Genomic DNA, 72,089 nt, shown 5'->3' on the forward strand with positions numbered 1-72,089 from the left:
TGTGGGCACACATGCTGTCGCCTTAGCACAGAGTTTGCCAGAGTTTCTTACTAGAAAGCCAGAGGGACATGGTACTTTGTAATAAATAAGTGGGGTCTGGGTTGCAGTTTGGGCACTCGGTCTGTAAAAGGTTCACCATCACTGGGGGTGAGGCTCAGTGGGAGGAGAAAGGAGAGGCCTCAGGATTATTTTAAAAAATAAAAATGTAAAATTTTGAATTTTGTTAAAAATATTCTTTCAAAAATTTCTTTAAAAACATCACATTTTACCCAATTTTTACTTTAACCATCTGAAATTATACATGTAAATACATTTGGGCTGTATGTATAAAACCATAAGTCAAAGGTATAACTTTAATTTTGCTAGTTGTTTATGTCCTGTGTATATAAAGGACTTATGATTTATGAGTAACATTAATACAAAAAACTTTACTAAGGATTCCATATGATGTGGTATAGGAGGAGGCCAATGGGGGGGTTTACACCATGAGTTACCGCACTGGGTAACACCAACCCTAGTGACGCCACTAAGACTGAATAGTAGTTTATTTGTAACTAAACTACTATTAATTACAAATTAGTCACTAAAGTAACACTTTGCACTAACAGCATTCCTTATCACTTGTTTATTACTTAGTTACTTTTTAAAAAAATAAAAAGGATTATTTAATATTTTATTTATTTATTTGTATTCCTCCTTTCTCCCAGAAGGGACCCAAGGTGGCTTACAGGTAAAAAGCATTTCAATAAAAACATAAAACATTGAAAATCAAAACTGTAGCAAACAACATTAAAAATATATAAAAGATAAAAGGCATGACCAACACCCACAGGAGGCACCCCTTAATGAATGAAAGTCATAAAAGTCGAAAAGTTCATGTCAGACTTCTTCCTCCAGCCCCACATGGATGGTACCCTTCCCCAGTGTCACCAATTCCATCTATCTTGTTTGCAGACTTTCCCAAAATGGCAACTGGAAGGATTCAGACACAAAGAGAGGTATCTGGGGTGTTTTGGGGAGCTTTCTGTGTGGGCCTGGGAGTGCTTTTACACATTTTAGGGTTTTTCCATGTGATTTTCAGGTGAAAAAATATCTGAAAATTGTGCCAATGATTATTTTTTAAATGGGGTAGTTGGGGCCTTCACATGGTGCAAACATGGGATTCAGAAGCTGCATGTGGCCTTCAGGCCACACTTGGCCCATTCCTGTCTTGCAGGAAGGGATGGCAAGCCCTTTAAAAGTAATTTTAAAAAGTGGAAAAAACTTTACATATTATATTCGAAAACTAGAAAACATTACTTGATTGTGTATTCCTGCTTGGCAGGAGGTTGGAATAGATGGCCCTTGTAGTTTCTTCCAGCTCTACGATTCTATGATTTACTACATTTACCACTATAAATATTACCATTGATACCTAAAACAAACATGTTACAGTAATTGTTTCTTGTAACTTTCAACCTCTAAACTCCTGAATCCTGTACATATTCATTTGCAAGCATGTGTCTGTGTGCTCAGTGGAACTTGCTGCAAGGAAATAATGTGCAGTAAGATTCTTATTATTAGCTAATACCGTACATATGATTAAGCAAGACAAGACATTGCTTTAATAATGTTTAGGGTCTGTAGCACCCCTTTCTAATTTAATTGTGTGTTCCCTTCATAATGTAATCATATTCTGTATTAAATGAGTTTTACAGAATAGGTTGTCATGAGGACACTGTGAAGCATCTTTATCATGCACTTACCTGATCTGGCACTTGCCCAAAAGACAATGGGGAGGACAAAGATTAGATTATTAATGAAGACTTTGTCCAGATATGAGTGGTCCTATTTCTTCAAGTGTTATTTCCTATAAATACTGGACATTTGTTGGGCATTGCCTGGGTTGATGTTGATGATTTTGCTTATGATTTGAATGAAAGAAAAAACTGCATGACATCAAGTTTCATGCAAAATGAATCAAACCACCAATTTCCCTCCAAAAGGTGAAGCTTGCTGATAGGTATGAAACTTGTAAGAAAATATTCAGAATTTTAACCTATGCATATACAGTACAGTATATTATGTCTGTTCAAAATATGTTCATAAATGTGCATCCTAAAGTGAAAAGTGCAAAAAATACAGTGTTTGTTCACGAGGTTTGCAAAGTAGCTGTAAGATTGGGTCCCAAACCTTCATTTATAGTGTCCATGTTGCTCCCATTAGATAATGCATAAGTTTTGTGACTCTGATCAAGAATGTGGATTTGCATATTTCACCAAATAGTTTAAATTGTAGTACATTTTCTGTTACCAAACTATCAAGACAACTATTTCTCATTAAAAAAAAGCTGTGTAGTAAAGTTTAAGTCCTAGCAAAGTCTATGTGGAAAACAGATGATACTTGTCAAACTGCTAGTAGTCCGACCAAGCATTGACAAATAAGCAATTTCTGGTCCTAAGTTGTATGGACCACCCATCCTCAAACCAAAATTTCTTTTAATACCAAGATTTAGGTTGATCAATTGAGCTATTTTATAATTATAAACAGAACCTATTTCCCATTCCTCAGTACTAGCTGCAATGCTAGTATTTTCAACAAAAGCTGATAATGTTATATTATGCATCTATAGCAAGCTACCCCTTGTATCTTTTAGTGCAGAATACAGCCCATTCTCCAACATGTGGCATCAGATATTGAATGAGACAATCAAACCTTTATAAACAAAAATTATATTTTTGTTGAAGGAAGAACCATCTAACAAGCTCACACTTTCTGTTGCAAGACCATGACTATGCTGCTTGAAGTAATGTTATGCATCCAATTTAACTGTGGGGTATTACACTTTCTGTGCTAGTAGTGATATTTTGTAGCCAGCCATGTTGATCATCTAGATATGAACTTATTCTGCAAAAGAAGTGCAAATACCCATTTAAATAAACAGAAAGTGAAAAGTTTGGTCATATTTTTAAATTAATGCTAACTCACTTTGTCATTCTGTATATCAACATCAACATTTTTTTTTAAAAGGCAATAGTTGCTTGTCTTCAGAGGCTGTTGATGCCATCTACAGACAAGCAGCCACCTTTACAACTTTGTCTTGTAAAAGATTAATTTCTAAATAATATTTAAAGAACTTAATTACAGCATTATTTTGTTGGTATGAATGAAAAATACAGAATTGTTAAGATGCGTTTGAGCAAGATTAGGCAGTCAAAGGGATCCAATATGTGACAAAAAAACTGCATAATGTATGTAGTACAGTAGTAGACAATTAGTATAGACAATGTAAGTGGTAGTAGACAATCAGACAATATCTTAGTTTGGCACTAGTGTGTTAAAACAAAATTTAGAAGGCTGATAACGTGGATACTTGCAGAAGGGATGCAGTTTGTTTGGACTCCTTCAGTTACCAGTGTAATTCCTTTTAGACAGTACAGTCAGCCCTTCTTATACACAGATTTTTTTATACACGGAATCAAGCATACACAGTTTGAAAGTGTTCAAAAAAGTATAATTTTCAAATATCAAACCTTGATTTTCCATTTTTTATAAGGGATAGCATTTTGCTATGTACAGTCGCGCCTCCGCATACGCGGACTTTTTATAGGCGGCTTTGAGCATACGCGCTAAAAGCCATGGGCGTGCGCGGGGCGGCGCGTCCCATTCAATTGAATGGGCGTGCGCACCCGTTGCACCCTGCGCGCCGCCGCGCCACCGTGCACGAGCCCCATTGGAAACAATGGGGCTCGAGCATAGGCAGAATTTGCTATACACGGAGGGATCCGGAACAGATCCCCCGCGTATAGCAAGGTTCCACTGTAATTATATTTAATGGCACTTGAGCAGCCAGATTTTGTTATCCATGGGGGAATCTTGGAACCAAACCCCAGCTTATAACAAGGGTCCACTGTATGTCCTGCTATAGGTATGCTCTTGCTGCCACTGTGGAAAGAGAAGAAGGGTGAACCACCAAAAGATGGACAGAAGGAAGGGGTAAATAAGGGAATCTTATAGATCAAATGACCACAAAATGAAATCCTTCAGCCATATGGACTATGAGAAATTATAAATACAGTAGGCCCTTGCCTTAGGCAGGGGATCCGTTCCAGACCCCCCCGCGTAAGGCTAATTTCACGTATGCTCGAGCCCAATTCATTTGAATAGGGCTTGTGCGTGGTGGTGCGGTGGCGCAGGAGCGTGCGGGGCGCCATGGGCGCACGCCCCATTCATTTGAATGGGACACGCCACCCCTTGCACCCTGCATGTTCTCCGCAGCTTGAGTGCATACGCTCAAGTCCACGTAAAGTGTGCCCATGTATAACGCGGGCGCACGGTACATGAACTTTAGACCCTCCTGTTAAATAAATTCTATCTCCTATTGTCCTTAAAAATGTTCATCATGTCTTTTTCTGCTACCATCTTTGTATCTCCTTCTCAACTGGAAAAAAGATTTTGAGGAATAAATAACCAAGGGAGATAGACTACCACACGCAATTTCAGGCAATGGGAAGTCAGTCTGAATGCAATTCGAATTCACGTAAATTCACTGAACTAGCAAATTCATATGAATGCATTTTGGCTCCACTTTCTTTTCATTCGAAATTAAGAGAAATTCCTCCCGTGTGATAAACTCCTTAGTCTGCTACCACATTACAGAATTAATGCAGTTTGACACTGCTTTAACTGTCATGACTCCATCCTATGGAAACCTGGGATTTGTAGTAGGATGTGGCACCAGAGCTCTCTGACAGAGAAGGCTAAATGTCTCACAAAATCCCAGGATTCCATAGGATGAAGCCATGATGCCATCCTATTAAAACTGTCATACAGACAGGCCAAAATATAGCTGCTTTTTTGGGTCACTCTGGAGGTATGCTGTCTGTATGGAGACAAAGTGTTTTATTTCTGCAGTGCAGACACAGCCTTAAACAAATGTAATTTGCCTCATTTGAATTTACTTCCAAGTATTACAAACTTGGGCCTGTTACAGACTGCCAAAATAAAGCTGCTTCAGGTCTCTTTGGAGGTATGCTGTTTAAATGGTGCATGCATCCTAAGAATCCAGAAGCTGCACCAAAGCTGCACTCCAGTGTTTAGGAATGGAGTGTGGCTTTGGCGCGACCTCTGGACTCTTAGGACCCATGCATCATTTAAATAGCATACCTCCAAAGAGACCCGAAGCAGCTTTATTTTGGCAGTCTGTAACAGGCCTTGGTATCATTTGGAGAATTTGCCAATTTGGGATGTTCATCATAGTGCAAAACAGATGAGTTTTGCATGCTTCTTTTATTAAAAAATGGCACAGAAAGGGGGAAAGTACATTAAATAAAAATATACTTACATATTAGGTACTGTATAAATAAGTGATACAGTACTACAGAATCTTTATACGAATAAAGCATTGCATTTTGAAGCCTCTAATTAAATTCTAGTGTTCAATGTAACTTCAAAAGCATATACTCAAAAACAAGCACACTGTACCTTCAATAAATACCTTCAATACAAATTCCAATGTACCTTCAAAAGCCTATAATTAATAAGAAGCATTTAGAGGTGATTTGTATACTATTATATTATCAGAAACTGAAAAATGCACATTTCTGGCAAAATGTTACAAAAACCTTTATTCATAAAAGTATGTATGTGCATGAACTCCCCAATCCAAATTAATACATAATAAACAGCGCAGATACTCCCAACAGTACTGCAACTTCCCAGTTCTGGAATAGGGTATATTATGGCAGCGGGAGGTGCAGAGGTTTCAACATATTCTTTGTAGACATGTGGTTACATTTTTATGTATTTTATTATACAAAACGGAGAGATAAAATTTATGTATAAAATTTAACCTCCTCTTTGCCTTGAATTAATTTAGCTCTATCATGCATTTTCCCCCGACTTCAATAATTTCCTTTCTGTGATTGGAAAAGATATGTCCTCTGTCCACTGTGATGACTTTGACTGTCTCCGTGTGAGGAAGAATGTGGATTTTAAGGTCAGAAAGCTTACAAAAGTAAATCCTATTTTCCTCTTTCAGAAAAAAAGCAGTGATTCCCGAGGGAGTACAGAATTCTGTGTTAATTTTTAATGGGGAAATTTTTTCCCATGAATACAATGAAATAAAAACAGTGTTTGTCAGGAATGTCTTTTCTCCGATTCAGTAATTCCCCTCCTGCAATTCCACACCCCCTTTATAATGTGGGATCTCCATAAATAATTTGCAACCCTACCCTTTCTCAGCTTTTACAGGTGAGATAAATTTTGATGATGAAGTCAAGGATCATAAGCCTAAGTTACAAATGACTAATCCTAGAAATGCTGATTGGACTACTCATTAGGAAGTCATCACACAGTAAGCCTGCAAGTGATGGGTCATGTGGTTCATACGACATTTTGCATCTCTTAACGTGTTTTACCCTAGATTTGGATATGGGTTCTATAATCAGGTAATCAAGTTCCTTTTAACTTGAGGTGAGCATACCCAAACATCTGGAAGCTCTGATTTTCAGACTCAAAGAGCTGTGCTTGCCATTGCCCCATTGGTTTCAGCAGGGCTTGTACTGGCTTAGTGGTTGGAGGATTATACTGTCTGGGAGGTTTGCCAGATTAATTTGGCCGGCTGCCTGTTGTTCAATCTGGAGCCACTGAAGCTCTTGGTTTCTCTGGGACCCTGCTGCCAGATATTCCATATGGGATGCCCAGAAATATAGCCTAACATTAGGGAGATTTAGTTCTCCCATGTCTCGGTGGGCCTATACATTTTTAATGACAATTCTTGTTTTTTGCCTACCAAATGAACCTTGAAAAGGTCTTGTGGAGCTTATTAAAGTGTGAGGTTTTAAATTCTCCCAAACAGTTGTAGTTGATATAAGAGACTAGGGAGAATATTTATTTTAGGAGGCAGTATTCTTTCTGTAACTGCTACAGAGATTCATCCACCTACCCAAATGATCCTTAACATTTGGTGGCATCAGGTTTGTGTTCAGTTCTTGAATGGCCTCATTAACGTCTTAAAACCCAAATAAGGATATGTAATGGCTTAAGTTGTTTGGTCAGAGATGTGATACCCTGAAAACAATAAAGTGAAACAGCCTTTTCAATACACACCACAGTTCTAGGATTTTATCACACGGGAGGGATCCCATGCAAAAACGGGATTTAAAGTGACACCCCCACCCCGCAAAAGCGGATTTATTATCAGACGACGTCCAGGTTAACCCAACATTAACCTGGACAGAAAGTAGAAAAGACACACAAAAGCGCAGTTGATTTTCAGACGACGTCCCTGTTAAGGTGTATTAATACGACATTAACCCAGCTAGAAAGTCAACAAAACACAATTCTTTTCACTTCCGGAAAATCTTGAAAGTAAAAAGAATTGTCTTTTGTTGACTTTCTAGCCAGTTTAATGTTGTGTTAACCCCGATGTGTCTGAAAATCAATTGCACTTTTGTGTGTCTTCTTAGGTTTTCTGGGGGGTTTTAAATCCCGTTTCTGCATGGGCTGCCTCCTGTGTGATAAACTTCCTACACACACAACCTGGTTGATTTGTTATTTATACACAGTGAGCACAATCCAGCAAAGGGAACCAACTATATGACCTGTGATAGTGTGATTATGGCGCTTTCCAGACCGGCCGCCGGCCTGGACATGTGCTAGGGTTGCCTCGGGGCATCCTTTACAGATGCCCCGCAACCCTAGCATGTACCTACAGCGTGATAATGGCGGCGCCCTGTATACACGGGCACTGCCATTATGACGTCATGGCCGTGCTGCAGCCAAACAACACGGTGCGGGCATGACATGCTTGCACCACTGCAGGGTGCTTGTGGCACCCTTTCAGCGGCGCTGGAAAGAGCTCCGAAACGGAGCTCCTTTTCGCCGTGTGTATCGCTGTGATATGGAAAAGAAAGGGGTCGAGTGGCCCCTTTCTCTCTTTCCCCACAGCTGTCAGGGTGTCCTTGGGGCATGAAGCCCCAGGACACCCCTTTCCAAGCTGAGGGGAAGTGGCATTTTGCCGCTTCCCAGAGGCCTGGAGAAGCGGCAGATTGGGGCCTCTGGGGCTGCCGCTGCGGTTGCCCAGGCCCTGATCTGGCGGGGAAAGGGGTGCGTGCAGGCCACCTCAAAGGGGTGGTCTGTATCCTGCCATAGTGATTCAAATGCTCAACTAAGGTCCAAAACACACAGCAGAAATAATCCAGTTTAAGACTGTTTTGATTTCTGTAATGCACTCTACATGCCTTCATGCTTGGTCTGGAAACTTCAATTAGTACAGAATATGGCAGCCAGTCCTTCCTGAATCTTAGTTCGCGAAGCAAAGCCAGAGAGAGAGATGTTTTGAACGTAGGACTCCAGGCTAGTGTTCAGATTCCCATTCAGTCATGGAAACCCACTGAGTGACTTTGCACAAGCCACACTCTCTCAGCCTCACAGGAAGACAATGAAAAACTCTTTCCGAACAAATATTGTTATGAAAATCCTGTGATAGATGCACCTTCGGGTCACCATAAATTGGAACAACTTAAAGTGATGAATCTACTTTAAACAGGAACAAGTCTGAATCCAGGTGGCCTTTGGCCTTCCAGATGTTTTTGCCTATAACTCCCTTCAGTGCTTTACCATTGGCCATGCAGGCTTGGATGGATGGGAATCATAAACCAAAACATCTGGAAGGTCCACTTCTAACTATGATGAAAACTATGTTAAAATGACAATGCAAAGTGGTATATGTACAGAAATTATTTATTGAATGATAATTAAAAAGTGAGGCATCTGTACAATTCATTACGGTTCACTTCTCAGGCAGTAAAGCAGCTGGAAAGCTGAAACTGGGTGCATATATTAGTCTCATTCAAAAAAGCTGAATCACCCGGCGATTCAAAAAAGCTGAATTCTCTATAAATGGGGAAATAGTGGTATACCTGCAGAACACAGTGTAACTCCATGCCACACGAGAAAGTGGAAATATGAATCACAGCAAGGTCATTATAAACAGTAGTACAAAATCTGGACATGCAAGACTTAAGTGTCTAAAACATGCAATCTAGAACATTTAGTTTACTTTGTAAGAGCTGTTGTTGTGTGACTTGTCATTTCTGACTTGCTGCAACCCTATCATGCAACTTTCATGGTAGAATTTGTTTGGGGAGGATCGCCCTTGTCTTCCTTTGAGGCTGAGAGAGTGTGACTTGCCCAAGGTCATCCATGGCTGAGTGGGGATTTGAACCCTTGTCTCCCAGTGTCTTAGTCCAACATTCAAAGCATAACACCATGCTGGTTTGCCAAAAGTGGAAAACAAAGGCACGCAACAACAATGTATGTTCTATGTGCAGGTATGAACGTGTGTGTATGTTGTTGTTAACTTCCTTCGAGTCAACTTCGGGCCATGATGACCCTATGAATGAGAGACCTCCAAAGTCACCCTGTCCTCAACCACTCTGCTCCGCTCCTGCAGACTCATGGTCATGACTTCTCAGATTGAAATGAAGACAATTATACATCTCTATAAATTGCCAGCTATAAACCGCAGATTGAGTTTATCTCCCTCTTTTCCCATTGCCCTCCAGTTTGCCAAGTATTACTGCATAGGCTTCTCTAGTGAGTCCTTTCTTCTCATGATATACGTAATTATATATAACTGTCACTTTTGTAAGTTGTTAATTGTACTGTGTGTTTAGACTGTAAGCCACTTTGGATCCCAATTTGGGGGGAAAAGCAGGGTACAAATAAATATAAATACAATAATAATATATTATATAAATATATACATATTATATTTAATAATTTATATAATAATTATATAACATATATTATTATATAATATATTATTATCTTCATTTGTACAAATAATATATATATATATATACTGTATATATATATATTTTATATATAATACATTATATAATATATTATGTAATGTATTGTATATATTATTATATATAATATATTATTATTATGCTTATTTGTACCCTGCTTTTATATATATTATATAATACACACATAATGTGTGTATTATATATATATGTGTGTGTGTGTATAATATATATTATGTAATGTATTATTATATTTATTTGTACCCTGCTTATATAGATATTATATAGTAATATATAATCTATATAATCTATTCTATATTACAGTATAATATATATGACATAATGCATGTAATAATATTATTAATACATAAATAATATATATATATATATATACTGTATATATATAATGATATATTAATGTCTAATTTAAAATAATGTAAACCGCTCTGATAGTGTTTTGGCTGAAGAGCAGGGTATAAATACTATAAATAAATAAATAAATAAGCATATATGATATTATTAATATATAAAACACGTGATATTATATAATATTAATATATAATATTATATATATATATATAATATTCAGATGTGTGATATAATATATATATTATATTATATCACATATTATATCTTAATATTATATATATATATAATAAGATATATGTGATATAATATAATATACATATATATGTGTGTGTGTATTGTATTATACTATACACCTCCACATTTCTACCCATAGCACTGCCCTCACCCACAGAGCCATCCCTAGCTGCGCGCGCAGGTCCCCCTCCGGGCAACAGGCATTGAGTCTCAGTCTCCGCCTTGGAGAGTGGTGTGGGCATGAATCTCTTCCTAGCGACTTCATTTCCCTGCAGCACGCATGCGCGAGCTTTCCGCCTCCGCTTTTGTTGGTGGTGGGAAAGAAAGGAGGAACGAAGAGATGGCGCTGGAGAGCGACCGCGCATGCGCACCGGTGGCCACTGCTGCCGGCGTCGATAGGCTGGGGGCCTGGCGTGCGTTGCTGGCGCTTCCTCCTCCCTCCCTCCTTCCCTCCCTCCCTGGGGTTCCTTGGAGGCGGCGCGGAGATCAGCACCAGGCATGGCGTCGGCGGCAGAGGCAGCAGGAGGGGCCCTGCTGGAAGCCACCTCCGAGGCACACTTCCAGGATGTGCTCCAGCAGCCCGGCAGGTCGGTGGCAGCCAGGGCGGGCGGAGGGCAGCTGCAGCCTTGTTCTCTATGGTCCAAAACACACGGCAGAAATAGCCCACTTTGAGAGCGCTTTAACAGCCCTGGCTCAGTGCTAGGGAATCCTGGGAGTTGTAGTTTGTTGTGGCACCAGAGTTCTCCCTCCGACAGAGAAAAAGGCTCAATGCCTCACAGTGTCATTGGTTATTGATGATTGATTAATTTAAAACCCAGAATTTTAACCAGAAATCATCAGGGAGACCCAGGAGTCGGTTGGAAAGGATATCCCTTGGCTGTCTCTGCCCCTCCTGGGTCAACCTTTCTTTCATCTGTACGCTTTGTTTCACTGCCCTTAGAACTGTTTATGCAGCGCTTCCTTTTATTTGGGTTAGAATCTTAAGCTAGGAGCCATTTCCAAATTGTTCACATTCCTAGAGACAACATTTGACCATGGCCTACAATAACAACCCTGGCTCTGCCATCTTCAGCACTGGAACCTTCAGCTCCTGAGCAAGTCAAGTTGTGAATTTTAACCATTCTACCACAACAGAACTACAGTTCCCAGGATCCCCCAGCATTGAGCCAGGGCAGTGAAAGCGGCCTCAGAAGCCGGATTGCGAATGTGAGGGGACCACTGTATGTGTGTCTGTGTGTATATATATATACACACATATATATGTATGTTTGTGACTTACACGATTATATATCTTTTCTAAGGTGCAGTACTCAGCCAGGAGAGAGAGACAGCGCTTTATGGATGGTTCATCTTTATCAAATTTTTAAACACCTCTCTTTCTTAAAGGCTTCGTCCACACTGCAGAAATAATCCAGTTTGACACCACTTTAACAGCTCTGGTGCCGCAATAAAGTACCTTTCCCAGAATGCCATAGCATTGAGCCATGGCTGTTAAAGCAGTGCCAGACCAGATGACTTCTGCAGTGGGGATGCAGCCAAAGAGCTGCCATGCTTTCCTAGAGGGAAAAGCCCCTTTACATATTACAGAATAGTGGCTTGACCCCACATTCGCTGGGGTTAGGGGTGAAGGACCTTCATCGATGTGGGGAAACTGCAAATAAAAACCCACTATCCTTTTTACCTGAGAGAACGCCTCTCTAGGAATCTCCAGGTCCTCCAGGGCAACTCTGTGGCCAGCGTCCGACAGACACTGACCATAGAACTGCATTGGAAGAGCTACAAAGGCCTAGGAGAGTGTTCTCTCTATGAATCGTGCAACTTTTAGTTAAAGTTGACCATAGAGTTGCACTGGAGGACTTAGATATTCCTAGAGAGAACATATTCATCAAAGCCGTGAATAATCAAAGCTGCAAATATGAAGGGATGAGTGTGTATACATTATGCAGTAATGCCACTGATGCTTTTCACACTATGCAAGATCCATCTTTTTGTGGGAGGCAGCTGCAGAGGAACCCACATGAATGAGTATGGCTTTTTAAAAATCTTATAGGGAAATCCCATAGGTAAAAATACCATAAAAGTTGCTGGAATCTGCTGATTCCAGTAATATAGGAGATAATTTTGAGAAAAACTGATTGCTTTCAACTTGGGCCTGTTACAGACTGCCAAAATAAAGCTGCTTCGGGTCTCTTTGGAGGTATGCTATTTAAATGATGCATGGGTCCTAGGAGTCCAGAGGTCGCGCCAAAGCCACACTCCATTCCTAAGCACTGGAGTGCAGCTTTGGTGCAGCTTCCGGATTCTTAGGATGCATGCATCCTTTAAACAGCATACCTCCAAAGAGACCCAAAGCAGCTTTATTTGGGCAGTCTGTAACAGGCCATGGTTACAGTTAAAGTTTGTTGTTGTGTCTTCAAGTCATTTCCGACTTCTGGTGACCCTATCACATGGTTTTCTTGGCAAGATTCTTCAGAGGGAGTTTGCCATTGCCATCTCCTGAGGCTGAGAGAGTGTAGCTTGCCAGGGTCACCCAGAAGGTTTACATAGTTGAGACGTGATTTGAATTCTGGTTTCTAAAGTTAACGCTCAAAACACTATGCCACTCTGGCTCTCATTTAAAGTAGATGCATTTAAACCAGTATTTCCCAAACTTTGGTTCCCCAGATGTTTTGAACTTCAGCTTCCAGAGTTCCTGATTGTAGGCCAAAGTGGCTGGAGTCCAAAACATCTGGAGCGCCAAAGTTTGTGAAATGCTGATTTAAATCAATTGGACAGTTCCATTTTTAGTGAAAATAAGTCTGGATCCATTTCATAGAAAATATATGATTGAAGAGTTTCTTAATTTTCTTCCTAGTTGTGGGACCGGTCTGATACAATGGTGGTTCTTTGAAATAAACAGTTTTCTTTCTGATAAAGTTTGCTAGAAATCTTTTAAATAAGAATTGGAAGAGGATTGTGGTAAGAACATTTCAAGTAAGAAGATATTTTAGTTGTCAGGGTTTATTGTCTCTGGCTAGGACCTGTAAATTCTTGTGTTTTAAGGTAATGTACATCACTACACTCAGCTGGGCCCTGTTGGGAGTCCATTGGGATACATCTGTCTTGACTCTACTGTTCCTGTATTTGCAACTTAATGCCTACTTATTGAAAACCAAATAGTTTAATCAGATATTTAGTCAGCATCTCCCCATTCCCTGTAGATTCCATTATGTTATCACTTCCAGATTGAACTGAATTTGAAAGCAGAACTCATAATGCGTGTGATGTTTTCTTGGATTGGTTTCTTTGTTGAGCAAGAAAACCTTCCTGTTAAATGCTGACCTTGCTGAACAAGGTGTTTGGCCCTAAGCACATCTTGCATGGCAAAGGCATCATTACCATATGGGCGGCGGAGGAGAGCATAAAGTAAGAAGTTTAGATGAAGAGATAGAAATTTTGCAGTTCATTTTAATAGAGTAAAAAGTTAATCCAAACTGTTTTGACTGGCCTGGGTTCCTTGTCATACATGGTTGAAATACAGTTAATAAAGTGTGCACACTTTCAGGTTGGTAATTCTGGGAGAAACCCCTGTGAACCCCAGGAAAAATAGGAGTGGCAATATGTATTAGTATCTAAAATTGTGATTGCAACTTTCATAGTTCTATAACTCTAGTCATTTCCCCCCCAGGGCACTTGATGACACCAGTATCTTTTCTTGAGCATACATACAAAACAGTATTGTGGGAGATGGAGTTAACTGACAGATTTAAATTTTAGTTTCTGCTATGGTCTCACAAAGTCTTGTGGGTAGTTTCCAGTGAGTTGCACCGGTCAGTGTGTCTATACTGATCCTTTGGCTGTTGTGAAATGTGGAAGGAGCAGAAGTGAATGTGCATTGAGTTTTGGAGGCATAGCCACCCTAGGGAGTGTCAGGATTTGCTATACACCAAAACATTGGTCCATTAAGTCTTCTGGTGTCTCTTTTGGTGAAGAGTGACTCCGAATTCTGGGGCAGAAAAATGTCCTGCTTACTGAAATCTTACAGTGGCACTTCAGTTGCTTTTATTTTACAAGGATTTGTTGTCTGAAATTGTTCTGCAGAAGTACCAGACCTCTTTATTCCTCTCCCTCTTCTGTTTTGTTACAGGTTTTTAGTGGTGGTTCATTTCTGGGCCCCATGGGCTCCTCAGTGTGTTCAAATGAATACTGTCATGGCAGAACTCGCAAAGGAGCATCCACAAGTTACTTTTGTAAAGGTAAGTGGAACTGAAGGAACGTAATGTGTTTTAGTTCAAACTGCTTGCTGAATGTAAGCATGTAGAAGAAAGGTAGAAATATGACTACTTACTCCAGTTTGCTCAAATCATTGAACCTGAGCAACTTGGTTCTTTTTCAGCTTTGCAGTTACAGCTATATCCTCTCTCCTTGGTGACATGATACATTGATATCATCCAGTGAAGATGAATAGTTTCTACTCACTTAAAACAAAACAAAATAAAACAAAAACACTGGAGGTGAGAGACAATGTTCAGCAGGCCAGAGAATGGTGATTCCATTAGTGTCTTCCATTAAATTAGGAGACAAACTCTCTTGACAAGTGGGGATGTATGAGATGTTCTCCAACACCTCATGTACTTGTCACAGTGTACTTCTAATATTTGCCTTTAGCAAGATACCTCTTTGGATGGAGAATGAGTGGGAGAAAGGTGAGAATGCACCTGCAAGCCACCTGCCTGCACTTGGAATCCATAATCCAGGTTTATGCTAGGTGAGGATAAAGTGAATCTGGGCTTGGAAAATGGATTGTAGGACTCATTTTCATGATGGGAAGAGCAGAAATTGCCAGGGTACGTAGTGGAGATTTCAAACCTCTCCCTGCTTTTATGCTATGTATTTAGATTGTGCTAGAAGATGATGGTGGATGGTTATGAGAGAAAAAGTAATTACTCCTGAACAGAGGTGCAGTGGAAAAAGGAACTCTGAGGTAGTTGTGTGGAGTTCAAATGTTGACTTGAAATAATCATCCAAATCTTTGATTACCAAAATCTATTACAATCTTAATAGCTTTTTGCATTCTTTTCCTTTTTATTAAGTTGACCTAGCAATTCCAAAGTATTTTCCACTGTCTTTTCAACATGCTGTGCATTTGGTAATTTGGTTAAATCCTGATCTTTTTATCCAAGGGATTTGAGATTAAGATAGTACTACTGCTCTTTTAAAAGCTCTTTCTACTTACATGATTTGATGTAATGACACTGCTGGTTAGGCAAATAGATCTTTTCCTTATTACTTTTTTAAAGCACTGTATTTGGCTGCTGAGAATAGATGCATCTTTGCGTTTACATAATTAAATATGGTAGCTGGCTGGATATAGCATTTGGGGGGTTAGTTTTTGTGTAACAATATTTACACATCTTTCTAGAAGAATTATAATGGGGAAGAGAAGACAGATGTGTTAGAATTAAAATGCTGTTTATTTTAAACGCCATTTTCAACTCTCAAGCACCAGGATTGAGAAATGAACAAACTTCTATTGAGTGAGTTGTGGAGTATTTTTTGATCCTAGTGAGAATTTTATTGTATTGAAAGTAAGGGGTTCATGTACACCACTTGTATTTCCTGACAGTGCCAATGAAAATGCCAGTGTCCCAATTAGGCTCAAGGTATTGGCAACCGCAGTATGTTACTTCTACTTCTTTGTGTGATGGTTTGTGAGGAAATAGACAACTTGGGACATTTCCCCACAGTTACATTAATTATAACAGAAAAGTACCTTGGTGGCAAAATAGCAATATATTTTTTGGAATATTTTTTGCCTTTTTTGGTTTGGATAGAAGCTATAGCAAGTTGTCTTATACTGAATCATACACTGGTTGATCTAGCTAGAATTGACAGTTCTAATTAGCAGTGGTTTTTGCAGGTTTCTGGCAGGATTCTTTCCTAGACCTGCCTTGAAATCTTTGGTATTCCTTGGTAGTTTATCATCTAAGAATAGGACTAAGTATCTGTAACTGAGTGCAATGTTTTAGTCAAACTGTTTTGGTCTTGATGGATAGTATACAGCAGAGTTAATTTTGTTATTATACTACTGTTACTTGTAATTGAGTAATATGACATTAGGTTACTATCAATAACTGTTAGCTACAATAGTAAAGTTGTATTATCCTGTGAGTCTATAACTGTATTGCCTGAAGTCAAATTAATTATAAAATCCATCTGTTTGCATACTAATAGCAACGATTAACAGAAAATTGATGGGTTTTTTGAATGAATGATGATGTGGGTAGAAGAAACATAATCCTGTAGCATCAGTTATACTAAAATGAATAACTTGGAAGGAGAAATGATTGCTGATTGGCCTCATTTGCCTTATAGATATTTCTGGTTAAAGCCATATAGTATTCTGTGCCATCTCAGAATAGCTGGCTTTCTCTACAAGCTGTTTTTGTAGTGAGAAAAATTGTCATTTAAAAATACATTAAACAGGATTAATAATATGTAGATACCGAAACCATTTAATCGTGCCACAAACCATCATCAAATGGGGAAAATGAGATACTGTGGAAAACCTGCCAGAATGTAAAATAAGTACACAGCTAAAAATCTGTCATGTTGGTATGGAGAACATTCAGACACTGAAGTGGTTCAGTTATATGACATTATGTGGTGTACACAATGAGCTTTTGTGAAATTAGTCCAGGGCTGGGAACTCTGTGGCTCTCTATATGTTGTTGGATTGCAATTCCCAAGAGCCTTAGCCACATTTGTTAATGATAAGGAATGCTGGAAGTTGCTGTTCAACAGTATCTGGAGAGGAACACAGTCCGCTTTCCTTGTTTTGAGTCTTAGGTTAACCTTGATGATGAAGGTGTTAAATGTTGCAAAAGCTGGGTTTAGTGGATTTAGAAATATAGAAACTGGCAATGCCAGTAGGGGTCAAGCAAAAGAGTGCAATATATTTTTGAGCCCATAATTTTGGCCCGCAATCTAAACACAATTAGGGCTATATATTACATCCCAGAACTCTGATGAATAATTCTGTGGTGACAGATTGTTTCTGACATGATATACAAGCATGGCAGTGAATTGAAACAATATGCAATTGGGCATAAGAGGGTTCAGTCACATAACAGGGCATCATTTAAGATGCCTTAATGTGTAGTTGAGGCTATGAAAGGTAGAGACATTTTGCCATCCAGTACAGAGCACCCATGCCTTTCCACCACCCTCTGTTCTGGATCATTACTAGCTCCCTTCATTGTGCCAAGACAGTCTGTCCTTCAGAGTGCCATACAATTGTGTATTGAAATTATTGTGCAACAACTGCACTGCCTGCTCCACTTGTGTAGTGGTGCCAGTATTGCAACTACGACAATGCTATTGTTGCATGCCTCCAAATCATTTTTGACTTAGGGTGATCCTAAGGCAAGCCTATCATGGGGTTTTCTTGGCAAGTTTTTTGGGGGGTGAGGGGTGCCATTGCCATTTTCTGAGGGTGAGAGTGTGACTTGGTCAAGGTCACCCAGTGTGTTTTTATGCTTGATTGGGGATTTGGACCCTGATCTCCAGAGTCATATTCCAACGTTCAAACCACCAAAATGTTGTGAGTTCTTAAGCTTAGTTACACCAGTAAATATAGATAATCATGTTAATGAAAGCAGTATTAAAATATACCTATTTAGGAGCCTGGGAATCAATATTCATGTTATTTACCAAAACTTCAGGTTTTCATTGTAGCATGGGACACATACACATACTCCTAGTAGCACCAGAAGTTGCAATTTAATACCAAAATTAATGTGTTAATCACTCTTAGCCAAAGTACCTTTCTTTACCTCCCCACTCTCAAGTGTTAAATCTTGCCATTACTCATGCTCAAGAATGAGTGAATATTTCAGGTCTCCTGTCTTTCTCTTTTTTTAGATGAAATGTATTTGCTATTGGCATCTTCTCCATTTTCATATCTGATTGTTTATGCTCGCAGATCAGTTATACTAATATCCAGCAGTCTTGCAGGAGTTAAAAACTAAAATTTAGCAGGCATCAATAGTTTATTGAAGAAATACTCCTTTTTTGCTTCATAATTTGCAGAAGGCTGCAAATGTCAGTCATGATGTACTGCCTCTTGAAATTAGTCAATAGAGCAAACAGCAAGAATTGCTGTGGGCAGAAAATAAGCACTGTAATCATGACATAACTGGGGTCAGTGATTTATGGATTTCAATATAGTAGTAGCTGCATATGATTGAAAATTTACTAGGTCACTAGTGCACCAAGAATTTTATTCACAGCCTCCAGGCATCTTTTGAAATGTGCAACAAAATAAAAACCTCTGAACCTGTTTTGACACTGCAGGCTCAGTGGATGACAAGCCTGCCCTGTGAGTTTCATTTAAATGCAAATGTGTCACAAACTTTTGTACTGAAATCCTTTTTAAACATTTAACATAAAGAAAAGAACAGTGTAGACAGGATCAGTGAACATATTCTAAACTATGACTGTGAAAACAAAACCATATTTCATAACTGCTTTGTGCTTTTCTTAAGCTGGAAGCTGAAGCAATTCCAGAAGTATCTGAAAAATATGAAATTACATCTGTTCCAACATTCTTGTTTTTTAAGGTAAGGTATTTTAATTTGTTCATTTGCATGAAAGTTTACAAGGGTAAGCTTCATTGTTCTCATTACTAGTAAAATAGTTGTATGTGTGTGGTAACACTTGGTGAACTAAAATTATTGTATCACTTAGTCACACTGCTAGGATTTTGTTTAAACCTTCAAGGCTCACATATATGGGAACGTGCAGAGAAGTGCTTATGTAATATCAGACCACTCCTGAAATGGAATCTGATTAGTTCTGATCTATGGAAATCATTATAAATTAGTTTATAAGGTGATCTGTCTGAAACAAATTCTGCAGGTACACATTTTTAGAGCAGATTTTGCCAGAATTCAGTTGATCACCTGAAGGAGTTGAGGGTACCCCATGCTGTTGTTGTATACATACTGTCTTCTGTTTTGCTAGTCCAGTTAAAATTATTTTGAACATCAGCTGCATTCAGTGGATTTTACCTATGGCTCTTGTACTGCTTTGGATTAGAATATAACAATAGCATATTTGTATGTGGTGGAGAGAATTTTAAGCTTTTGGCATCAGTTCTTGTGGAGTTCAGTATGTTTACCAAGACTACTTTTTCTGTTGGTAGAATTCTCAAAAAATTGACCGATTAGATGGTGCTCATGCACCAGAACTGACCAAAAAAGTCCAGCGCCATGCATCTAGTGTGACTGTCCCACCTAACTCTAATGACAATTCTAAAGAGGACCTCAATGTTCGACTTAAGAAGTTGACCAATGCTGCACCTTGCATGCTGTTTATGAAAGGAACGCCTCAGGAACCTCGTTGTGGTAAGGATTATTTTGGATTTCTGTTAAATGCAGCAGGACTTAATCTCCAAGGAGAATTTGCAAATCATGATAAGTTTAACATATTCATACCTGGTATCGGATTGGTCTGGTGCTGTGTGGTGTTATTCTGAGCATTATTGCTGGTCCATCATTTGACACAAATGGAACCCTTGTCATAGGCCCTAAAGTGTAAATTTAGGGTCTATGAAACTTGGGACCCCAGATATTGTTGGATTTTTAAATTGCAGACCTCCCAGCCAGCATAACTAATGTGAGGTGGCTCTGCCCAGAAATCTTCAGATGTGATTTCTGGTTGGTGGGGAATGGAAACCCCACCTGTCTCAGGGGCTTTTCCTTCTAGTGCTTTGTACCTTCCAGGTGTCTTATATATCCCAAAGAGAATATATTGTTCCATAGTTTGCTACTGAGCTAGAATAATCTGTTTCAGATTAATGAAATTGTTTAGAGTGAATACCATAAGAAACATAGCCTAAGGATACATTTAGGCTTCTGGCAGAAATGTCAATTCATTAGCAGTTTGCTTACTGAACTCTGGTATAGTATTTTATATTGGCTTATGGTTACCATCCATTGGTAACAACATCCAAAAACCCCATTTTCCATCAGTGAACCTAATAAGTCTGTCATTTTGTTAAATGATGCATTAATGTTTTGATGGGATAACCAATATTGCTTGAAAGCTTTGAATGTTTGAATTCTTGAACTAGTGCATTGCCTTTACATACTATTCTCATTTTTCTTTTCCTTTTTGGAAGTGTTTGTAATTTATTGAGTGCATCATGATTTGTCTGAAGCAAAACTTGAATGCTTTATAATGAGTGAATGCTTTGCTCTGAAGGGGTGCATATGGAACAAGGACATTGTGCAAGCTCAGCTGAGTAAGCCGGTACTGCTTGCACATGTCATGTGTGTACACTTCCTGCAAGGAGGAGGGAGGAGAAATGATAGAATGGGATCTGCTGGAGGAATCTCTGGGGCCTATATCCAACTATCCCATTGTGTTAGCATCCTGCTAGGGTTTTCACATTTTCAGAGTTAGTGCAGGAGTGACATCCAGTATCATTTTTGTTTGTCAAATAAGTAACCTAAGTGTTTCTGAAAAGCAGTTGCTCAGTATATTGCTTAACTGCTTTGGATAACTGTTTGCACAGTGGTGTGATCCAGCACAACTGCTCAGCCAGTGATTGTCACTCTGCTGGTATTTAGGTGGATGTGGACTGTGTGATTTGCTGTAGACGTACAATGGTTTGCCACCCCCCACCCTCAGTTGTCTAGCAGAGGAATAATGAAAAGGCTCCCCATCCTACATTAAACAGCTGAAGCAAAGAAAGCTCTTGTTGGGAGTTCACATCCCAAATGAAGCTTTGGGGAAACCCAAGAATGTAATTTTATTTGGGCTGAGGATATGCTCAGGGGTAGTTTGTTCTAGTATTTGTCTGGCCTCTTGAGTCACCGTTTTGCACTAGTTTCCCTCGAATTAAATTGTGTTCCTAGGGAAATAGTAAATCCTGTAATCCTAAGAACTGCTCATTTTGCAGTATAAGAAGGAACTATGTGGCCTTCCCATTGTATTGCTAATACAGTGAAGTGCTGTGCTAGTCTTGCATGTGTGGCTCTCCAGAGCAGAGGTGGGTGGATGAAGATGGATCATGTCTCCAGTGAGGCAATGTAGTTTTCTACTTGGGTGGTCTTTTGAGGACAGTTGGTTATTATAGTAGGAGTGGCAAGTTACACAGCTAGTGTGGCTTGCATGTCTTGGGTAGGAAGATCATAATGAAAACAGAAAATAGTAAGGCTGAAGAATATCTTGCTGCCCTGCCATCTTTTTCCTTGGCACAAGTGATCATTGGCTTATTGAAAATGAACCACTGATAAAAAAAACTATCAGAGGGATTGTGTGTGCCCATGGGCACATCAGGTACACATGTGGGTTTGTGCTCTGCATGTGATATCCCATATTCCACACATACTTATACAAATGTGGGTTGAGTATCCCTCATCTGGAATTCCAAAAGCCTAATTACTCCTTAATCCAAAAAAGTCTAAGATAGTGGCTAAGATAGTGATACCTTAGCTTTCTGATGGTTCAGCGTACACAAACATTGCTTCATGCACAAAATTATTTTAAATATTAGTATAAAATTACCTTCAGGCTACATGTGTAAGGTATATACAAAACATGAATTAATTTAATGTTTAGACTTAGGTCCCATCTCCAAAATATCTTATTATGTATATTCAAATATTCCAAAATCTGAAATCTAAAATACTTCTGATCCCAAGTATTCAACCTGTAGCAAACTAACAGTTGTTAGATCGTTCTTTGAGGGTTTTTTGGGCTATGTGGCCATGTTCTAAAAGATTTTCTTCCTGACGTTTTGCCAGCATCTGTGGCTGGCATCTTCAGAGTTATTAGATCCTTATATTTCTCAGGCAACTGTAATGTTCTTTCTTTCTTTCTTTCTTTCTTTCTTTCTTTCTTTCTTTCTTTCCTGCTATATATTCCCACATCTGGCACTTAATGCAGCTTGAAACCTTTGAGGATTAACTGAGTTCTTGGGGGAAGGGTGGGGAACTGTGGCCCTTCAGATGTTGTTGGACTGAAATTCCCAGCATCCCTCTGATGGATCAGGCTGATAGGACTTGCAGTCCAACATTGTCTGGAGTGGCTCCAGTTGCCCGCCCCTGCCTTAGGGCAAGAAGAGACCTTCACTGTCCTTATTCTCTTAGGCCTTCTAGGAAGGCTCAGCCGACTCAGCATATCTGTGTTTCAAATCAGCTTTGTGCCCAGAGAGGTCAGCTGGGAATTTCTGCTCAGAGCTGGTTGTGCAGAAGAAGTTCCTGATGGATGGTATCCAGGCTAATTTTCATACTAATAATAGCAGATTGTCAATTGTAACAGAGTGTAATTGGATCTTGGTATGGAATCAGAAGCCCTTGTTATGTTCCACATTTCACCACTTCCTATGGAAAGCCAATTCATAATAATGTTAAATGAGGTCTATCCCCTTGGCTCCGTGTTCACAGGCTTGTTGCTTGCTTACATCATTAGTATTATAATTGTACTCAGCTTTCTATCACTGTGCAGCTAGCATCCACATTACTCTTATAGTGGGCTGTATGTTCTCATATGTGCACTTCAGGGGTGCTTTCATTATAGTTTTTTGTATTGCTTAGATGGTATTTGTTCAGAAAGTCAGCCTAAATCTTTTGTTATGGGAATAAAGCAGTGTTGGCACTTTATCCCTAAGCATAACATTTCCAGTTTGCTACTTTAACCCTTAAAAATGAAACACCACCAATCAATCTTTCTCGTCTGCATGTGGTTGCCTACAGCTAAAATAAAGTGTGTGCGCTCTTGTTCTCCCTCTTTCTTTCTCTCGCAGCCTTTTACTGTAGAAATGAGTTAATATATTGGCAGCAGAATAACCATCAGCAATCAGCCTGTAGCTGTTTACTAATGAACTCCCAGATGAATGAGAGGGGGAGAAAAATCCAAGATTCTTGTTTTACTTGAGGCTGTACAAGAACTTAATGCTTCAGTTGTGGGAAGAAAAGCAACTTAGATGCCATATAAATAAATGCTCTTTGCTCGTGGCTCAAAATGCAGATCATGGAGACCTCAAGCTACAGTACAAATCAAAAGTAATGGATGAATTTGCCAGACAGAAATCATGTAAAGCTTCTTTTGTGTGTACACTTCTTAAACTTTTAAAATCTGTCACTTTAAATCACTTTTGTTGAACCTTTTGAAAATTGGTTAGGATTTCTCAGATGTTATTAGACATGTGTGCATGTGTGTGTGTGTGCATTCTGCTTCCCATCCTAAGGAAGACTTATTCATTTTCTTTTGAAGGCTAGAATTTTAAGACTGTGGAGAAGTGGCAGGCAACTGCAGGGAGGTTAGTGGGTCAATTTTTGAACCCCTAGCTTACTGTCGGGCTACATAGGTGGTTTTTTTTAATAGCTACAGAAGCTATATTACTTCTGGTTTTATTTTCTGCCTCAAATTGGCTGGTTTAGGGCACCGTATTTGTGCTGTGCTTTCAGGGGTTGCCAGGGTGTCAAAACTAGGCATATCTCTGTGTGTAAAAGCTGTTTTTGGTGGATTGTAATTATAGACCAATTTTTGTTTTGGCTTTTTTGGGGTAGCAATAGCATTTAGCACAGCAATAGTACTTACATTTCTATACCACTTATTGGTGAACTCAGCACTCTCTAAGCTGTTTACAATTTGTAAGCCAATTGCTCCCAACAAGCTGGGTACTCATTTTACTGACCTATGAAAGTATGGAAGGCTGAATCAACCTTGGAGCCCTGGGATCGAACTCACAATCTTGTGGCTGCAGTACTGGTATTAAACCACTACGCCACCAGGGCACGAGAGGTAGTCTTGGGTTGTCCTTGCAGGTTGAATGCTGCATAAAGTAGTTGATGGTCTATGTGTTCCACAGAAAGCATTTCCACAGCCCCTGTTGTATCATCATCATATTTATTTATATGCCGCTTCCCCCCCAAAAAATTGGAACTCAAAGCAGCTTACAGTTTTTAGAAAAATACAATTAAAACATACAAAAGTGAACATTAAAATAGAATTAAACATGTTACTATTAAATGAATGAAATGCAGTTGGAAAGATAAAAGAGCTTAAAGACAATTCAATTAAAACAGTACAAAATCCCCAGCCTGTTCTTTAAAGTCTTTTTGTTTTTAAAAGCCTGTCTGAATAAACATGCCTTAGCTTGCTGATGGAAGGACAACAAGGAGGGGGCCATTCTGATCTCCCTGGGAAGAGAGTTCTAGAGTCTAGGAGCAGCCACCGAGAAGGTCCCGTCTCATGTCCCCACCAACCATGTTTTTAATGGTGATGGAACTGAGACAAGAGCCTCTCCTGATGATCTCAGAGTCCAGGCCGGTTCATGCAGGGTAGGGTTGCCATCCCTGAGGACCTCCAAACTGGGAAAAATGTAGGACAAGGTTTTAAAATGTAGGACCTTTTTAAAAAAATTTCCTGGCCAGGAAATTTAAAAAAAAAAGGTCCTACATTTTAAAACCTTGTCCTCCTTCCCGGCTTGGGAAGCCTCGGCCTCCTCTTAGGCCGGGAAGGGGCGCGGGGGCTGCCCGTCATCGCGGCCATCGCCGCGGTGGCAAGCGGCTTCCTCCTCCTCCCAGGCCCCAGCGAGGCCTTGGAGGACTCCGTGATCGTGGAGCCGCCTCCAGGGTCTCGCTGGGGGGGGAATCCTGGGGGCGGGGCCAAACCGGGGCGGGACCGTGCGGACCCGCCCCAAACCGGGAAAGTCCCGCCCCCAGGCGGGATATGGCAGCCCTAATGCAGGGAAATATGGGTTGCCAGATAGCCTGGACCTGAGCCAAATAGGGCTTTATGGGTCATAACCATCACTTTGAATTGTGCCCAGAATTGTGCATTTCCCCACTCCCTGTTGTGGAGAATAACAGATTATTATTAAAATCATATTGTATCGATATGCTTGCGTTTTTCTAATTTAGGGGGTAGGTTAACCTTACACAGTGGCCCTTTATGATGAAAATTTTTTGAGAAATTGAACTTGGGATTACTTTCTATTGAAAACTGAGAAAGCTGATTTCAACTCCTTGTGGATACAGGTATAGGACTCTAAAATGTGTTTTCCCGAAGTAGACATTGTGTAATGTAGGAGAATCTGAAATTTTAATTAGGTTTGTGTTGAAATTTATCTCCTCTCCCCCAAATTGTAAAATATGGTATTAAAACCCTTTTTTGATCAAATCATCAAGTGAAATTGTACTTGGACAAGGGTGTGTTGTGAAATCTTGCCAAGTTGGATTCCTTAGCATACAAATGTTGGTTGCAGCTAGAGGTGAGTTTCCACAACTGTGCAGGTTTGGGTGGTCAGGTTATATGAAACTATGACTGAGCACAGAGGCTGAGTGTTAATCATTAGTCTTCACTTGCTTCTTTCTCATATGGTATGGCACTTAGTTTCAGATGCTGGCTACCTAGACAGGTTTGGTAACTTATATCAAGCTAGAATTCTTGGGTTTGGATATAAAGAGGAACACTGGCTTAATGCAAGCCAGGAACAAGGCACTCAACTTGGCATAAAACTGGAATAAGGAATGCTTGACCCTATGAGGAAGTAAGGAATCCTTAACTCATTCCCAGCTTCATGGAGCGTTAAATGATCATCAAAGAGTATTGCCTTGAATGGAGGTCAACTTCTGTAATCCTCCTCATAGTGTTACTGTTTCTATGCATATTCTGCATTTTTTTGAGCAAACTCCGGGCAGTGTATGTGTGTCTCTTCCTACTTTTGTTTTCATAATATAATAATAATAATAATAATAATCATCATCATCATCATCATCATCATCATCAATATTTATTTATATCCCGCCTCTTCCGATTGAGGATCGAGGTGGGTAACAACAAAGAAAACACAATATGCAACAATAAAAACAACAAGCCCCACAAAACCCCGACCCAACCCTCCCTCTCAACTATAAAATTAAACAGTAAAAATAATATGTTTAAAAAGTACATAACATCAAAGTTAAAAACCAATCACAAATAATAAAAATAATAAAAGGGGGATTCAATTGGTTCTGGACATTATCAATCGGGGAAGGTCTGCCGCAAGAGAAAGGTTTTTGTCGCCTTTTTAAAAGCCTCGAGTGAGGATAATTGGCAAATCTCTTCTGGCAGGTCATTCCAAGTTTTTGGAGTGGTGACAGAGAAGGACCTCTGGGAGGTCACCGCCAGTCTGGTCTTTCTAGATTGTAAAAGGTTTTTCCTGGAGGATCGCAGTGTACGGGAAGGATTGTATGAGAGGAGGCATTCCTTCAAGTAGACTGGACCCAGGCCATGTAGGGCTTTATTGGTAATAACCAACACCTTGTACTGTGCCCGGAAGCTAATAGGCAGCCAATGTAGTGATTTTAAAATAGGTGTAATATGGTTGAACTTGGATTTTCCGGCGACCAGTCTGGCTGCCATGTTTTGTATCAGTTGGAGCTTCCGGACATGGCACAAAGGTTGCCCCATGTAGAGTGCATTGCAGAAATCAAGGCGAGAGGTTACTAGAGCATGTACGACCGTTTCTAGGTCTCGCTGTTCCAGGTAGGGGTGCAACTGGTGTATCAGCCAAAGCTGATAACAGACACTCCTGACTGTTGCATCAATCTGAGAAGACAGTTGAAGTGACGAATCCAGGAGCACCCTCAAGCTGCGGATGCAGTCTTTCAGGGGAAGTGTATCCCCATCTAGAACTGGCAAACTTATTTCCATACCCGGATTGGTATTAGTATCCCTTTGAGATAGATTAGTCTGAGAATAAGTTAATTGTAGTATATTAACTTGAGTTGCAATGCAGACATTAGGCCATTGCCTGTTTAATTAAAGGTACAGACTGATTAAAGTATGGTTGTTTCCCCCCTCCTCTTTACCACCCTATCCCATCCCTTTCTTAGGCTTCAGCAGACAAATTGTGGAAATACTTAAGAAGCATAACATTGTGTATAGCAGCTTTGATATATTTTCTGATGAAGAAGTGCGTCAAGGACTGAAAACGTACTCCAACTGGCCTACCTACCCCCAGTTATATGTTGCTGGAGAACTTGTAGGTGGCCTAGATATTGTCAAGGTTAGAACAAGTTTTTTTAAAACAAACAACTATTTTCAAGTTTATTTTCACTTTATTTCTTTATGAATACAAAATGATTATGTTTTCAGGAGCTTGAAGCATCTGGAGAATTGGATACAGTCTGCCCCAAGACACACAAATTAGAGGACAGGTATACTGCATCTTGTTTTGGGGGGCTATTATTAAGGGGAAAATTGTATCTAGTCAATTGCTGAATTGTATCTTTTGTTTCATCCTCAAATATCTTAGTCTATGGAGGTTTTTGTGCATAATGTACAAAATTCTGCACAGGGAGGTAAAATCAAACTATATAATTGACCTTTAGAGGCACACTGGCATCTGGATTTTTTTCCCATTCCCATCTCCTTCAGCCCTGAAAATTAACCTGACATATCAATTCCTCACTTTGTATTAGAATAGGAAGGGCAACATATTCCCCCCATCCCATGTTGGACAAAAAGCCACAACCAGGTGATTCTGTGTATGCAGTCGCTTTCAAATGGGCATCGGAGTGCTTGTTTATTTTTAAAATTTATTACCTAACTTTCAGTTTAATGGACATCGAAGGTGGCTTACAACTAACCAGGGATTTATTAGTCAATAGAATTCAAAGACATAGCCGTGTTAGTCTATAGAATCAGTATGTAGAGAGATCTTGTAGCACCTTTGAGACTAACTAAAGAAATAAGTTGGCAGCCTGAGCTTTTGTAGACTTAAGTTTATTTTTTCAGATGCATGCATCGTGTGGACGCCACACCACGCCCTTACTCTGCCCTCAGGCTGGCTTTAATGGCCGGTCTGCACAGGCTCTTAGTCCCCTTCCTGCTTCTACCTCAGCTGGATGGGACCCCTTGAGATCACTTTAAATAAACTAAGTTACAACTACTTACTGAAATGGCTCTCCTTTTCCCTAGTAACTCAGTAGGAAGTTACTGTAGGGTTATTTTCTGTCTCTGATGCTGAAGAGACTTTTCTCCTCTGCAGCCCTATTGGGGAGATGAAACTGAACAAAGGTACGTGGAAATGGGGTGTGAGAGAGGGAATACTTCCATGAAAAGAGTTTTATTTTAATAAATATTAAATAAATAATAAATTTTAAATAAAGAATCTTCATAATAAAAGGATATCTCTTATGTGAAGGATGCCTTCCAACAAGCATATTTAGAGATTACAAGTTGCAAACAGAGTCGGTCATTCCAGCCAAATCAAGAAAAGAGTAAAAAAAAATCATAATGCAGCTAGCTAATATATTCCCTAATGCTACTTAAAGAACAGATGGGATTTGTAGTCCTTGATGTTCATTGGATTGGTTGTGAGCATAGACTCTATAGTCTAGCTCCACCAGCCTCCTCCTATGCAGCCCCTGCTGCAGATGTGCCTTTGTATAAAATTTTTCACTGGTAGTCCTTCTTCAACTTTTTATAACCTCTGCTCAGAATCATCTTGAAGATTTACTCTTCTACCTAACTGTCCTTCCCATTGGACAATTGCTATCTTGTCACCTGTGATTCTGAACCTCATTGAAATATAACTGTATTGTTTTCCACATTTAATCCTTTGTTATTGGGGAATGAGGCTCTAATAAATAGCAGGACTCCCATTTATCACAGTGTTGAAAGAGTGTTTCGACAGTTGCAGCTAATACAGAACTGTACTGTACTCAGACTGAATAAAAAGATGCTGCTTTCTTTGTGACCATACACTGTTTTCCCCCCATCTTAGCACTAGCTTTCATTCAGTCTGTGTATTTACAGTAAAATGAGTCATGCAGCCATCTCCTCCTCCTCCTCCGATGCTGGGGAGGATGGTTGGGAGGAGTATTCTATCACACCCAGAAGGGCTGAGGAAAGTTTGGAAGTGGCTTTAAAGGAGCAAGCAGTGTGTCCCAACTCGTTGTGCTGAGGAGTGCATGGAATAGGAGAGGAAAAGAAGAAAAGTGGCAGCAGAGACGTAGCTAGGATTTTGGGAAGGGGGGGGTCCAGACTAAGTGCCACCATTATAATGGGGCTTGAGTGCAGCGGCGCAGCAGCACACACCATTCATTTTTCTAATGGAAGGGGGGGTCCGGACCCCAAGAACCCCCCCGTTGGCTACGTCCCTGGTGGCAGCGTGCCATTATTTCATGCAAGAAGTGCCTGGTATGCATCAGGAAAGCCCACCTGTCTCATAGCTTGGCACTAGGAGTGGGAAGAAGTAGTGGTGGCAGTGGCATCAGCAACAGCAGGTGAAGGAGAGGCAGAGGAGGATATGGCAGTGGCGATGAGTGGTACCCCTTCCCACAATCAATTCTTTTCTTTCAGCTTGATCCTCCTCTCTGCCTTCTTCAACCACAGGGAACAAATATGTTCATGTACAACAAAATATGTTCATGTACAGCACCAACTTTGCACCCTACGTTCTCCCTCACCACCCTTTCTCCTTTTTCCCCTTCCGCTTCCACACAAATATAGAACATATTCAATTATTTATGGAATACATTTATATAATAGTTATGTAATTATTGAATAATTACTTTTTAGAATTTGGTTTAAGTCTCGTCAACATCAAACTGTAGACCAATGCAACCATTCATTTCTACATATGTGGGATGTGAAAAGGAATTTGGGTACCCCTGCTAAGACCTTAGCTTGGAAAAATTACTTTTTGGACTACAAAATGCAGAAGTGGATGCTACCTTTCCTTAGGACCACTAAAATGTAACCAAGGTGGCATATGATATTGAGCACTCCAGAACATTTCATCAGACATGAGGCTATAAAAGTTAGAGGATGAAAGGGCAAAAGGAGTTTTTTTTTTTTTTTAAAAGTTCTCATGGGTTGAATATATGTTTGCAGCAGCAAGTTCGGCTTCAATTGACTTTATTTTTTAACCTATAACATACATTTAATCTCTAGCTTAAATGGAATAGAGAGTTTCTCTGTGCTTCTCTAGAGATGGAGATAAGTAATTAACTGCATTTCAGCAAGCTGAAAGTAGAATGATGCAGCACCTCATTTCTTCATTGAGCTTGCAAAAACCAGTTTTTCAAAGATGGTAGAATTCAGAGGCATAGCCATGTTAGTCTGGAACAGTATATAAAGGCATATTTTAGCACCACCACAAACAACCAGTGATTGGCCACTCAGTTGTGCCAGTAAAGACCTTCTGTGCTGCCACCAGGATGGATAACTTTGTGTTTCTTCACCACCCATACTTCCACATAGGTATGTGACAAAAGAGAGCTAGTGTAGTGTCTTGATTTGTGTGTTAAACTCTGGAGACCAGGGTTTTGACAATGTATTGTTAAAAATAATCTTGTCCAGCAATCTAAGTAATCTTGAAGTTAGTGGGCCTAATCACATTAGTCTCTGTGTAACTGCTTATCCCTCTTGTCAAAGAAACATTGCTGGTCTCTTATGCATAGGTGCAGGATAATTGCATATTCATAATAATCAAAGGCTTGTATAAAAAAAAATACTGTTTCCATGGTATATTGCACTGATGGTACAATAAAATAGCCTCCTTAATGCTAAAACATACCAAATGTTTATTTTAAAATATGTCTTGGTCAGTAATTAGGAAAAACTGAATTTTACAGAATGCCTTTTGTTTTAAATCATATTTAATGCTAGAAAAATAAATGGATTTTAAAGATTTAAAGTTTAAAGATTTTAATTGGGTTCACTATTGAGGAATGAATAAATATAGAGGTAAGTCACATACTCTCAGCCTCAGGAGAAGACAGCGGAAACCTCCTCTGAATAAATCTTGCCAAGAAAACCCCATGATGGGTTTACCTTAGGGTCGTCATAAGTTGGAAATGACTTGAAGGCACACAACACACATATGGGATTTTATATGTGTGTATGTGCCTTCAAGGTTTTCTTGGGCAAGGAATACTCAGAGGTGGTTTTGCCAATTCCTTCCGCTATTATATAGCCGACAGCACCTGGTATTCACTGGTGGTCCCCATCCAATACTAACCAGGTTTGACTTTGTTTAGCTTCCTATATCAAAAAGAATCTGGTGCCTGTAGGATTTTTGGATTGGGATTTAAGATTTTGAGGATTGGTTTTTTATAGTACTTTGTATTGCTAAAAACCTATTTTATAAACTGCTTAATTGCTACTTTATTTTTGTGCTGTAGACTCAAAGACCTGATAAACAAAGCTTCTGTAATGTTATTTATGAAAGGAAATAAACAGGTAAGACTCTTGAATGTGTTTAATTTTTCTGTCACTTAGACTTAGAATCTGACAGATGTTAGATTTCTTGCTTTATTATTTGTTTATTTAAACGTTTTATGTATTACCCTAAAAAAAAAGCTTCTATGGCTGTTTAGAAAAGGAATATAAATAAAACAGGAGGGGTTGGATTCAGGATCTACCATCTATGGATGAAACAGAACTCATGGAAGAAGCTGGTGCCTGACTTGATGGGACAGATGGGATAATGGTTCATCTTATTCAGCCGGGTCCCTTGACTTAACTCTCTATAGTATTTTCAGACAGTTGAAAGGACTGCCTTGGAAAATGGAAGAGGTGTAGTACAGTGCGCCCGCGTCATACGTGGCTTTCAGCATACGCTGAAAGCCGCGTGGGATGAATGGGCAGTGCATCCTATAGGGACGAATGAGGTGCGTGCCCGTGGCCGTATGTGCCCTCGCGCCGCCGTGTGCACGAGCCCCATTCATTTAAAAGGGGCTTGAGCATAGGCATTTTTTGTTTTACGCGGGGGAGTCCGGAATGGATCTCCCACATAAGCAAAGGGCGCACTGTAGTATGCAGCTATTGGAAGGTGAGGATGATAAAGGGCAGGGAATCAGAAAGTAGTTGCAGAAATTTTCCAGGTCTTCACAGCCATGGATTTTGGGACACTGGGAAGAGTTGACCTTAAATACATATATTCACACTTAGGACTTCAATGGAAGGTGTGAAGGGCAAGTTCAAAACTGTAGATTAAGACTGTAATCTTCTTCAGTTGTTGTTGGGTTTTTTTTGCCATCATAAGTGGGAATTATGCTAGCAGATCTGTTTTTACAACTTGAGTAAGAAGGTATTCATCATATAACAGTAAAGAAGGCACAGTGGCAGCCATTGGAAGGAGAGGAAGGGAAGTTCCCAGTTTTGTGCTGCCAAATCCGGATCCAATTTATGAATGTGACAGCATGGTACAGAAAAATTTCTGATGGGAATAAAATGTCTTCGCCTAGGTTGAAAAGATATATGTGTTGACATTAGACAGACTTGTGTGGGCAGGGCATTCCAAAGATGGGCTGCCTTTGTTCAGAGGGCAAGCACTGTGAAGCTGCTTCTCTCTCGCCTTAGCTAAAATATACACCTCGTTTTATAGGAAGGCTGTTTTCTGAGCTACTAAATAAATAAATAAATAAATAGCATTTGCTCCTGGAGGGGAGAACCTCTGAAGATGAATTTGTGGTACTGGGCTGCATGACTAATTTCTTTATATGGTCATGGGCCCCTATGCAGAAAGTTCATTTGTGAAGTAACCTAGGCATGTTGCAGACTGGAAACCACTTTCATAATGTTGACAGCTGGACAAAAATGTATTGGTACTTATACACAAATCAGTGTAGATTACTGTGGTAAAATTCTTGCTCAAGCAGATGTTGAATGCAAAATCAAATGCATTAATTCAGGACCTCCTGAGGAACTACGTTTTGGTGTGTCTAGGTTTCTGATGGGGTAGAGACAGAAAATCCTAAGTTGTGCTCATAGGTTCCTTGGGTCCACCACATGCCTATTTCCCAAATACACTAGGAGGGATAAAAACTTTACTGAATTGTTTTTCTTTTTCATCTTATAGATGGCAAAGTGTGGGTTCAGCAAGCAAATTATAGAAATTCTAAACAATACTGGGTACGTATTTTTCTGTTGTAAGCCCATCTGTTCTTCTGAGACAATAACATATTTGCTTGTTGCAAATCTTAATTAAATCACCCAGTTTCTTCTTGGCTTTTCTATCCCTGTAACACTTGATTCTCCCTTTCCCACAATTTCTATCTGTTTTCCATCTGTTCCTTTCCTCATTTGACTTTTTATCAAGGTTGGTCTATGCTATGGGTTTTTGTTCTCCTGCCCCTAATTAGGAGCTATCGGATATGATGGAATTGTTTGCATCATGATAGTCAATTTTGCTCCCACGCAAACAGAGGATGGGGTCTAGTTTGGAAAAGTTACTCTTTTTTTGGTGATGAAAGGGGAGATGGTTCCCAGAACTCTCAGCCAGTATGGCTGTTCAAGGCTTTGAAAGCTATAGTTCAGAAAAGTAGCACCTTCACAATGGATATGGTATGTCTTCTCAGATGGGAACATTTTGGCTGTACTTTCTCCTTTTTGCCACTAGATGATTGATTCCATAGGTGCTCTCTATGCTGTTAACTTCGCTCATGTCTAGGAGGAGTGTAGGGCATTTGCCTCCCAAATCACAGGGAAGCTTGTTCCTGTGCCTATTTGTCTATGTAGATAGCAGTTAACAAATTCCTCTGTCTTCTACAGTAAGGAATCTCTTTCATTTGTTTTTTCCCTTGACGGTATTTCAGCAATGGGTTCAACACTACTTGATATTATAGCTGCTTCTCTTACACAGCTTCTCTTCTGTTTTAAGATTTAATATCTATAGTTTTTTCTACATTGATAAAAATAATTGATGAAAATAATAGAAATAAGCATAGCTGCATCCTAAAATCTTGAATAATGTTTTGTTTTTATTTTCTCTGTTTTTTCATTAGTGTTGATTATGATACTTTTGATATATTGGAGGATGAAGAGGTATGTTGTTCATTTGCCTTTCTCTTATGAATCAGTTTATACATCTCTAGTGTGCAACACTAACTTGGAATATTTTTCCTTAGGTCCGGCAAGGGTTAAAAAAGTATTCAAATTGGCCAACCTATCCACAGTTGTATGTGAAAGGTGAACTTATTGGAGGCCTGGATATTGTTAAGGTAAGGAAAGAACTATTAGGTGAGAAGTATGTTCAATCTTCATGTCAAAGAAAGTGGCTTATCCAAGTAGATGTTTGCTGCATTGAATCCATAATTCTGGTTGTCTTGTTGTCTGTTCTTTAAAATGTTGGTGATTACCTTTCAAAGGTCTGAATATCTTTGGCCTAAGCAGTGGTTCCCAACCTGTGGTCCACCATTTGTTTTGGACCTCACCTCCCATAATTCCTGTCTATTGGTCAAATTGGCTGAGTCTTCTGGGAATTGAAGCCCAAAACAAATGAAGGAACACAGGTTGGGAACCACTGGTCTAATGTACCTGAGAAATTGACTCCTTTCATGCAAACAAGTACAGTCAGCCCTTCTTATATAAGGATTTTTTATACACGGATTCAAGCATACATGGTTTGAAAATGTTCAAAAAAAAGGTATAAATTTCAAATATCAAACCTTGGTTTTCCATTTTTTATAAGGGACACCATTTTGCTATGTCATTATATTTAATGGGACTTAAGCATACACAGATTTTGTTATACATGGGGGATCTTGGAACCAAACCCCAGCGTATAACAAGGGTCCACTGAATGTTCGCTGAGAGCCTTATCTTGTCCATGGCTGAAGTGGGGCAGGATGAAATATATCATATGAAACAGTTTCTTGTAAGATTGTTTGGCTTTCTCCTCAATGTTTTTTTTGTGAAATAGTACACCCCCTTTTTATTCTAGCAAGCATTTAGCTTGGAATGATTTCAGTGTAACTCTTACTTCATATAGCTCAGAACTTCTTTCCTTTTGGGACCCAATTCCAATTGGGAGGAGAACATGCCAAGAGTGATGAGGCTAAGCCTTGTGGGAGTGGGCCTGTGAAACTCAGGTAGCCTCCAAACTCTTCTTGGTGGCCCCCAGATTTAATTTTCAAATGCCATTTTTGCCTCTAAAGAAAAATGCTTCTAAACTGACTTAAAATGTGGCAGTTTGCCTTGTTTCTCTCCCACCCACCCATCAACCTAAAACAAACCAGATGTGATGTGATGTTATTTCTGGATCACTGGATCATTTCTGGAACACAGCATTATAGCCTGCCTGTGGAGATAAAAATTGGCCCCCATTCTTTTCACCACTGTATACTTTTTGGCTTAGGTCCAGTTTGGTACAGCTTAGGTCCAAAGCAGAATGAGTTGGACCAGATATAAATCTTAATTGATGGAAAACCTTCCCAGATTCCAAATTCAGTGGCCAATTATCTTTGATTAGTAGTTGGAAAGAGTGCAGCAGAAGATGCTTCTCAGGGAACATTTACAGGGCCATTATGTCCACAGACTAGAGGTTCCCCTTACTAGATAAAGAGATTTTACCTGTTGGTCCTGTTTCATTTTCATACTATTGTACTGTTATTGTTATTACTAATGTCATTACAGTGAGTCACCTGTATTCACAGTTTCAACCATCCATGGCTATATTTATGTATATATATATATATATATAAAAATCCAAAAAGCAAATCTTGATTTTAGCATTTTATATAAGGGACTCCATTGTATATAACGAGATTTCAGCATCCATGGATTTTGATATCCTGGAACCAAACTTTAGTGGATATCAAGAGCCTTCTGTATTTCAATGCTAAAATCAAAGCATAGAAAGTTAGCTTTGCATATATATTGGAAAGGCCATCAGTTAGTTTTCTAAACAAATCCTTCTGTATCTTCCTTCTCTAATTCTCCTCTTGTCATCTACTGTATCACATGGATTTCTCCTTATTTCTCTTTGTTTTGCATTCCACCACTGTGATGAAGGCTAGCTTATCCTTGATTTTAAAAAAATATATATTGTTAACATGCGTTACTTTTCCGACCTCCCCCCCCCCCTTTTTTTTTTAAATAAAAAATAAAACTGAATGACTTGGCCAGACTTTTTCTTCTGTGATTCAGTTATTAGCTTAATATATTGGTGGACGGAACCATACATCATCGGTGTTCAACTACAGTGTCTGCTAATGTAGCACTGAAATATGTTTTCTTGACAGTAGTCCTGTAAGAACCACCTCCTCACCCCCATGGGTCCATTTACAGCTTCCATTTGTTTCTTAGCTCTTGCTTTTTGACATTGTTTCCTCTCAAATAAGGCAGTGACATTTTGCCTACAAACTCTTTCATTCCTGAAGAAAGATATGGGTCAGTGCAAACATATTTTATTGTATGCTTCCCCCTCCCTTTTTTTAAAGGCCCCCAAAGCAACAAAAACAGATCTGCATTTGTTCCTGCATCTTTTGATATTTTTTGTGTGTTTGTGCAAAAGTACAAGCCCAGGCATCTAATTCCAAATACTCCAGAGCCCATTCTTGAATGTTTTATAGCCAATACCATAGGCATTGTAACTCCTAGGAAGACAGAATCAATAAATCTCATTAGGTTTTAAAAATAAGTTGATGTTACTTAGCTCACGTAACCATTTTTTTTAAAAAAATGTCTCTAGTGGAGTACTGTACTCTGGGGTTATTTTTATGACCTGGATAGTTTTAAAGAGTGGGCAAATTAGCAATTTTTTTTGTGTGTACATTAATCTTTTTCTTGTTAAATTTATGTTTGGGGTGTAAGGCTATGCATTTTAGAGAACCCTGAGTAAGGTGAAATTGATCAAATAACGTTAAAAGTTCACATTTTAGTTACTTATTTTTTGTGCCAGGTAGCATCTGTTTTTTATTACTCTTAATGAGAGGTTGCTTATAAATATAGACTTGTCCAGTTAAATGTCATTTTTCTATCTTTAACCTTTCCAGTCTCTTGCTGTGTTGATCTTAATAACATTTTACTTATGAATGGTTCAAAATCATGTACAGAGCCAAACGATGAATGAAACAGTTGGCCCGTTATGCCATCAACCCTCTTTCTGCTTTAAAACAGTTAGCAAAGCGTAGAATAGATTGAATGAGTGATTTTATTTAGTTATCTTGCTACAAATATGGTTCAGATCCATTCAAAACAATATTTTGCTCTCCTTACCCTTTGAAAAGGACCCCAGACCAGTCAAGATGAAAACTGGAAGTGATGGCAGATCAGTTTTGCTTTTGTGTGACAATGTTGCCCACTGGGGGCTATGATTGGGATACTTGGTCTCTTCCAACTCTACAATTCTATGAATAGTGTAATACAAATGATTATGTGTGCAAGGTGGATTCCCTCTGAGCTGTAGGCTCTGTAGACTCAGTGGTTTCCCCTTTCCCCCCTCATTCTTCAACTAAGAAGGTTTCTGGTTGTTTGACAAGTCTGTGGATGACACACTAATTATGAATATAATTTTTAATTTCATCCTGGTAGATATGAAATAAAATACCTAAATACAAAACAACAGTGCAGTCTTCAGGGCCTGCTTTTGTCCAGCCAAACTGTTGAATTACTGGCTAAATATAGTTGTTATTATGACATTGCTTTCTGACTCCTCTATTTCATCTTTTTCCAGGAATTAAATGAAAATGGTGAATTGCCATCTATTCTGAAAGGGGAAAATTAATGCAAATGAACACATCATTGAAGACTATTGAAATACAAAAAGTATGATTATTAATTGCACTGGAACAATTCATGACTTAGCCTTGACGAAAGAAATATAATACAGGCTTCTGACTTCATACTTCACAAGGTCATGTTAGAGCTGTATGGAAATGTAGGTTTTCACCCCAGTATAAAGTCGAGAGCATCTTAAAATGGAAATAAAAGCTTGATTTCAAAAACGTATGGTGTCCTTGTATACTTACATTTTTTTCTTTTATGCACAAAAGATGTTCATTTGACTTAAACATGATACAGTTGGCCCTTTTGGTTAAAGCAATGAATCCCATGGCTTCTGGTCTTTCCTGTCAGGCTTCAGACATACTTGGGTGAACTTGGAATCAGGGCAAGCCCTAGCAAGAGATGCTGAAGTAAAAGGGCATCACAGTTGTTTCAATAGGTCTGATTCAGGAGGAATCATTTCTTCTGTTTTTGCCATTTAATCATCACCACACATCCTATTCTGAATGACAAACATTAATTAAAAACAATGTCTGACTGGAAGTGACTTTCTGTGGGGAGAGGGAGGAACAGAAGAAGAAACAGAATTAATGTCTATGGATTCAGTCGAGCGTTGTATGTTGCAACCCATAACACACGCTACCAATGTTTTGTTGCAGGTCTCACTTATATTCACCATATGAGTATGTCTAGAGATTAGATTACAAAGTATATCATGTAATCAGTGGAATTTAAAAGTAATGATCCTCCATGCTGGAATTAGTGATTTTTGTGCTGATGTGACACATAATCTTCTTGACTTTTTAACAGGATCATGACATAGTGGTTTGAGTAATGGACTCTGGAGATCAGGGTTTGATTCCCGTCTCGACCATGAAACCCACTGGATGACCTTGGACAAGTTGCATGTTCTCAGCCTCAGGGGAAAGCAATGGCAAACCTCCTCTGAACAAATCTTGCCAAGAAAACTCCATGATAGGTTCACCTTAGGGTTGTCATAAGTTGGAAACAACTTGAAGGCACACAACAACAAACTGTTCTCAGCTGGATTTTTAGATAGGAGGAAAAAGGAACATTAACCAATTCAGGTTGCTAGGCTACTGGCTCTTACACCTTTAGCCATATAGAGTATAGACCTTTCTAATGTGCATACCTTGTCTTTTTAATTGATATTATAATAGAGTTGTGAAAAACAATTACAAAAAGTAATAAGAATATAAGATCCACGTTGGGGCAGGGCAAAGGCCGGTTTAGCTCAGCAGTCTGTTCACTCTGGTCACTTACAGGAAGCCTGCTGGCATGATATAAATACAACTACCACCACGATCTTGTGTCCTGTGGCAACTTATCTGATCCTAAAAGTAGTATATTGCCATCCTTACAGAGCCACTGCAGGACTCATTTCAGGCAGGCAGCCATAATGAAGTTATTTTGACTTTTAAATTTACTGAAGCTAGAGCCACCCCTACACACACCTGTTAATATTGCAAAATAAAATGTTAAATACATCTTGTGTGACTGTTGGGCTTCTCTAAGATGGCAGCTAAATACTCTTTCTGAACTTGGCCAGCCCCATGAGTGGATTTAGTTAAATTTCTTGGTAAAGGCATCCTGCACGTTTCTTCTGTTTCTACAAGTGGTCAGCTACATGACAATTCCATGTATTTATGAAAATTAGTAAACTGCTTATATCTGAAAATTTTAAAATGCTGTACAGGAATGCAAAATAAATAATCATGATGAGCTATTCTAGGAAAGTTCTTAAAAAATAAGTAAATCTGCAGCATTATCAAAGTTTTTGGAATATGCCTGATATCAGAACTAATATCTCCCCATAATGGTTGCTACCATGCTAAATGTTGTGCTGTTAATAACTGTGGAGCAAAGCTCAGGAATAAGTGGTGCCACAAGGAGCACCTTCTCAGATGATCCCAAATGGAAAAAACAAACAGACCAAAACACATTTAAAATCTGACTTCACGGATATGGATGCTACTTCGCCTCTCTTACAAGGACCTCTTATTCCACCTTTCATTTCTTAGACTGGAAGTAAATGCGGTGACAATGTTATTTAACTGCATTTCTATGCCACAGTTCTGTCAAGGTACACAAACCACTTCACAATTTGAATACAGAAGCAGTATAAGAAAAAAAAGGTCCTCGGATCCAATTAAGTCTCGTCTGGAGGTGGAAGCATGAGAGTTTTTATTTTTTTCTTGAAGATGCACACGACTTAAGGAGCCTCAAGGAACTTGGGAGAAGTGTTCATTTGGGTAGAAGGTTAATTACAATTTGCATGTTTCAGTTTTGTAAAGCTATCATGAAACCTTTGGGTCACGGCAGTACAGGTGGGTGGCTTGGATGCCAGTTGACTCCCCATTTGGTTTCAGCTTGACCTCTAAAAGAACTTTACAGGGACCTCAACCCCATCAACCTAAACAGGTCCGGCACAAATGGCTCATTTAAAATTCAGATGAAAAGGAGCAGATTCACTACTCCAGTAACGCCATGAGTAACAACATTATGTAACAACATGGATCCAAAACACACTGCAGAAATGTTCCCATTTGAGACTGCTTTAAGTGCACTGGTTCAATGCTAGGGAATTTCGGGAACTAGTTTTGTGTGGCATTTAGCCTTCTCTGTCAGAGAGCTCTGGTGCTGCAATACATTACATTTCCCAGGATTCCCTAGCACTGAGTCAGGGCAGTTAAAGTGGTCTCATACTGGATTATTTCTGCAGTGTCTTTTGGACTACAATGAGCCACCTGTTATGTGCTCACACTCTTTGGGTGTAATTGGCAAATGTTGGATCTTCATCACACTACAAAATTCTAGCACTTTGATTCCACTTTAATTGCAATGGCTGCATATTGGAGAATCCTGGAATATGAGTTACTTTTGTTTTCAGCTTGAGAACAGTAGTATATGATGGAGCTGTGGCAATTAAGCTGGTATCAAAGTGCTATAATTGAGTACTGGGGAAAAAAAAAACACCAAACCCAAATCCAACTTTGAGCAATTGCCATAAAATGTGTGTGTGATAATATTTTGGCTTCCAAAGCTTGTTCTGTTTAATATTGCATCTCACACATTCTCATTTTTGCTAGAGAATTGAAAAGGTGTGCTTTTGTTAGCCATGGATGCTGTTGCAATGTTAGTTTTTGAAATACATGATCAGAGGATAAGAAATGTGTACTACATGAGGGAGAGGGAGGCAGGCGAGCTCCAAGAAGCCAAGTCCTCCCTCCAGTCCATCTGCCTTGGTCCAGGCCTCAGAGGGAGAGATGAACTGCTGGACCTAATCCCCTTCCCCACCACCATTCCCTTCTTCTTTTGTGTCGTGTCTTTTTAGATTGTAAGCCTGAGGGCAGGGAACCGTCTAATTAAAAAGATTGTATGTACAGCTCTGTGTAAATTTACAGTGCTTTAAAAATAAAGGTTAATAATAATAATAATACATTATTAGGAAGCCTTTGGCACTCCACATATTTTGGACTAGTATCCAGTCCCTTTCAATTGATTGTGGCATACTTTTTGGTTAAATCAGACCACTTGGAAGTCAGAGATCCCAAGGCATTGGTGTAAAACCTTCTCCCCAACACTGCTGAGGTGGGTCATATAAAGTGTGACCAGATGTTGGTTTAGATTATTTTTTAACCTTTGTATGTTTTAAATTTTGTATGTTTAATTTTTTAAAAAAACTTGTTACTGTTTTAATTAGGCTATTTTAATTGTTTTTAAAAATGTTGTCATCATGTGTTTTTATAGTGTGAGCCACCTAGGGTCTCTTTTTGGGAGAAAGGCAGGATAAAAATAAATAAATAACAGCAAAGGAGGATAAGACACTGCAAAATGTAGGACATTACAAAATAAAAGCTAATAACACTAAATTCAAGCTTCTTAGTCATGCTCAAAATGGAAGAAAGTTTGAAATTCCTCCTGGTCAGAAGGTTGAAATGTAGGACATATCCTGGAAAAGGAGAATGCCTGGTCACCTTGGGCATATAGGAATTGGGGTGGTGGTGGTGGTATGGGGGAACAATAGGAAGCATTCCAAGACAGCAAATGGTCGTGGAAAGCACCATGAGGTGCACATGTTTCTCTCTGAGGAACTCACATGTGTAGACTTTCTGCTTTTACTGCTCTATCCACTAATGTTTATTTATGAATTTGTAAATTAACAATTTTTTAAAAGAACAAGTCTGCAATGATTGATTGATTGATTCAAAAAATATACTCATGACCTAGGACACTTTTTACTGCTTTGGGAAGGGCATTGTGTAGCAAGGCATGTTTCTTTGCCCAACAAGGTCTAAGAGATCTCAGCCTGTCCATCCAGAAAGTAAATAGTTAACCATATTTTGCCATTAAAAATATCCAAAACCTGCAGTAGCAGAGCAAACATTTAATAGGTTAACCAATATAAATAACATTTTCTGTTTCTGCATTGCACAAAACAGCTGGTTGGGTTTTCAGCACACTTGGAGGCAATGTTTGGGATAATCTAACTAAACGTACCAGCTTTTTGAGGGGGAAGGAACCTGGTGGCACCCAATATGTTTTTTCATTCATACAACCTAGTCTGGAAGTTGATCAGGAAAGGCATCTCTTTCAAGGGCAACTGAGGCGGATGTGCAATATGAGAAACATTTGAACACAGTATTCATCCGTCATATCTAATGAAACTGAAAAATCTAACAGTAGTTAATGGTTCTCTTGAACAATATTGGATAGTAAATTAATAAACACAAGCGTATACCGTACATTGGCACTGCAGTTACTAGAATAAGCCCAGACTTCATAGCTGTTTCTCCAAATGTGTGAGTAGTTACTGACTGATCAGCAGCTAATGATCATAACCTAATCTGAGAAAACTGTTCTAAAACGGAGTTTCCAGGCCTGACTTCGAACCCACACTTTCTTGATAAGATGTAGAGAGGGCAGCATAAGCATATAACATTTATTATGCCACCAATGTAGGCCTAAATCCAATTGTTGGTCTCAACTACAGCAGTCCGATTGAGTCAATGGAACTTTGATAAATGGTGATTTACTAAGGCGGGTTATAAACCGCCGTTTGAGGCGGTCTGCTGCCGCCGCCGCTTGCTCCGTGCGGGAGCCGCAGCAGCCACACCGCGCGGCTCCCGCATGGACCGAAAAAGAAGCTCCAAAATGGAGCTTCTTTAAGCGGCGCCTCTATGACATCGTGAGGCGCCAGGGGCGGACTCGCGACGTCATAGACGCCGTGACACGTGTGGACGCACAGCATCCGATACGTAAACATGGCGGCCCCCATGTGGAAGGGGCGCCGCCATGTTGTACGTATGGAATACGTACTAGGGTTAGGGGGGTGCAGAAGCACCGCCCCTTCCTAACCCTAATACGTATTCCATATGTATTTTTTGGCGGTTTGTAACCCGCCTAAGTTCCTGTTGAGTCAATGGAGCAACTCCAGTTGGGACTAACAATAGGTTAAAGTCCAGAGGAGGTGATTGTGTGCTTTTCCAAATTTTGTTGAACTGCAACTCCCAGCAGCTCCAGCCAGCATAGCCAATAGTGAAGAACTGAAAATTGTCATTTAACAACGTCAGGAAGGCCTTGCAATTCCAATTCATGGTTTAGGCCTCCAACAAATGGCAAGTGGATGAGAGTGAGTGAGTGAGTGAGTGAGTGAGTGAGTGTGCTGTTGTTAACTGCTTTGAAGTCGATCTCAACTCATGGCAACCCTGTGAATGAGACATCTCCAAGCCCCCCTATCCTCTACTTCCCTGCTTAGGTCCTGCAGGCTCAGGCCCATGGTTTTCCTGAGTGAGTCTATCCATTTAGCATAGGGATTTGGCTTCAGGGGTAAAGCGGGAGAAGTGCAGAGGAGGCTGCTGCTGTCGCAGTGGAACTATGTGCACTTGCCCCTCATCGCCTTGCAGCAGTAGGAGGCCCAACTGGGTGTCATCCATCTTCTGCAACCTGCACCCCCTAGTGATGACACTGTATACCTTTATCTTGATGCTACAAAACTAAGCTGAAATTGCAAAACAGACTCAGCAGGGATGGGAGCAGGTGTCATCACAAGTTTCAAAGTTTATGCACAATTTATATAAATTTAAAAGTCCTAACAGAACAATAGAATCAATAGAATCCTAGAACTGGAAGAAACCATCTCCCAAGGACCATTCAGTCCAACCCCCTGCCATGCAGGAAGCCACAATCAAAGCACCTTTGACAAATGGTCATCCATCCTCTTTTAAAAGTCTCCAAAGAAGGAGGCCATACTCTGAGGGAGTATGTTCCACTGTCAAACAGCATTTACCACCAGGACTGTTTTCCTAATGTTGAGGTGGAATCTATGTTCCTGTAGTTTTAAGCCATTGGTTCTATTTTCTGCAGCAGCAGAAAACAAGCTTGCTTCATTCTCAACATGACACCCCTTCTTCTCCAGGCTAAATATGCCCAGCTCCCTAAGGTACTCTCATAGGGCATGATTTCCAGATGCTTCAACATTTTGGTTGCCTCCTCTGGACACCTTTCAGCTTCTCAACATTGTTTTTGAAGTTGTGCCCAGGATTGGATACAGTATTTCAAGTGAGTCTGATCAAAGCATTATAGAGTGGTACTATTACTTCCCTCAGTCTAGATACTATACTCCTATTGATACAGCCTAGAATGGCATTGACTTTGTTATGCACTTCTAGGCTGCATGTTACAAAACTAAGAGAAACAAAACATTTCTTTAGTTCCTGTGTAAATGTGAGGGAAGTTAAAGCGTATGTAAACAGCAAAAAACAGGAACAAAGAGAAAGTTTTATATTAAGAAGGAGGTGATTTACACACATATTACACTCCATTGTACCAAAACAGAGGAGTTCTGGGTTTTTGATGGTGATAGTTTTCTTATTTATATGTGATTATGTCCAGATGCATCTCAACTTATTTTTTAAAGGTGTACAGTTTGCCTTTAATTCACACACTTGGTTGGACTATATTGTTATGCGGAATAGCCAAAATACAGAAAGGTATTCAATTTTGAATATTGTTTCCTCCCCATGGATGAATTTATTTTCCATGTGGGCCTGCATGGCTCTTTTTTCTTTTCTTTTTAAAACTAAGAGGATTTAGTAATTAGTATTAAATCTGTAAGTTTTCCTTCGAAACACGCATGCATGTTCAGTCTTCTATACTCTATTTTTTTTTTTTTTTCTTACCAGCTAATGGCCTTTCTTAAGGGTTGGTATGGTAACAATGCATAGCAGCTTCACTTCACTTGCAAATATTTGTTAGCTGATGTACAATGATCCTATATTGCCACAAGAGGGTACTACAAACCAAGATTCCAAAGGTAGCACCAAAATAACTACAAGACTGTAAAAACTCCATTCCCCACAGGATGTCAGCATTGGACTGCCTGTGCTGAAATGTGGTCCTTCTGAGGATGAGATAAAATCATGTATTTCTGCTTTAAAGCTTGATGTCTTCATTTACTATGATAATAACAGTCACTTGACAAGCGAGGGGAGACACGTCCTAAGAATATTCATGCATTAGGAGAGGTTGTTTCTGCATTGCCCATTGGCTCCCACTTGGACACATTTCTTCACTCAGTTTTTTCTGGGAGATCTAAAGCACACAGCTGCCAATCTGTTGCATTTCAGGATTTTCCCTTCTGTCTTCCCATCTTCTTTTAAAAGACTTGGATTACACTAATTTTTCAGTTTTTCTATTCTTTTGGGTGGGTGCATTTCATTATTTAAGGTTCCTTCTGAAACTTTCCCCACTGTTTCAGTATCAGAAACTGGCAAAGAATAATGATATCGCCTATCAAAGATCAATGGTCTGTGAGGCAGTTGGCATCACTGTAATTTGCAGTTACCCTGTCATTTTTACCTTGATCCCTTTGAAAAAGGTTAAAATTCTCTTAGGGAGCAGCAGATTAATCTCACAGAGTAGTTTGTTGGGGTTTTTAATTTGCATTGGCTGTCTGCACCTCTGCCATTATATGTCTATATAACTTTTCAACACCTGGCACTTGCCTCACTTAATTAGCTTGAATTCTCTGTGTTGCTACTAAAGTGCATGTTTGCTAGTTAAAAGTTAAGAAGGAAATGTTTAAACATTGCTTTTGAAAATATAACAGTGGTGAAGGGGCAACTTGAGACATCTGAATAGCTTCCAACTGTCCCAGTTTGGCAGAGACACTCCCAATTAATCCTCTCTCGTTTCACTTTTTTCTGCTACCTTTAAAATGTCCCTGTTTCTCTCTTTGTCTCCCATCTGCTTCAATTGCCGCAAACTGATTTCAAAATGCAAAAAGTAGTTTTCACTCAATTAACTCAGCAGGTGAGAGAGGAAAAAGGGGGTAGGCTCAGACAAAAGCCAGCTGCTGCAGATGCTCCTAACTTGTGTGATCTTCCTTATTAATAATGATGTTGCCTGGTCACATGTGCCTATGAAATAAATGTTGGTGGGTATGATTTTGCCATGTGAGTTGGAGTTTCAAATGGCACATCCCACTCTTTTAAAATGGAAATATGTGATACCTTAAGGTAACTGACACATTTGACCTAAGGCGATCTCAGAAAAAATACTCAACTCTCCATCTTCAACTGTAAAAATTTAAAATAACAATAAATAGTGAACAATATGCTGCCTTTCTGTGGCATCCAAAATCTGCCATCTGCAGCCATCTGGAGCATCTGCCTCACACTGTCTAATGGTAGAGCTGGCCTTGCTAACGTCTAGTGTGTTTCTATTCCCCTTCTGTTCTTTCCCCCTTCCAATGAGTTCTTGCAACCCAATAACCACTGTTATAACGTCAGTGATATTCTCCAAGCATTCCTTGCTTCCTTTCCAACTCCTGAAATACTCTAGATTGAAAGTAGGCAAGTGTGCCTACATCAGTTCTGAGGGGATATAGCCCTTGGAAAAGACTGTGAAAGGCCACCTGAGGCTTATGAATCATACTTTGCCATCCTGATCGAAAGAGTGAGGCCCCCTATAAGACCTATCAGTCTAAAATTACCTGACTGCCTCATTGGTCTTCTAAAGAGTACTCTTGAGTTAGAATAAGGTAGGAAATGAATTCAAGTTGTACAAAATTGAACTCCATACTTCTGTCTTTGTTAAACCATTTGCAGTAGAACAGGTAAAATATTGTTCATATTTAAATATTGCCAAACTACTCATAGTGTCAAGAAGTTCCTTCTAATGTTCAATCAAAATCTACCCTCCTGTAACTTCAGACCATTAGATTTGGTTCTACCCTCTAGGGTAGTAGGGAACAAGCCTGCCCCTTCCTCTCTTGACATATTTAAAGAATTCAATGATGTCACCCTTCAGTCTTCTCTTCACCCAGATGAACAAATTAAGGGTATGTACAGAACTGGATCAGATCATTTCTTTGTTCCCAGAAGACAACCTAGTCAGCCACAGAAATACAGCAGAAACAACTATGAACATTACTGTACTGGTGTGCTTTCGCGCTGCATTCATGCAACTCCAATCTTCTGATTGCAACAATATAATCAAAGCAACTTTTTTTGCATTACCCTGTAAATCTGGGATTGTCGTTGGTTTTGAATAAAAGTGTTGCTCGTTGATTTTCCATACAGGTTACGAATTCCCCCTTTGTTCCCATGCAATGTGCGTGCATAATTTTTAAAAAAATGTAAGCAAAATCTTGGATGCTGACAACAAAGACTGGAAGTGCCATGATGTTGTATTGCAGGGGAGATTGGGATAAGACATGCCTGATTACACTTCACATAAGAACACATTATTAATGCAGCAGCACTACAAGGATCTGCACATATGTGCTTCTGCAACTGGAGCCAGAACAGTGGTCATTCACAGGTCTTTGTCATGAATGCAATGTAGCACTATAAGAACACGACAGTGATGGGATAACAATAGATCAACACTGATGTTGTGCAGGGTGGGGCAGAATGAGTCATTGTAATCCCACTTCAATACCATCTTCACAGGCTCGTGTGGTTATTTCACATGATTCAAATTGAAAAATTAGTACTATCCATGGTCCAATATGGCTATTGGCGGAGTGTAAATCTCCATCACTACAGCTACACAGGCAGGTCTGGGCAGCTGATGGACAAAGTTCACTTTGTATTGATTGGGTTGCTCTCAAATAATTTTAAAAAGTGAATGCTTTACACCAGCGTGTAGGTCCCAGGCACAATTGATTGGCTGTGAAGTGCACTCAGGAGCCATTCAGCTGTCCTTGTGTATCTGGGAGCCATTGCTTCTTCTCAGACAAGGGTGGAAACTGCTTCATCATCCCTGGATGTACAAGGGATGTATCTGCACTGGCTCCTAGGTAGGGTTCTGGACTTGAATTTTAGGGCCTGGCCTCTCTTTGACTTTGATTTGAATGGAATACTCTGTGCAACTATGAAGGATGCTTAAGGTATCAGGGGCTGCATCCTTGTAACATCATCCTTGTAATGTCACCAGGACCCACTCCGGCAACATCACAACAGGTCATCCCTATGTCCCAGGTTTTGGTACTAAAGTCTCAGGGGTCAGAATAGTCCTGATCTGGCAACCCAGCTCTTGGTAGAGTGTTACAGCCAGTCAGTGGCTGGCATGGGAGGCAGAGTTGCTTCCAATGGATTCCAAGAGCAAAGGTGTTGCACATTGAGGAGGAGTATAGTCCTTCTGCAGTGTCTTTAATATTCATTTCGCTGGTAGGTTTCTGGCCGTTGTCTTTTAATAACTACTATAGTGGAAGGTATAATTCTAATTCCCAGAATGATTGGAAACAATCTTCAAGAAATTTGTGATGTTAATGTTCATTCTCGAGGCAAACATTTTCAGAAATAAAGTATCTGAAAGCATAGGAGGGTGTTTCTTCTTGGATTTCACAGTGGGACACCTTCAGCTTTCTTGAATGGAAGATATGTGTGTATGCCTCATTCCAACAGATTACATTATTGTGGTTCCAAACAAACAAACAAAAAAAGACAGCCCTCCCCCTGAAACTGCAAGCTATGTATTTGTTTACATTTCTTATTGAGATTTCTGTCAACAGTTAATCAATCCATTGATCAGTTTGTACCATGGAAGATAATCCAAGCATTACCTTTCCTCCTTCTTTCTGATATGAAGGAGTATTGATTTATAGATAGTATCTCACTCCAACTTGATTAGCTAGAGATTATCCTAAAGAAAGCTGGAGGGGATGTATCAATATAGATGTTTACATTGGTGGTGGGGATGGCTGATAGTTCATGTGTTTTAGCTGAAGGTATAGAATTTTTAAAAAAGGATATCATATACCAGGGATGGCCAAACCATGGCTTGCGAGCCACATGCTACTCTTTGGCAATGTGTAGCTTGCAGAAATATGTTAGGTGAGCTCCTTTTTGCACTACAATTCATTAAAAGATTTTTTTTAAAAAAAGCTTTATAATTATTTACTGGGTAAATGAAATTGCTGAGAATCTACTGGATTAAAATGTAAGTTTAATGTTTATGTTAACTTACATTTTTCTCTATGTTTTAACTGCATTTACTAAGACAAACAAATATCATTAAAATATCTGTTTTTACCCCTTTCAATTTTGGTAATCTCATTTAATGTTAATGAAGTGCAAATCTGTATATTTTTCTTAGATGTTTCCATAGTTCATTACCAAATTAAATACACTCAATATAATTAACACACTAATCAATCAGGATTTTGAAAACATTTGGTATATATAGTTTAGAGTATTATTATAGGAGAATCTCTAATTGAAAAAGATGAAAATGCTTGGTAAAGTACAAAGCAGTAAGAAAAAAGGGAGACCACACTACAGCTGGATTGAATAAATCAAGGAAACCAATGCCCTCAACCTACAAGACTTGAGAACAGCAGCTGACGATCAGGGCTCTTGAAGGGCTCTCCTTCATAGGGTTGTCATAAGATACAGGCGGGATACAAACCGCCGCTTTGCGGTGCTCCCCCGCCGCCGCCGTTTGCTCCGTGCGGGAGCTGCAGCAGCCAAACCGCGCAGCTTCCGCGCGGAACAAAAAAGAAGCTCCAAAATGGAGCTTCTTTTGGAGTCGCGTTTGCGATGTAGCGAGGCGCCAGGGGCGCACTCGCTACGTCACAAAGGACGCGACGCGTACGGACGCTTAGCATCCGATATGTCAAGATGGCTGCGCCCGTATGAACAGGGCGCCGCCATCTTGTACGTATTCAATACGTATTAGGGTTAGGGGGTGCGGAAGCACCGCCCCTTCCTAACCCTAGTACGTATTGATGACGTACTATTTGGCGGTTTGTATCCCGCCACAGTTGACTTCATGGCAAATAATAACAACCACAAATAGGGGAATCTGGAATTTGCCTTTATCTGAAAATCCCACACATTAACTCAGGAACTTAAAAAAAGTAATGGACATGGACAACTTTAGAATTGCTTGATATCCTTTTACTCGTTTTGCCACTTGTGAGGACAATATTAACAGACAGGCACTCAGTCAGCATAGAAATTTGTGTAGGATGCTTCTTAGTTAGATTCCTTTAGATCTATTCAGTACCCGATGATGTTAGACAAGACAATATTCTTTCCTGAATGAAGCCTAAGCTGTGTATATTAAGAAATGTTAATCACATTTGTCCTTTGTATATCTAAATGTATTAAAATTATTTTTGTTTCTTGTTTGTATATGAAGATTATTATTATTTTTTGCCAAGCACCATAAGAATATGAGTTGAAATATGTTGTAGCAATCTTTTTTTATTGACAGTTTTACATTTTTGAACTTCATATTTTACGTTTTTAAACTTCGTTCCTCTGTGTTATCCAATGAATATATCTTATTGTTAGATGTGTTGACTTCATCAATAAATTGTGTTCTCATCAAAGACTGAAAAACCACACAGGCTCTCTCATTATCTCTTGCCATTCACATGACTGGTTAGCTCTCCCCCACTATCATAAGACGAAGTTTTGGCAGCTGATGGACAGTGTTCACTTTGTATTGACTGGGTTGCTCTCAAATAATTTTAAAAAGTTAATGCTTTCCAGCTTCCAAAACTTCATGGAGACATGTGCACGTGTGTGTGTGTGTGTGTGTGTGTGTGTGTTGTTCTCTATTTTGGATAGTCTGCATAGTCTAATTCCCACTCATAGATTTTGTAGCATCATCTTGCCAGCCTAAGCTCAAGATTTTATAAAAAAGATACAAGAAGTATGACTCTGTTCCGAGCTGTGTCCAGCTACCTATAAGGCAGGCATATATAGCGACAAAAACAGAAACTGGATTGAGTTTCAGATATAGTGGAAAGAGGATTTTGTTGTTAATTGTCATCATGCTAGCTTTGACTTATGACAATCCTGTGATTGAGAGAACCTCCAAGATATTCTGTAACTAACAGCCCCACAAAGGTCTTGCAAATCCTGGACTGTGGCTTCCTTGATTGAATCTATGCATCTGCAATGTGTTCTTTCCTTCTTTGGATTATCTTCCACATTACCAAGAACTATTATCTTTCCTAATGATTCATGCCTTCTCATGATACATCCAGAGTACAATAACTTCAGTTTAGTCATTTTGGCTTTTTGGGAGAGTTCAGGTTTGATTTGCTCTTGGATTCATGCATTTGTCTTTCTTTGCAGTTCGTGATACCTGTAGAACTTTCCTTCAGTACCACAAATGAAATAAAGTTTATTTGAATTTCCTGTCAGCTTTCTTCACTGCCCAGTTTCCACAGCAATAAATAGAAATGGAAACTAAGTGGAAGGAAATAAAGCTCATCAGCAGACAATATGCTTGCATGGACATGGCTCCATATTTTAATCCCTGACATTTTCATATTACTCTGCCTCCTGGAGGGTCTTCACTGGAGATATGTAAGTTAAAGCCCTCCAGACTTGTTAGACTACAACTGCAACAACTGCTGTTGGACTATAACTCCCATGAGCTCTAAGACCATGGTTAGGGATGTTGATAGCTGCAGTGCAAGAGCACCTAAAGGGCCACAATTTCTCCATCTCTGGCCCTTAGCTTCTATCCATCTTCTATTTACTAGGCTGGATGGCTAGTGTAACTAATACTGCAACCCTCTTTTCCCTATCTGACAGTTCTCCAGCATAATATGCCTTTCGATTCAGACCCCGAGAGGACTGTGGGAGCTTGTTGCTGCAGGCATTAGTTGCTCCTCTCCGATCTAGTAAGCTATGGGAGAAAAAGTTATCTCAAGGAAGAGAGAAAATGCTGCAGGGTTTCTCCTGGCAATGTGCTTGTGTGTTTTGTGTGTGGGTGTGACAGATATAATGCCATCAAGATGTCATGGCTATCACTGCATGTCTATTACTGGTTTCCATGTATATGTAACATGGAGTCACTGCTGGTGCACAAAATTTATTTTATTTAAAGTACTCATACTTTACCATAAAAATACCAATTTTCTCTATTAAGGAGTCATATTGTGTGCATTTGGGGACTAGCCACTTATATGGTACTATGATAGACAGAGAAGACATCAGACTTGCAATAAAATACTGCAGTGTAAATGGCCGTTGTTCAGGATTACAACAGGACTGGATTTTTGCTGCAGGGGCAAAAGGCAAGATCAACACATACTCACAGTGTTCTTCATACAGGAACTGAGTGGCTTGCCACTTAACTCTTACTTTAGCCCAGGGTGTGTACCTACAAGGGGAGCAAAATGAAGCTGTTGCTGCCAAATAAGAATTCTGTGCCAGCAAATGAAATTATCCTTTAGTAGAAATCATATCCAGGGGGTAGCTGTGTTGCCTATACAACAAAGTACCATAACATCCAAAATCCACAAAACAACGATACCTTTATTAGCTGACCAAAATGCACAAAATGCATGTTTCAAGCTTTTGAAGTTCCACTGGCTTCTTATGATTTTTTAAAAACACTTTTGCTTGATGGAGAAGTTAGTCAAGCTTTGAAAGTTTGCAACATTTATTTTGTGCATTTTTGGTTGTCTTAATAAAAGTATCACTGTTTTGAAGATTTTGGACATTATTGTTCTTATTTGTTGCATTTACATTTCTTTGATAACTTTGCTGCCCCTTTTCTTTGCATGCCTAAATTATTATTATTATTATTAAACTTTATTTCTATAGCGCTATAATTATACACAGCGCTGTACAAAGTCGGTAAAATTAGGAGTAAATAAAAGCCTGCCCAAGGCGTACATTCTAAGATTATAACAATTAAAAGAGGAATAGATAAAATTACCATATAGAAAGGAAAAAACAGATTAAAAACATCAAATATCAAACAAATCACATCACATCACATAAACTGTATGTATGTATGCATGTATGCATGTTATTGTATGCCTTCAAGTTGCTTCCAATTTATGGCAACCCTAAGGCAAACTTATGAGTTTTTCTGAGGCTGGGGATGTGTGACTCACCCAAGGTCATCCAGTGGGTTTCCATAGCTTAAAAGGGAATCAAACCCTGGTTTCCAGAGTCGTAGTCCAATGCTCAAACCACTACATCACTCTGGCTGTACGTACCTATGTATTTTAAATTTATAGAACTTACAACCTGTCCTTCAGCCAAAAAAGCTCCCACACTGACTTGTACATTGCCCTCATAGTTATAATCTGAAAAGACATGAAATACTAGAAGGGGATGGCAGCAGCAGAAGGGATGAAGTCCAGCAAATATTGGTTTAAATCCCTGAATTGCAGCTGCCCATCTGATCCTTGCTCTTTCCCTTTTCTCCATTTCTCCCCATTCTGATGTTCAGTCTGCAATCTGTTACCACTGTACATGCTTGCTGGACTGTTACACCTACTTCTGCCCAGATCCCCCTCCCCTGAGACTATCCATACTTTTACTAATGGTAGGATTTTCTCTTAGACAGCTGAGAAGTCCCTATTGTGTGTAGGTTGTGTCCTTTAGGCTACATAAATAATAACATTCAACTTTCTCATTGGAAACGGATAAAATTATTCTTCCTGTATTCAGCATTGCATCAGACTGGTCTCTGTAGAATTATTCTTCTTATATCCAGCATTGCATCAGACTGCCTTCAATAAGCATACTGCAGTTTTCTAGGTCCCTCTTTTTTTTACATATCTTTCCTAACCCATTTACCTAAATGGATAGACAGAAACTGGCAAGCCCTATAATATAGTGCCAAACATTCTATTGACTCCAAATTAATGTTAAGAAGTAGTAATAAAATGTGATTGCGTATTTGGGGAGGACATATTTATTCATCCTGATATATTGTCACGGTTTAATTGCTTTTGATTTTAAGAATGTTCGTTCAGGAGGGGATGGAGTCTCTCAGCTGTCATATGACACAATGCGGTAAGAAATCTCATGATTACTATGTCTGCCATGAAAAATGGATGACTATTTCTTTTTTAGCAATTATTCTAAACTTACCTCCTCTGCTTATATTGAGTTTTGAATAAATATAAGCAACGCTAGATGGGGATTTCTATGCTCTAGTTTGAGCTGTCAGAGTGAATATATTTTTTTCATTTTGGGAAGGAAAACAGTGGGGGGAAAGTTCCCCGAGTGAATAGTGATCTTGACATAAGGAATGACTTGTTCTTGGAGGAAAAATAATACCATGGACTATATCCTCCATAAATAAATATGTAACAAATGAATTATACCACTAAGTGCTTTGATAGGACTATATGAACTAATAATTTAAAATACCAACTATATATTAATAGCAAATATTTCCATAGAAACAACATGCCTTGCAACTTTTATTTTTTGTCCATAAAACAAACCAGTGATGTATGATTATTTCACCTCCTACTTTACAGTGCAGGAAATGGGACAAAGAATGCGAGATGGATCCAGACATCGCTGCCACATTGTAGAATTAACACAGTTTGACAATGCTTTAACTGCCATGGTCCCATATTATGGAATCTTTGGATTTGTAGTTTGATGAAGCACCAAAGCTCTCTGACAGAGAAAGCTAAATATCTCACAAAACAACAAATCCCAGAATTCCATAGCATTGAGCCTTGGCAGTTAAAGTGGTGTCAAACTGCATTAATTCTGCAGTTCAGCTATAGCCTAAGTTCTATTTCGAGCAGACTCACTGAAATTAATGTGACTCTACATTTTCATTTAAGTGAATCTCCTGTAAGTATGAATAGGTCTGGGTTCATCCCAGTGTGTTGTTCTATTTTAAATGTCAGTCCCGTGCCTTTACTAAAACTGTTACTGATTATTCTGAAACATGGAATTTACTTTGATGTTGCTTTAACTCTGGGAAAATACTTATAGGTGCTGTTATTCTGTGCAGTTTACATTACTGTCACCCAAATGATGCTCATCATTTCTGGTACAGTATGTCCTGGTTCATTTCTTATTCTTACCTTATTTCACTCCAGAATTATACATCTCGAAAGAAGATGTGTTGTAGGGCAGTATGATCTCCTTTTGGGGTTATGGATTTCTGGGCCACTGTGGTTCATGGGATGAGGAATGGGTATATCTGCCTATGCACATATTTATCACATGGCTGTAGGTGATGCCATTATTTTTATCCCTTCCTATTCCCCCCCCCCCCCCCCCCATTTTGATTTCTGGTGACCATTCAGGAGCACGTGATCTGCTTTGCCACTAGACCAATCACTATATTTAGTAGTGATGAGCACAACTATTTCTTTTCATACACTTTTGGGAGTTCTAGCTCTAAGTCTTTATGTTACTTCAACTGACTGGCCAGTGGAAGGTGGATTTTATCACATATTCATGGGTTGGCGTGTGTGTGTGTGTGTGTGTGTGTGTGAGAGAGAGAGAGAGGGGGGGGTAGGGGCTATTTTGCTATTTAATTTGAACACTGATGTCTTGCTTCTTATTCCCATGTCCTCTACAATCTACCTAGATTTAGCAGAGATTGTTCAACATACTGCCACAATCTTGGCACATAACCATGCTTGCCCTGCACTTCCTACTTGTAGCCAAATTCTTGCTTGCGCCAGAATGGCTTCTGGTCACTGCTGTTGTTTGTAGACTGTCAGTAGCATATCTTTTTCTGTTGAGGACCTCATCTAAGTATTTCTTGCCTAAGAAAACCCTATAAAATTCATGGGGTCACCATAAGTCGACAAACAACTTGAAGACATATACACTCACACCCACACCTGTGGTTTTTATATTCGGCTATTCTTCTTTTGTTTTTGCCCTCTTTGCTTCCTCCCAGCTACATTTTCTCACTGGGAAGGAAATAGTTGGCAAATGTGAGAGACAGTAGTAACTGCCTCCAAGCAGAGTTATCAGTTGGCAAGGTAAAAGCTGAACACAACCAATCCCATACCCCTCTCCTGAGAGAGGGTCTAACCCAGAAAACAAACCTCAGCATTCTTTGTAAAACATACAAAAGTAGCATCACTTAAATACTTGTCCATAATCAAATATGTGCTATAAAGAAGGAAAGAGACAGAAGAAAAAAATGAATGCAGGTTAGAGAGAGATGCAGGAAGAGAGTGGGTGCAATTAAAAAAGAAACCCTCACGAAAGAAGAAGTCTGCAAACATGAAAACTAGTAGTTACTGAATGTAGGTATGCTTAGCTAACTCTAGCAAAAATTAAGATGGTATCCCCAAAAGGCACTTTGGTGAGGACAGTCTGGGATTTATTGGGAAAGAAGTGCTGTATATCCTGCAAGTGTAGGTAGGGACTAAAAAATTATAACATTAACAATTCCTCCAAACAACCTGCAATGTCATGGATGTGATGGGGAAAAAAGACTTTTCAGATACATGCTCTACTTTTCTGACATTTATAGCTTGCTGAGGTACTGAATTCTCTGCCGAAAAGCTTTAGAGTTGTAATTCAGAGGACTGTGGAGATTATTGCACTAGTGTACATAATGTTCCAATCGCATCCCAGAAACACTCTGTAAACGGGTGTTACTGCATTTGACTTGTAATAGTGCAATGTTAACGTGATGACAACAAATACTATCACACACCCCAAAGGTGTTCTTGTGGCAATGGCACTCAGGTCATTCATGATACGTCCCTTTCTTGTGCATGCGTACTGTTGCTGTGAGGTTTCTAGGACTGCAACCTCCCCCATGTTGGCATTTGAAGGAATGCCAACAAAATGTTTTGATTGCGAGCAGGCACTGTTTTTTTCTTGTTAACGTAGCATGATAATGGCTATAATTTTATTTTAAAAAATTAATAGAAAAAAATAAATTTACTTGTGTCACTCTCCTTGTGTCACCACCAGAAGAAGAGTAGAGTTTTGGGATATTCTAGGGAGGTGGTAGTCCCAATAAATCAGAAGACAAGGACAGATTGAGATTGGTAGCATTATCGCACACACATCACCTGGAATGGCCTGAAAGCGATCATGTCAGCTATGAATGGAATTTTTCCGTTTTTGACCAGGAATGGGAGAAGGTCAGACTCGGTGCGGGATGACTACTGATTGAGAATGGGATTGTGTGATAACATTCATTCTGTTCAGGTTATATCCCATGCCCAGCCCATTAGGAAAATGCTGTGCGATACTCTCCTGTGTTAGTGCATTCCAGCATAGTACTTAATCAAACTGTGAATTCCAGGTTTTTGCAGGACAGAACCATGTCAATTAAAATACTATCAGGGGTTATTCAGATAGTGAAAAAAAAAATCCCAGATCAACATGGAATTAATATCTGTTGTTCACATACATTTCAAAAGCATCCACTAAAGTTTTAGATTTTGGGATTTCTTTTTTGAGTTTTCCTAAAAGATTTGCATTGTCGGCTGTGTGAATAACCAATGTGAATAGGCTCAGGATAAACTTGGATAACACTCTGCATGCTTTGAACATATTCCAAATACATCTGCTTCATCGACTCCATATTTATTCACAGTGCTGAAACATGTGAGCAACAGAACTTGCAGAGTCCCCCCCCCCCATTGGTGTGAACAACAAAACTGGAATGCAGGAGTGAGATTATTTGCATAGTCATGCTAACAAAAACATTTGAATAACAACCCCTCAGTCTGCTGAAACTGTGTGGAACTATAGATAACCTTTATGTGATGCAGTTGTAGGAACTAACGTATCAAAACCAATTAAATTACAAATTAAGTTCAAGCGAATGAAAAGGGGCAACTTAATTTTTTTAAGAAAAGAGATTAATTTAACAAACTACAGACCCCAGAATTCCATAGCATTGAGCCATGTCAGATAAATCAGTGTCAAACTACGTTGCTTCTGCTGTGCAGATTAGACCTGAGTTTCCCGAGAGCTATGTAGGCAGGTATGTCAGTGTGGTGCTTTCAGTATGTATGCATTAACATTATTAATAGTAGTGGTTGCTGGTAGTAATGAAAAAGGCCATTTTTCTTTTCTCATGGAAAAAATGAGATCTCACATGGAAAGCTCTGAAACAAGGAGCTGATCGCAAACTGAGCTGAGGGAAGGTCTCGCGCTGCTCGTAAGAGGCCAATCAGTGTCATAGCTGAAAGAGCCCTGGGTCAGACATTTTACACAAGCTCTAAACCCTTTAATAGTTGGCTAAGATCAAGCAGCCAAAATTGATGCTTAGGGAACCTTTGCTATGTCAGGTACTGCTACATTTCCCTGTTATGATGAAATGCTTGCGCTTTTAAAACATAACCTTGTTTCTGTCGTTCCTCGCCCTCCTCCCCCCGATGAATGAAAATCTTCTACCATAATGGGAATTATGTTTTACTATGGATAATTTTAATGGGGTGAAGAAGCTGTTATCTCAAACTAAAATGTTATCTCCCTAAAATGTTACCTTGCTAATGGGTGAACAACACAGGAATGGGGATGCCTTCATGGTGTTCATATCACAATGGATCAAAATTTCTGTATTTCTAGTAGGGAATTCATTTTTAATAACAATAAATGCATTTTCATCCAACCAACAATATGCATGGAAATGGACAGCGCTGGATTTCAGAAGACCTAGTTAAAATTTTTGTTTTTCATTATTGTCCCAGCTGTCAATCTCTCCTGTAAAGTCTGTAAAGTCTGTAAAGATATCTACATCTATTTGTTTAGCTATATAATGCTGACTGGTACTTCCATATCAATGGGGTAGTGAATTATCTCCAGGTTTTGATCCAACTTTTAAAGGCACCATCTAATGATGTTTTGGGTGCCTTAAAGTCTTTTGTGACTCATGACAACCCTAACGCATGGGGTTTTCTTGGCAAGCTTTGTCCAAAGGAAGTGTCCCTTTGCCTTTGCCCAGAGACTGAGAGACTGTGATTCAACCAAGGTCACCAAGTGGGTTTCCATGGCTGAATAGGGATTTGAACCCTGCTCTTTAGATTCCTAGTCCAATGCTCAAAGCATTTCACCACAATGACTTTTCAACATATTGGACCCATTTCAAGGTTAATAATAATAATAATAATAATAATAATTTGTTTTATTTATATACCGCTATTCCGAAGATCATAGCGGTGAACAGCAAGTAAGCTAATTTGCCAGTAAGCTAATTTGCCCCCAACAGTCTGGGTACTCATTTTAGCAACCTCAGAAGGATGCAAGCCTGAGTCAAGCTTGGGCCCTTTTGCTGGTCTTGAACTCACAACCTTGTGGTCTTGAGTGAATGGCTGCAGTACAGGCATTTAACCACTGCGCCACCAGGGCTCCGTTAGAGTTCAGGCCTGTTGGATAGCTGGTTTAAATCTAAACATGGAGTTGATTCACTGCCCTACTGACAGAGAAATCACTATCAACTTGTATATCTGTTTCAGACTGTATCTGCACTGAAGAAATAATGCAGTTCGACACTACTTCAACTGTCATGGCTCAATGCTATGGAATTCTGGGATTAGTATATGGTACTACAGGTTTAAGACCATCAATACCAGAGGAACCTTATTTCAGAAATATGAGGGAGTGTCTTGCAATTTAATCCCAAATATATTCAAGAATATGTTTCTGAACCTTACTTTGATCCTGCCCTCCCTTCATGAAATAACATTCTTATATTTAGGCAGCCATTTTCTATAAAACTCCATTTCACAGTCCAGATGAAGAAAGTCAACATGCAAATGCTGTGAAATACAGAGCATAAAACCCCTTTTTGGATGCCACAAAAATTTCATAAATAATTTTCTACCCTGCTTGCTCTATTCCTTATCAGATCAGGTTCTCCTGATGCAGTGTGTCCATGCATGCAGGGATAAGCTACTAAGCAGCCTTCAGTTAGTGTTTAGGTTGACATTACTTCAATATGTTGATCAGAAACTGCCAGAAAATGTAATAATATTCTAAGTAGCTGATGCAGCAATCAGTCAAGGACTGTTAACAAGGCCAGGGGGCTAATCTCTTGGGCTATTTAAGCTTTAGGAACACTGACTGATACAAGCGCCAAAATACTGCATGTTCTGCATTCTAGGTTTTGCTTTGGGAGAAAGAGAAGTATAGTGCTGAATTATCAAGGGTGACAACATCATCTTTGTCTCATCTCTAAGCTCCCCATTCTTTCTGTGCTTAGCTGCAACCCACACAGGGGCTTGGCTGGGATGGAGGAATAGATGTTTCGCAGAATCAGTATATTGTTGTGAATTACCTGTGCTACAATGCATAATATTTTTGGTATCAGTAGCTGCTGGTGTACTACCCAATCGATGCAGATTTACATTGCTTTCATTGCCATGGCTCAATGCTATGGAATTCTGGGATTTGTAGTTTGTTGTGGCAGTGGTCCTTTCTGAAAGAGAAGGGTAACTATCTCACAGAACTACAGATTTCAGAATTCAGTAGCATCAAACCATGGCAGTTAAAGCAGTGTCAAACAACATTAATTCTGCAGTGTAGATGCAGCCTGTGCCTTGCAGGTACAATTGTTAGCATAGAAGAGGATGGTGATGTTGATGATGATGATGATGATGATGATGATGTGTTTAGCTTTATTTTGTTTTCACCTGTGTTGTACTTCTCCTTGGGTCCCATGCCAGAAGAAAGGTGGGATGTAAACTAAATCCAGTCAACCCTTCACATTTGCAGCTTTGACTTTTGCGGATTTGGTTAATATATTCTTTCTAGGAATTTCTAGGTCTTCCAGTGTGACTCTATGGCCAACATTTGCCAGAGGTTGTGCTGGAGGACCTAAAGATCTCTCGAAAGAAATCTTCTTTATACATTTGTACTCCTCCAGCACAATTCTGTGGTCAACCTCTGGTGGATGTTGACCATACAGTTATGTTGGTAGACCCAGAGATTCCAAGAGAGGTGTTGTCTCAGGTTAAAAAACAACAGTGTTTTTTATTTGAGGAGTTTCCCACTTACATGGGGGCCCTGTGTCCCTAACCACAGTGAATGTGGAGGGCCCACTGTACATACATGCATGCATGCATGCATACATACATACAACTGGTTTGGTTATTCAGTCAGCACAAATATACATTTTCCTTTATGTGTGTACATGCATATGTTTGAGTGTGTCCCTTCGGACCAATTGGCAATGGCTTTCTAGTATTTCAGAGAAGCAATGCCAGGCACAGATCATGGCCTTCCTGTTATGTTTCACTTTGTGAATTGCTCTGAGAACTTGTTAGTAACGATAGGAATAATAAATAAATATATTTTAAATGCAAAGCATGTGTTTAGCCACTGTGAGAAGCTTTTTCTCTGGTAAGTGGCTAATGGGAACAGAGTCCTCCCTATGATGGCACCTGTCTTTGGAGTACCTTCCAAATGGTTTGCTGGGCATGCATATATTGCTTCATGTGCTTGGGGAAATTAATTTTATTTTCCAATGATATTGGAATAATTTTCCAATTATTTGGGAACTGCGAGTATAGAAAACTTTTATTACAGCCTCCATTTGATGTTCTTTAGTTGTTGTGGTTTGAGTGCTGGACTAGGACTAGGACTCTGGTAAACCAAGATTCAAATCCCTGCTGCACCATGGGAACTACTAGCATGCACTGCATACCTCATGCTGTATTTGGGATCCCCATATTTCATATTTCATATCTGGAGCTGGCATGTTCTTGAGAGATGTCCTTTAGACAATAGTCTGCTCAGAACATCACTAGATTTCTCAGCTCCCCCCACTCCCTGATACATAGTTTATCGCATGGGGCTTCAACCGTTCCCCAGCGTGTTCTAACGGGGGCGCGCACGGAGCGCGATGGGCACCAGATGGGGCCCAAAATGCGACTTTATCGCACGGGGGGACGCCGCCGCCACTGCCGCGCGTTCCCATCGCGTCCCAATTCAGTTCCAGAGTGCGCCATTTCTGGGGACGATAAAGTCGCGTTTAAAGTCCGCTCGCCCCCGTTAGAACGCGCTGGGGAACGGTTGAAGCCCCATGCGATAAACTTAAATATAAGTTTATTATTTTAATATTTTATATTAATGTCCGGGCAACTTCATTTTATTTTACTCTATTTTGGGCTGGTGCCACAGTGCAGAATTAATGCATTTTGACACCGCTTTAACTGTTATGGCTCCACCCTATGGAACTCAGAGATTTGTAATTTGTTGTGGCACCAGGGCTCTCTGACAGAGATGGCTAAATATCTCACAAAACTACAAATCCTAGAATTCCATAGCATTGAGCCATAGCAATTAAAACGGTGTCAAACTGCATTAATTCTGCAATGTAAATGTAGATTGCCTGCCTCTCTTCCCCTCTCTTTCTCTCTCTCATGCCTATCATATTGCAGAAGCTTCCAAACCTTGGCTATGATTCTGTTTTCGTCTATGATTCAAACTAATGGTGAACCAGATGGTTGTGAACTCCGTAGGAACAGCAAGAGCGACTTTCTTCAACAGTCTATCTTTCATCATCTGACTTTCCTTGAACTTCCTTCATCTCTGCAGAAGCTTTATGGTTTTATTTTGTTGTAGTGATATAGCTTAATGGAGGTGAGTGATACAACACTATACTTGAATGCTTCAAGAGATAGTTACCTAGGAGAGGGGCACCCCAGAGAAAATGGTCTGAATGTCTGTTGTGATTTTGAAACCTTGGGCAACAGTAACACTTTCAACCTGGTAAACAAAAAGGTCTTCCTTTTCAAAGCTTCAGGTGACAAAGACATCATTCTACTCCTTTGAAAACAGGCTACTTTTGCCATTTCTGTGCTATGTTGACTAAAATCTAAGCGGTATCCTTGAGTGTTCTGATGTGAGACTGAATGCTGCAAAAACACATTTTCAAAGGCTTTGTGCTATAGTAGCTCAGTGCCACATGACTCTTAGATCTCAACCCAGTGACCAGCAGGAAAGGAGTGACATGGCTGAGTTTTGTTTTCTTTTTAAAGGCATGGCTGCAAGACAGAAATGATCACAACTGTATGGTAGGATGGTGTTCATCTAAAGTAGAAGTAGAAGGCCTTTACAGTCTGTGAGCAGAATTAGTTCTCAGCAAACATAGCACAGACTGCATTTCTTCTGAGCAGGACTATGCCACTGCTGGCATGTATGTATTTTTTTAAAAAATGAAACAAACCTGACCACTAAAATGTGTTAATTTACAACCCAGGAGAGCAGTGAAGTGAAGATTGTTTTTCTATACTTCAAAGGAACCCAAATCTACATAGCAAAGATTGTCTTGATGTAGATAGATTTAGAGTTGAGAATTGTTCTTGCTCTTAGCCATGTCAGAAGACATCCTGAGCTGTAAATTACCTGAATCTCTCATGTAAAGTGTAAATCTTCACTGCCTTCAACTTTCCAAGCTAGATACTTTGATTTGCAAACTGACTTAGGGGGGATACAGATGGACAAAAGGGGCAGCAAGACGCTGCCCCTTTCTGCAGCAAATACTGTGGCATCTGCAAGGCCTAAAAAGTACCCACTCCTGGCAGGTTCTTTTTAGGTCACGCACGGGGTGCCATTGCTGCCCTCTCATGCAACGGATGATGTCCACGCAGTGCTGCACTGTTTGGGCACTGCGCCGCACAGACATCATTGTCACATGCCCCATGTAAATGATGGGGCACCAATATGGCACCCGTGGTGCACGTAGAGCTCGGGAGCATGTGGACAGTCTGCTCTCCTGAGCCCTACTTTCAGCCCCAGGCTGGCGCAAAGCATCAGTCTGTACCGAGCCTCTATCTTTGTGATGCTCTCGTTTAGAATTTATGGCTGAGCCAGCATTTCTTCTTAAGATTCATGCCAGAGAATCTACACACCCAGAACTATGGGAGAAAATCCATTTTTCACAGCATTTCTCATAACAATTAACTGGATCCAGATATTTTATTTTATTTATATATTCATTTTTCTCCCATTCAAAGTGGCTATTCAAAACAGACCTACTGGAATAAAAAGGTTAAGTCATTACTTCACAGCCAAATTGGAAATCAAACCCTGCCCTCCAGCATTGTAGTCCAACTCTCAAACCACTATGCCATGCTGGCTCTTCTTCAGATGATTGCCAGATGATTACACAGCCAGAACTTCAGAATGGTGAAACTATCAGAGTACGGATTTGAATCATGTGCCTTGGAGGCTGCATTTGACTTCTGGAAAGTTTCCAATGCAACCCATGGTCCTCCATTGATCCCCAAAGACTCACTATCTTGCCCCTCAATATTTTTCTGAAATATCCCATATCCACTTAAAATACTTCCAAAAAGCTGTCTCCTACACACTAAAACAGAAAGACCCTCCACCTAAAACAGACCAAAAGACAATCGGGGGGATGTGACATCCTTTCCAGTCACCCCAAAGGGCAGCTGTAATGACACGCTGTAGCCCTTCAGAATTTCCGAAGAGAAGAAAATGGACTGGAATTGCCTTCTGGGCATCCAAACTATGCCTAGCCCTATATTAGATAGCACATGGTAAGGAGGTTCCTGCAAAAGACTCAAAAGGAAGATAATAATAATAATAATAATAATAATAATAATAATAATAATATTTATTTATATTTCCTGCTTCTCCCAAGGATCAAAGTGGGATTACATCATTAAAACTACATGAGTCTTTTTTCCCTAAAGGTTGGCATGCTTGTTTGGGAAATGGGAAGGATAAAAATAACACTACAGATGAGCCACTCCTTCCTCTTTGGCAAGTCTATAAGACTGTAGATAATTCATGTTGACAATTAAAATTATGATTGCTTTTAATAACTCCAATGTATATGAAATCACTAAATACTGTTAGATCCATGGTAGCAGGGGAAGGGGCCAGTCTTCTTTCTTATCCTTGACTGACCTAAATAGTTTTGTCATCTTACCGTTCATCATCTCTTTCAGATAGTTAATGAATACATTGAAAAATGCTAGACCGACTCCTGGTCTCAGGAGCATTACACTATTAATCTTTTCCCATACTGAAAATTGGTCATTTATTTCCAGTTGGTTTTAGGCCTTTTAACCTGTTTTAGATCCATGACAGAGTTCCTCTTCTTACAGTGTTGTGACTTCTAAGAGCTTCTCATGAGCAATTTTATGAAAAGCCTTTTGAGAAGCCGAATAATCCACTGAGCTTCATGTGCTTAATTTAAAAGTTACAGAAAGACACAGAGTTTTCCTCACTGTTCTTTAGTGTAATGCTGCTGTTGTGTGAGTGTATACATAGATGGGAGTCATAAACACACACGCACACACACACGCATGCACACACACATGTGTGCGTTTGGGTGGTTGGGTGGGTGGGTGAGACATCATGGTGCAGTGGTTTGAGTGTTGGACTACAGCTCTGGAGACCAAGGTCCGATTCCTGCTTGGCTATGAAGCCAACTAGGTGACCTTGGGCAAGTCACATGCTCTCAGTCTCAGGGGAGAGCAATGACAAACCCACTCTGAACAAATCTTGCCAAGAAAACCCCATGATAGGTTTGCCATAGGGTTGCCATAGGTTGGAAATTACTTGAAAATACACAACACACACACACACAAACATTACAGTGAATAAAATATCTACAGGTTCATTTTGTACACTGGTGTAAATCCTGGTGTGGCTTCTGAACCCATGCAGTAGCCATCAACATACATGAATCAGTTACTCAGAGTCACATTGTGTTTCTCTCTGAGGATTAAACTGGATTAAACTGTTGCTGTTATGTGCCTTCAAGTTGTGTCCGATTTATGACAATCATAAGGCAAAATTATCACAGGGTTGTTGGTTTTTTTTTTTTTGCAAGATTTGCTCAGATGGGTTTGCCCATACCTTTCTCTCAGGATGAGAGAATGTGATTTGCCTAAGATCACCCAGTGGGTTTCCATGGCTGAGTGGGGATTTGAACCCTGGTCTCCAGAGTCATAGTCCATTCCTCAAAGCACTATACCATACTGGCTGTTATGGGAAATATCTATTGTAGTAAAAGAAAGAGGTGTTCCACAAGTACTGTCTACCATAAATATGTAGGCATACATATCTAAATGCATACATTATGTATATCTGTGCTTCATTCACACTCAGTGACAGTGCTCTGGTACACAAAATAAAATCCATTGGGACACTGCGGCATCACAATGGCAGCGCAGAAAGAACCCACTTTTTGCGGGTTCTTTTTATTCCACAAGGGAGCCACGCGGTTTGTCCACTGCAGCTTCCTCATGGAGCAAAACAAGGCGTGGGTAGACCATCCTTTTTGGGCGGTCTGTACCCCACCATAAGAAATAAAAAAAACCTTATAGAAAATATACTTAGGCGGAGTACAGACCGCCCAAAAAGGGTGGTCTACCAGCACCTTGTTTTGCTGCGCGAGGAAGCTGCAGCGGGCAAACTGCGCGGCTCCCTTGTGCAGCAAAATGAACCCACAAAAAGCGGGTTCTTTCTGCAGCGCCACTGTTTATTTAGCTCTTTCCTTCTGTGCCATTTCCACCACTAAAAATTGATTTCCTGTGTGCTGTAGGTCATTTTGCAGCAGTATTTGCCTGCTATCCCCATTCTCTGTACCACATTCCTGATGGGGCTGGTGGGATCCTTCTGCCTTGTCCCTGTATATTCCATATCCGTCTTCCACTACTGTGCTGTTAATTTATTACAAAGTTGTAGTCAGGTGAGCAGGAAATAAAAAAGTTTTAGACTGTTTTTCATATAGTGTATCTCCCTAACCTGTACATATAACATTCTAAAACTTTGAAGGTTTCTGGTCTGGGGACAGTTCTGTGATGTGTTTGTATACATTACTAAAATGAAACAAAAACCATAATAGAATCATAGAACCAGAAGGGGCTGCAAGAGCCCTCTAATCCAATGCCATCAAGTTGTCTAGAAATAGACAACTAACACTCTCCAGAGAGATGGCCATCCAACCTCTGTTTCAAAAGAATCAAAGAGGTAGATACCATCAACCTCTGAGGCAGTCAATTCCACTTTTGAATAGTTCTTACCATCAGGAAGTTCTTTTCCATGTTTTAAGTTGAATCTCTTTTCTTGTAATTTAAAACGACTGGTTTGTATTTTGGTCTCTGGAGCAGCAGGAAAAAAAGCATGCTCTCTCTTCCCCACAACATACCTTCCACTATTTAAAGATGTCTATCTTACCACGTTTCAATCTTCTCTTCTCCAGGATAAACATGTCTAGTTCTTTAATATCAAGTCAGTTGGAGCCACAAAGATTTCTGAATGAGATTTATTCTATGCTTTGGAGATTCTAGGATTTGAAGAATAGTAGTTGCAAGTAACAAGCAGAAGCGTCTTTATTAGTAATTACTTTAATAATAAGCTTGAAATGTTTTATATTTGGCTTAGTCTGCATCTACAAAGCAGAATGAAATGCAGTTTGACACTGCTTTAGCTGTCATGACTCAATGCTATGGAATTCTGGGATTTGTCTTTTTGTGGGATATTTAGCCTTCTCTTTCAGAGTGCTCTGGTACCACAAGAATCTGCAAATCCCAGGATTCCATAAGATGGATTCATGACCATTAAAGTGGTGTCAAACTGCATTAATTCTGCTGAAAGGCAGAAGCCTTAGGGGAAGTAGAATGATTGGTCAATTATAACCATAAACTGGCAAATTGGAAGGCATGTGTCTATGCTAGTGTTTTAGTAATAGTTTGCAGATAATAAGTTAAGTTAGCATTATTTTGTGTTTATAGTTTACCCCCGTATGTTGTTTTATATTATGAACATTTTGTGGTAATAAAAATGTATTAAAAAGATTTCTGAATGGGATTTTGATAGATGAGATAACCTCCAAACTGATCTGAGATGCTGGGTTATTTTCTGGATTGGATTAGGAATCCAAATTAAATCTTGTGGTTGAGGTACATTTCTGGTTCTTACCACTGAGTCTTGGTTGAGTAATAGTCAGCTGAAGTATAGCAAAATCAATTTGTACATAGATGAAACTGTCTCCAGGCAAGGTGAATGTATATATGTGTTTTGCAATGCAAGTAAAGAAATCATTCAGCCTAAGGCCTAAAATTACATACTCTTGATTTGTGCTGTGTCTCCTGGCAAGTCTCTTAAAAACCACCTGCATTTATCAAAAGGATACATAAAATTTGCACAATTATGAATTTATTATTTTAGGCTGTTGCTACCAACCCGAGGATGAAAAATAATGAACATCAGGAATATATATTTCAGAAAAGTGGATTTATCATATTTAAGGAAAAGTGATAAGGGAATGAAGTTCTTAGAATGTGTGAAGAGGACTTTGTCTCTTGGTAGGCAAGGAAAATGCTCTTTTAAAACCTTTCATTATAATTTATGAGATACAAATATACTCGGCTATTATAGCACCTAGGCACCTCCAGTGGAAAGGCTGCAGCAGGATGAATGGCTAAATAAATACATAAATAAATATGCAAAGCACATTCATCCTACTTCTGAAAGTGTGATTAAACAAATCCTAATGGCTGTGATGCTATAATCACAGCAACCCACACTGGCCTTTTAATATCTTGAAATACATAGAAATCTATCTTATGTGCCACTTGCCAAGTTAGCCATTTCAATAAGCAGAAGACTGCCTTTTGCCAGGTCACTTGTGTAAAACTTTTCAAGACTTTTCTTACAGTCCCCTTTCCTTCAGCTCAGCCCATGTGCCCCTAAATGTTATCCACATATTTTTGTACCATCTGCTTACAAGGTAAAAAAAGCCCATCAGCCTTTGTTGACATGTTTTCACTTGTCCGACTGAGAGTTCCTAGTTCAGAAATTTCTGAACTAGTTTCTAAGTTCTGGTTCTAAATTCTATTGATATTTTGTTTTTATTGTTATGTACCTTCAAATTGTTTCATGCCCGTGTCTTTGAGTACATTCCATAGTTTTTCATGATCTACACAATCAAATGCTTTGTTATTGTCTATGAAACACACTGATTCTTTTTTGGAATTCTTTGGTGAAGTCCATTAGCCATTACATAATAATAATAATTTGTTTTATTTATATACCGCTATTGCAAAGATCATAGCGGTGAACAGCAAGTAAGCTAATTAGCATGTAAGCTAATTTGCCCCCAACAGTCTGGGTGCAAAGATCATAGCGGTGAACAGCAAGTAAGCTAATTAGCATGTAAGCTAATTTGCCCCCAACAGTCTGGGTGCAAAGATCATAGCGGTGAACAGCAAGTAAGCTAATTAGCATGTAAGCTAATTTGCCCCCAACAGTCTGGGTACTCATTTTAGCGACCTTGGAAGGATGCAAGCCTGAGTCGAGCTTGGGCCCTTTTGCCGGTCTTGAACTCGCAACCTTGTGATTTCGAGTGAATGGCTGCAGTACAGGCATTTAACCACTGCGCCACCAATGTGGTCCCTAGTACCCCTTCCTTTTCTGAATCCTGCTTGCACCTCTGGAATTTCTCTCTCCATGTATGGTTGGAGGCTATGCTGCAGAGTTTTGAGCATTATTTTGCTTGCATGTGAAATTAGTGCTATTGTCCTATAGTTGCTGTAGTCTTTTGTATCTCCTTTCTTGTGGATTGGTATGTATGTTGAGTGTCTCCAGTCTGTTGGCCACCGCTTTGTTTTCCATATTTGTTGGCATATTTCAGTTAGCACTAAAGTTGCATCTGTCTGTAGACATGGTAGCAGTTCAATTGCGATATCATCTGTTCTCGGTGATTTATTTTTTCCCAATTCCTTTATTGCAGATTCCACTTAATTTCTTAGAATTTGGGGTTTGTCTTCATATGGCTGCTCATTCCAAGTATCAATTATTCCCTCATCTCATTTGTATAACTCTTCTGTGTATTGCCTCTAGCGTCTTTTTACTTCTTTTTGTTCCTATATTATAATAATAATAATAATAATAATAAGGTTTATTTGTATACCGCCCTTCTAAAACAAATTAATCAAGGCGGTTTACAACAATTTGCATAACAGTAACGTAACACTACATATTTCAAAAACATCATAATATCAATAGCAATACATCTCAATACAAAAGGCAACAATACAGTTATCAATATAACATCAATACATATCACAAAACAGCCAGTATTACATAACAACAATAGCAATATCCAAACAGCATTAACCCTCCAACCCCCAGGGTTACCACAAATACAAAAAACCCCAAAAAACTGCCCAGATGGTATCAGGGCACAACCCAGAGTTCTTTCAGCCGCGCTTACAGCAGCAGCGGCAGTGGCAGCGGCTTTTGGAGCAAGTCCTCCGGCCGCCTCCCCGGTGACATGGGGGGCGTGGCGGCGTCCTCCTTCGGGTGCCGGCGAGCTGGCTTAAGTAGGCTGCTCTCACCGGCCTCTCCCCTCCGCAGGTGCACCGCCAGAGCGGCTTTGGGGCAAGTCCTCCGGCCGCCTCCCCGGTGACATGGGGGGCGTGGCGGCGTCCTCCTTCGGGTGCCAGTGAGCCGGCTTAAGTAGGCTGCTCTCACCGGCCTCTCCCCTCCGCAGGTGCACCGCCAGAGCGGCTTTGGGGCAAGTCCTCCGGCCGCCTCCCCGGTGACATGGGGGGCGTGGCAGCGTCCTCCTTCGGGTGCCGGCGAGCCAGCTTAAGTATATTATGTTCTTTTTTTCTCCATAGAGCAACCCTGGCCTTCAGTTCCTGAAAATCAGTCTCTGTGGGATGGTTGGGGAATGAAACGGGGACTTCCGGCAGCATCAGCAGAGTTCTGGCATGTGGTAAAATGCGTCCTTTCCCCATTCCGTTCCCTTCACACACACCCTTCATTCTGTGCCGGGCCCATTCTAAAAGCCTATTATGATGAGGTCCTTTATTTCACTATCCTGCCTGTGAACATCTGCTATTGTTTACCATTGGTGATAAGAGAGAATTTAAAGTCTGAGAAGCTGTTGCATAGAACTGAGCAGTGTTTTGCAGTCTGTGAAGTTGCTGCCCAAGACTTACCCCAGAGTAGGTATGCATAAAAGTGACCTGGGCTGCTGCCACACTGCAGAAATAAAGTTATTTGACACCACTTAATGTCAGTTTTATTTATTTATTTTCAAGGATTTATATCTCGCCTCTCTCCCACAATGGGATTCAAGGTAGCTTACAATAATTTAAAAAGAAAATACTAAAATATTGATGATAAAAGTTAAAAACATAATTAAATATTACCAACATTAAATATAGGTTAAAAACAGCATAGTTAAAACCAGTAAAAACCACCAAAACATTAAGACACCACATATCACTGTACAAGTAGTGGCTCAGTGATATGAAATTCTGGAATTTGTAACTTTGTAAGATCTTTAGACTTCCCTTTCATAGAGTTCTGGTACCCCATCAAACTACAAATCCCAGATTTCTATAGCATTCAGCCATGGAAATTAAAGTGGTGTCAAGCTGCTTTATTTCTGCAATGTGGCAGCAGCCTTGTACTTTTTAGGCTTTGTTGGGAAATGTAAGAACTGGTAAGATCTGATCCCATTCCCCCCATTCCCCCCCCCCCCCCCCGTACCCTTAATCCCACTTACTGTTGGACTGTGGCTCCCGAGGCTTGCTTCCAGTTGGAATTTGCTGGACTAGAGACTGAACCTTTTTCATTTGAAAGTCAGGAATCTTGGCTTGCTGAAGGGTTGGGAGATCTATTGCCCCTAGCTCAATGGTTAATACATCCATGCCTAGGTTTAAAAATGTCAGTCACAAAACTAAAAGGTTAAATAAACTGGGTGACATTTGCAAAAAGTGTAACAAACGATGAAAATTAGAATTATCTTTATCCTGCCCTCCTTTTCCTGCATGTTTTCGTTAGGAGTTCTCATGAAATGTCAGTCTGCATCATGATTCTCTACCAAACAGCCAGTATTTGTATAAGATAATTGGTTAGCATGTAGCCCAATGGCTAGTACTGAACTAATTTTTATTTCAAAATAGCAATAATCCTAAGGCTATATACTCCCTTCTCCTCAACT

General features: G+C 39.7%; 1 protein-coding gene across 1 annotated transcript; it reads left to right on the top strand.

Moving 5' to 3' along the window:
• Positions 1–10,835: 10,835 nt before the first annotated feature.
• On the top strand, positions 10,836–38,116 carry GLRX3 (glutaredoxin 3). Its single transcript, XM_089510165.1, has 11 exons — positions 10,836–10,984; positions 14,524–14,632; positions 18,923–18,997; positions 19,582–19,783; positions 27,272–27,444; positions 27,534–27,595; positions 31,571–31,628; positions 33,250–33,302; positions 34,175–34,214; positions 34,298–34,390; positions 37,846–38,116. The coding sequence occupies exons 1-11, from the start codon at positions 10,896–10,898 to the stop codon at positions 37,894–37,896; spliced, it is 1,005 nt and encodes a 334-aa protein (XP_089366291.1). The 5' UTR covers positions 10,836–10,895; the 3' UTR covers positions 37,897–38,116.
• Positions 38,117–72,089: the final 33,973 nt, after the last annotated feature.

The sequence above is a fragment of the Sceloporus occidentalis genome, unplaced genomic scaffold, assembly GCF_023333645.1.
Source record: "Sceloporus occidentalis isolate IW3139 unplaced genomic scaffold, rSceOcc1.0.p SCAF_2, whole genome shotgun sequence".
Lineage (NCBI taxonomy): Eukaryota > Metazoa > Chordata > Lepidosauria > Squamata > Phrynosomatidae > Sceloporus > Sceloporus occidentalis.

Bases quoted from the DNA above. Each gene is read 5' to 3' on its own strand.
- GLRX3 (XM_089510165.1), top strand. From the start codon at position 10,896: ATGGCGTCGGCGGCAGAGGCAGCAGGAGGGGCCCTGCTGGAAGCCACC. The intron at 31,629-33,249 runs GTAAGACTCTTG...TTCATCTTATAG, and splicing joins TTATGAAAGGAAATAAACAG to ATGGCAAAGTGTGGGTTCAG. The intron at 34,215-34,297 runs GTATGTTGTTCA...ATTTTTCCTTAG, and splicing joins ATATATTGGAGGATGAAGAG to GTCCGGCAAGGGTTAAAAAA.